The sequence below is a fragment of the Rutidosis leptorrhynchoides genome, chromosome 10 (genome assembly GCF_046630445.1).
Source record: "Rutidosis leptorrhynchoides isolate AG116_Rl617_1_P2 chromosome 10, CSIRO_AGI_Rlap_v1, whole genome shotgun sequence".
Classification (NCBI taxonomy): Eukaryota; Viridiplantae; Streptophyta; class Magnoliopsida; order Asterales; family Asteraceae; genus Rutidosis; species Rutidosis leptorrhynchoides.
Window position 1 is genome coordinate 262,792,555 of NC_092342.1, and position 72,089 is coordinate 262,864,643.

Here is a 72,089-nt window from a genome sequence, read left to right on the forward strand (position 1 = left end):
AAAGAATCAAAAACGACAATCACATTCACCCTAAGTCACCACAAACCACCACAACAAACCGTCAATGTAACCACCATGGTTCCAACGTGATTATATACTCGAATTCTTATTTATTTAAACCACCTTGAGCACTTTTTATCATTAAATCGCCATCGTCTTAAAACACCCATACCACCACCTTTTGTTCCTTCTTCTCTTCGTTCCTGCTACTGTACGCGACTGCAGTAATTTTTTTTTCTTCTGTTTCGGTGCTATTAAACTTTGAGTGAAGAATGAGATGATAAAGTTGATAACTTTATAAAGGGATCCAATGCCCACTTGTTTTATTTTAATCTGCCGACTTGCAAGGAGATATAATCTTGTAGGGTCCGTATGGGTAGATTATGCAGACTATATCTTGCGTATCTGTCTCCTTTTCGAAATCGTCACCCAACAGAAACCAAAAGAAATTCACAATTGATTCTTGGGCTTAACATTTAGGTGGGCCGTATAATTTGTATCGGGCTTGAATGGGTTTAGTCGACTAGTATAGTGGGCAAGGAAAGAATCCTTTAAATAACAAGTTGGTAGGGTTGTGAGATCATGTTGTCGACAAAAATGAAGGGTGGGACAACATGTACGCATGCAAATGAAATTCTTTTACAGCCAATTATTTTTTTTTTGCATATCGTTGTTAGTTGCTGTTCGACCATCATGGGTCCAGGAAAGAAAATGGTTACTTTTTATATTTTTATGATTAATTGAGTGATGAAGAAAGTCATTAAATTGATGATAGATGATGTAAATAAGGTGTAATTATCGATGGGTTGATGAAGATAAGTGATGTTTGATGATTAGGATGTTGTCATGTTAAGATGGTGAAGATGAATATGAAGGAGTGGTTAAGATAATGACGAACATGATAATGAATGGTTCCTTTTTCGCTCATGGGGTTCCATTTCATTTTCTATTGTTATGATTATTGATTTACTCTAGAAGAATTAGTTGTGAGGTAGATGATTAAGTTATGATTATAATTTTATGACGTGGATGTAATGATAATGATGATGATGAAATGATCTCGGGACGTTTTGATCTTGAAGAAAAGAACATGTAAATAAAACGGGTTAAAAGGTTTAGGCCGGGATTCAAAACAGAAAAGCAAAAGTAACTAGATGGTTTAGAGGGTTGTTAGTGAACGGGAGGTCACGGGTTTGAGCCTTGCAGGGGTCTTTTCTTTTTAGGATCCGTTTTTATGAGGTAGTTCTCAAAATTATTATTATTATTATTATTATTATTATTATTATTATTATTATTATTATTATTATTATTATTATTATTATTATTATTATTATTATTATTATTATTATTATTATTATTATTATTATTTAACTAACACAAAATATTAGAATTATGATTATTATTATTTTTATCATTAGGATTACCAACATTATTATTTTTATTATTATTATTATTATTTTCATAAGTTTTAATATTATTATTAGTAGTATTATTTTCATTATAGTTATTAAAATAAATATTAGTATTATTATTATTGTTAGAAAAATCATTATTTTTATAGTTATTATTATTAGTATTCATTATTATTAAAATTAACATTTTTATTAAAAAGTATCATTTTTAATAAAGTTATCATTTTATCATTTATATTAAAAGTATCATTTTTTTTAACTCTATTATCATTATTATTATTTTTATCATTACTAATATTATTTTAGTATTATTATAATTTTAACAAACAAACAATATCTATATATATAGATATAACTCCTCGATTACGATTATGTGTATTAATAAATATACAAATGATATAGGTTCGTGAATCGAGGCCAACCCTGCATTGTCCAGTATCGTCGTATGAATATTTTTACTACAAAATATTGTAGAGTGAGTTTCATTTGATTCCCTTTTTACTCTTTACATTTTTGGGACTGAGAATACATGCACTTTTATAAATGTTTGACGCAATAGACACAAGTACCTTAACAGCATTCTATGATAGAATTATCTGGGATTGGGGTTGATTATTATGACACCCATTAGCCCCCGGTTTCCGTTAGAGTGTATGAGCTCCCGAGCTGGGTGGATGGTTTATTTTTTATGACACTTTGGCACCGGTTGGCCTATATTTTATAAACATGTGTTCAGCCGTGGGGTGTAAAGACCGGCACAGAGGTTCTATATTTTGAAGGCACATGTATTCAGCCGTGGGGTGAAAGACCGGCACAGATGGTTACTATTATATTTTGAATCCTCACCAGGTGTTCTTCATATGAAAGATATTTTTATGCAGTTGGAATGGGACTTCTGCACATTTTATAATATTTAAAATCTTGTGGTCTATTAAAATAATGAAAATGAAATGATTACTATAAACGGATGAACTCACCAACCCTTTTGGTTGACACTTGAAAGCATGTTTATTCTCAGGTTTGAAAGAAATATTCCGCTGTGCATTAGCTCATTTTAAGGATATTACTTGGAGTCATTCATGACATATTTCAAAAGACGTTGCATTCGAGTCGTTGAAGTTCATTAGAGATTATTATTAAGTAAATGAAAAATTAGGTCATTTATAGTTTGGATATTATAAAATGGTATGCATGTCTGTCAACTTTCGATGTAATGAAAGTTTGTCTTTTAAAAACGAATACAATATCTGTAAAATGTATCATTTAGAGGTCAAGTACCTCGCGATGTAATCAACTATTATGAATCGTTTATAATCAATATGGACTTCGTCCGGATGGATTAGGACGGGGCGTTTCACCATGGACACAGATGCAGCAGCAGAGGTGAGTTTTTCTGGCGCAAGCAAACATTTGCGTCCTTGCGTCTGCTTTCCTATAGGCGCAAGTCTGTTCTTGCGTCCTTGCGTCTCGATGGTTCCACACACGCAAGAGATTGTTTGCGTCCTTGCGTATGTTTGTATTAATTTAAATTAACCTTATTTGTTGAATTATTGTAGGTAAGTGTTGATAAGCAGCCTGTTAAAGTGAATAAGAGAAAAAGAAAGGAACAAGACTGGGCTACTGAGGAAGAAATTTGGGGGATGATTGACAGGTTTATAAATGATCAAGGAACTCTCCAACCACTGCCACCTAATGCCTGGAGAGATGGTAGAAAGCATGCAGGCCCAGCAAAAGATCCAAAGACAATGATTGAGAGCAAGCAAGAGACGCGTTGCATGTTCATCTTTCAAAATGAACAATTCATTTTTATAAATCAAGACTTTTGGCTTCGATTACTGGGATTAAGACATTCTGGTTATTTGGATAACTTGGTAAGTTTGTAAGTTTGTAAGTTTGTTATTCTTTTGTTAATTTTATATATTTTTATACAATTTATTTTATACTAAGGTCACACTGTATATTAACTTGTTATATTTATAGTACATTGACGGCTGGGCTACATTTCTTTTGAGATATCGTCAGAGATTTCTCCCCCGAGCCAGTCAAGTTTATGCCACTCCTCAGTTTCCAGCTGAGGTGCTTAAAGCAAGTTCTCGATGGACTATTATGCCACTGGGATTCCTGAACATGTTTGAGAGGTTCGACACTTATTTTGACAATACTCAGAAGGAGGTGGGCACACAGGAAGAATCTACAACAGATGGAGAGGGAATTATTGGCCATAATCCTCCAGATTACATGTACTTAATTGGACTTGGAGACGGCAGTGTTGACCTATATCCATCTTGGGCTGACTGTGATCAGGTAAACACTAGTATATATACAGCATTTGTGTTTCTGGAACAGACGCAAGGACAGTTTTGCGTCCTTGCGTCTTTGTTACTGGACGCAAGTTTCTCCTTGCGTCCTTGCGTCTACTAGTCGCAAGGATAATCTTGCGACCTTGCGTTTGTTTTAGGTTTTCGCAAGGTTTATCTTGCGTCCTTGCTTCATTGTTACCGGACGCATATTTCACCTTGCGTCCTTGCGTCTCCGGGTCGCAAGGTTAACCTTGCGACCTTGCGTATATTTTTGGACCTTCGCAAGGATTATCTTGCGTTCTTGCGTCTGTTGTTTTGTTTTATCCTGTCTGTCTGTCTGTTACAGGTCTTGATCCCAGTACATTTTTATGACGAAGAACATTTCCTGCTGCTTCAGTTGAAGTTAGAAGAAATGAAGGTTTTTGTGTACGACAGTTTACCCGGATGTGTCAGTTCACAAAAACTTGACGCAGTTTTCAAGATTTTGGGTGACAACTTGCCAGTGTACTTGAAGGCAATTGACTATTTTAACAAGATGCAAGACTCCCAAATTGTCGGATACTATGAAAATAAAGAGAGTGTGGAGTTGATGATTGAGCCTGGTCCCATTGTGCCAATGCAGACTGGTGGTCAGGGTGATTGTGGGGTTTGGGTGTGCATACACATGGAGAGGATTATTTATGGAAGGGAGGAGGTTGACAACCTTGGAGATCCTAAAAAGGCTGCAGAGCAGTATAGAAACAGAATGGCAAGGACGTTCTTCCGTGCCCGTTTTGATACACAAGAACCGCCGCCACCAACTCCACCATTAGAGATTCAGGTTGATTGATACATTGTAGCTAGTAGGTTGCTGGCCTGTATGTAAATTTTGTGTAAATAGGCAAATTGTATTTGCAACAGTTTTATTTGACTTTACACGCAAGGACGCAAGGCTATGCTTGCGTACGCAAGCATAGCTTTGCGTCCTTGCGTGTGTATATTTTTGGCCGTCTTTTGTACGCAAGCAAAATATTGCGTCCTTGCGTGTGCAGATTTTTGTCTATCTTGCGTACGCAAGCAACATCTTGCGTACGCAAGCGTAGCCTTGCGTACGCAAGGACGCAAGGAAGCTTGCGTACTTGCGCCTGTCTGTACGCAAAGTACCTTGCGCCTTGCGAGGCATTTTGTCAATTTTTTTTTTTTGGGCTCTGGTGCAAGGGGACCAAAATATTTGGGCATTTTGATGATAATCCCATATATAGAAAATACAATGGGCTAAAATCCTACGGGCTATACAATGAAAGTGGGTTGTGGGCTAAACATATACAATAAACGTACATAACTATATACACACTAATAATTATTAACATATACTCACTAGTTATCTTCATACTACATTACATAAAATACAAGAAAAAAACAATATATACTTTCGTACATCCTAAAGTTAAAAATCAATCAAATGGCTATGAAAAGTGTCGATATTCTTAACAAGATCAGGGCTCATGGAGGAGTAGTTACACAGAAGGTGGAAAATGGTGTTGTGAAAATGAAAATTTTAATGAAGAGGGAACAGTTGGAACAAGTTCTTGAACAAGTTAGCGAGAATGTAGATCGTGATCACAACAAACCAAATGTTAATGTTCGAAGACTGTTGAGATCACCAGCTTCAAAGTCGTTGTTTGAGCAACGAATTAAGGATTTGAAAAGAACTCGAAGCATACAAATGAAGAGAGCCGGAGTTATTGGAGGCCTGCCCTTCCTAGCATCCCTGAGGCCATTGCGTTTTAACTCTTTAAAATTGTAGTTAATTAACTAACAAAATTTGATTTTACTATTCTTTAACATAACAAAATTCTTTTGTATGATTTGTCATGATTATAGAGATTGTGAAGTAGTAGTATCAAAAAGGAGAGAAAAAAATCGTGTAAAATTTTGAAATAAGAGTATTAAGAAAGCTGTTATAAACAGGCGTTACAAAATTACTACGACTACTATAATTTTGTCTTTAAAACATGCACTGCAAGTACTATGAAGTACTATTACTCTCTTTGTCACACATTTAAATGTCCACAAATGAAGTGATCACACATTTATAAGAAGTATATATTCATTTTTTTCATGGTAAGTTGTCAATTTTACCTTTACTATAAGGTAAAAGTAAAATGTTCATTTTTTTCATGGTAAGTTGTCAATTTTACCTTTACTGAAGATAAATGTATTAAAAATCACCATTACCCTTTCTACTTTGAGGGTTAATTGTTGGCAAATGGAAGCTATGCTGCAACTGCAGTGGATAGTTACACCCTAATAAATAGTTATTAAAACAGAGGTTTTGTAGCCTTAAACATATGACTGTAAGTTAATTTGGCTCACGGTGTGCATCTAGACAATTAATGAAGATTATTGTAACAAATTTAGTTTCACATGGAAGTAGTTACGTCGCTAGCCAACAACCAATCAAGTGAACAATTCACTCAAGTCGAAAAGAATATAAACTGCCAATGTCTGACACTTTTTATTGTTAACATTTTGCAGATCGATTCAAGAATTGAAGATGACGTAGTCAACGTAGTTAACTGGTATTTAATCTTAGAAACATTAAGGAATCATATGTTGATTCTCTGATAAGGATCAAAGGATCCGTTGGAAGACAAACGCTCTTCGCAACAAACGATTAAAACACAAACGTGAATTAACCCGGGTAAATACCCACGTAAAACTAATGTTACGTAAAAGAAGAGTATAAACTCAAAACACTTTTTATTAATTCAAGAGATAGATGGTTTTCCATCCACTGTATACATGTGGAATATATATAATAAAAATAAACAGCCGACTTGGACTTAGACTCTACAACTATTAGGACTCTAACTTTCAATTAGGAAACAAATAATCTAATAACTAAATAGATAAAAACTTAATAATTAAAATATATGGTCTTTTGCTTTGCAGGATATTTCGTGAACTTCAATCCCAATTAAATTAGGAGTATGGCTCCACATCAGTCTTCCCCACCTGAAAAGAACTCGCCCTCGAGTTCCAACTCAAAGAAGATGATATACCCGGGTCAAAGACAAACCAATCAATGACAACTCGGTGAATAGTGCAACTCAAATAAAATGATATACCCGAGTCAAATACAAACACACCAAGTACAAATTCAGCATAGCCATTCCAGATAAGTTTGCGACGATCTCTTGTAAAAGTATTATGCTCTAAAACCCTTTCACTCTTCTCCCCTTCTTGAAAAGAACTCGACCTCGAGTTCTCAATGCACGGTTTATACATGAACAAATCTCCTTTATTAACACTCTGACTTGCATCTATGGAGTTATTCAAATAAGCATATGATATTTTCTTGCCCTCATAATCTTTTGAAATCTCTACAACTACACCTTCGTCATGGATACCTTCCGAACTCGCGGCTAAATTACATATTGATAAATTCTCTTCTATTAAATTAGAGCCTAACGAATTTGGATCTTCTTCAACACTAGCAACTATATCATTCTGCAGCTCCTCCAAAATAATTTCTTTTTCTGGACACGATGATATATTTTCTACCTGACTCTCTTCAACTATTTTATCACACTTCTCCATACGAGAATCAGAATCTGATTTCTTCAACCTCTCTATTAAACTTTTCATCGAATCAAAAACTTCATCTGTATCGAGATTCTCCTTAACAGGTTGACTCTGCTGGTAGAGTTGTGGCTGATAGTATGGATGATAGTAGGGCAGTGGTGGATAGTAGGGTTGATGGTAGGATTGTGGTTCATAGTAAATGGGACATCGGTGGTATTGTGGGAGTTCATATTGATAGTATTGTTGTGATTCGACTGAAGCATCATAAGTAGCTCTTCGGGTTTCTTCTTCAAGCCATCGTTGTTTTGCACGCTCGTTGGATTTATTAACTATATCCAACGTGTTCTTGAGTCTTTTGAGGGCGATAGCGAGATCGCGACTTTGATTACCATTATCGTCGGCCATTAAAACAAGAAAATAAAAAAAAAATCGTGTTTTTTTCGGATGAATAGTAACCCGGCGGATGAACAGTGATTTCTGACGGATGAACAGTAATCTGACGGATGAACAGTCCCTTCGGATGAACAGCGGCGATGAACAGTAACTTTTTTTTTTTTTTTTTGGGGAAAGGATATCAAAACTCAAACGTGGGAGAGACCCAAGTAATCGAATTAAGATATGTGGGATAAACTATCAAAATCCAAACGTGAGAGACCCAACTAATCGAACAATGATAGGGTGGATCGATTGCTCTGAATACCAATTGATAAGGATCAAAGGATCCGTTGGAAGACAAACGCTCTTCGCAACAAACGATTAAAACACAAACGTGAATTAACCCGGGTAAATACCCACGTAAAACTAATGTTACGTAAAAGAAGAGTATAAACTCAAAACACTTTTTATTAATTCAAGAGATAGATGGTTTTCCATCCACTGTATACATGTGGAATATATATAATAAAAATAAACAGCCGACTTGGACTTAGACTCTACAACTATTAGGACTCTAACTTTCAATTAGGAAACAAATAATCTAATAACTAAATAGATAAAAACTTAATAATTAAAATATATGGTCTTTTGCTTTGCAGGATATTTCGTGAACTTCAATCCCAATTAAATTAGGAGTATGGCTCCACATCATTCTCTCATGAATGACTTCTGGAAAACCACATTCCAGGCAATCTTGATAGTAAAGATAAGATTTGTAGTGACGACTCTGTTACCAGTTATACAGACCAGTTCAAGCGCGGTTTAAGTATTTTTCACATTTTCACATTTGTTGTTTGGGATTTAGAGATTGGTTTTCGGATATTCACTCAATTTGACCTTCATGTCCATGACTTCTGATGACCTGAAATCCATGAAACGGATGTTACCAAAGGTAGAAACACGTAGCAAGAATAATGCTAAAGATCAGCGGTAATCAATACAGGTATGGTTGACCCGCAAATACCTAACAGTCCAGCTTTATAAATATTTAGTGTATAATTTAAGATCCGCAAAATGACTAATAATAATTATAAATCTATTTTCTATTAGAATGTTTAAGAGGTTGTAAGGATTACAAAAAGACGTTGGGCGACATCTAATCACACGACCCATTTGACCCATTTTTATTAAGTAATTAAACCTATGAAAATTGTTAGTCCCAAATCTTTTTATTATGCAAGTATGAAACCAAGTTGATGAAGTAATAATTACTATTACTGGACGTCTAAGTTAGAACCAGCTTCTTAGAACTCAGAGATCATTCATGGACATGTCTTGAGATATCAGATATTACGTTACTGGCTTTGGGTAATCATTTACTCAACTGTACTAAAATTACCTTGAACCTGGAATCACTAATCATCTGAGAGAAACACACAATCTGAAATCTGTATCTTCACTTTAGAAGCTGACCAATGTTGCTTTTGTGTTCATTTTTATTACCAAAAAAGTAAGATGGTAGTTAATCGTTTATCAGTGTTGTGGTGTTTCGATTGGTGACCATATTGGATTCATAATGGAAGTGCTATCTTGATTCAGTAATGAACAGCCTAAATATCTAACAATTGATTTCTAGGTCGTGTACAATGCAGTAAAGTTGCAATTATGGTGGAAAAGAAGAAACGCAAAATCGACTTACTTACTACAATAATAACATGTCCTTTAAGATGCCCAAATTACCTTCATTATTTTGATGTTTCGGTCTGATGGTGTCGACTGGGATACATGTATGGAGCTCTTCTGTGTGTTCTACAAGTAGATACTTATGACCATTTAGATAACCATCGGGTATGTGAAACTTATTGTTTGAGTTGTTGAAATTTCGTCTATAAATAGCGTCAATAGTGGAGGTATGCAATGATCATGTTTATGTTTAGGTTTCATTTTTAATTTTTGTCCTAATCGACGATGGTTATTGAAGTATTGAACCTTCTTAATTGCAGTGTTATGATACAAATATTGGTCCTGATTTGTACACCTTGGCTTATTTTCAATTTCAAGTATCAGTTGTCACTATCCTTCAGTGAGAATCAAGTGTAAGGTTTGGGGATTTTTCATTATTTTGACCGTTTACTCGAAGGTAATTTTGTTTACTCTTATTACATTACCTATGGTAGTGTCTCCATACTATTTGTTTTTATTTTGGGTGCTTTTTGTCAAGAGTAATATACAATAGCTTTGGTTGTTGGCATTTCGAGAGTTGCTTGTGAGTAATTTACTTCCAGCTGGTTATCTTTTTCCAGAGGTATGGACAAATAACTTAACTGATAAATGATGATGTTGTTGCATGATGTTTTTGTATTGTATATGGAAATGATACTTTTTTGAAATGATTCTTTGAATGTCGAATCACATATTGGTAGTAGGAAGGCTGCACATATGTTGAAATATCCACATGCTCAAGTGATTAGTTAGGGAATCAGTGATACTACCCAGCCCATTTCAGAAGTCTTACGTCTACAATCGCTAAGGTATGGTTTCACTTTACTATTTTTTTTTCTTCGCGGTCAGCGGCGACGGTAGAAGATCTTGAAGACATCGGCTATGAATGGTATATAATTCATATAAATACCTCATAATACGATTCTAATTTCTGATATATATCAAATATATATGATTGATTTTTGGTATTGAAATTATTTTGAAACACGAGTTTGATTAGGGTTTGTTGATACTTATATTCAGATTGGGACGATAATAAGAGAAGATTGTATATCCGACGATGCTATTTGATCGCTGATGATCATTAGAGTTTCAAAGTTGGTATCGTTATATATTTAATAATGAAGTTCTTTAGTAACTTAAATCGTTAATTATCAATAATGTTTTTCTAATTGTGTAGGGATATCTTTAATTTAGTGGGTTCTTTCCTACAATTGTTTATGGTAATGCTTTTCTTACGATTAAGAAAAGTTGTACAATTTGTCAATCTTTTAACTCATTAGATCTATGTTTAATTGTCAAGAATTGTTGATATAGTTTTAAATTTTTCTTTTTTTGGAGGCCGATGCAGTTCCAAATGCAATAAGAGCTTGGTGGTAAATTCTTCAATCAGTTTCTAAGCGGATAAAAAATATTACTCTGTATCATTTTTAAGCAAGATGGGGCCATTTAATTTTGCTCATTCAGGTTATAAAATCCTACATGTGACTACCTGTTACAATAAAAAATAAATACTTTTGCTCATTCAGGTTTTCCTCAAGTAAGCAATCAGTTTTTCGGTTGCAGAGTTTACATGGACGAAGATGTAACCCCAGTTAACCTCTTCCAGTCAGCGTATGCCATCTCAATCACTGTGGATATAAACATGATATAGTGTAATTAACTCGATATCGTTTGTACGGTCACCTAAATGTTTCATTTGTGTTTTTCAGCCTTCGAAATGCGATAGAAAAAGTCTGTTGTTAAGTATTTTCACGGACATTAAGGTTGCAACGATCTTTACCGTAATGGAAATGGTTCGCCTACAGTTTCAGAAAATGTGGCAAGAAAGCGACTCCCAAATACTCTATTGATGCTGACGTTGTTGAGTCGGTTACCAGTGTTACACTTGTGGTTTTGTTGAAAGTGTTGTCCCAGAGTTAAGGTATAACTAAATATGCATATGTATATTCATTATTCTTTATGATAATAAAGTACAAAATTTCCTACAACATACAATACCAATCCTATTACTTATATTTCACTTAATATTTGCTTTTAAATACTTGATTATTTAACACACTTTGCAGCTAATAATCAACCACGTTGAATTGTCAAAATAACAGTTTGACAAAATCGAAAACTTGAAAGCAGCAACTATTCAACAAGAGACAAAATTACAGATGAAATCAATAGCTTGAAAACGATATATATCAGACACATTCTCTTGGAAAACTTTCGTTGATAAAGGCGATTATGCAGCTATGTTGAATTATAAAAACAATATGTTCGAACAACTTGGCAGATTAACAGCTATGGAAAACTACGTAGCTAAGGTGATTTTATTATTTACATCATTTATCATTTTTCATATGATATACTTTTATCATTAAATTTCTAATGGAGTTTATTAAAAAATTTCATGCAGGCAGATAAATTACGCGCCATTGCATATAAAGAGCTTCAGACTGTACTAACATTAAGACTATTGTTTTCGCTACGTATGCAGTTCTTAAACATGTCAAACGATTACAATCTTGGAATAATTAGGAAACTAGGCCAAATGTGTGATCTTAATGTTTAATTTTTTAAACAATAGTTAAACTTTCAATATTATTCTCTCTATACATATGTTTTGTTTTTTTATTTTAGAATCATAGATTGAATATAAAACAACTAATACTACTTACTACTTTAATTTAATACATCCAATATAAACATTACTCTTTATTAAACTCTCACAAAGCTTCGCGAATTCGCGGGTCTTCAGCTAGTAAATAAATAAATAAATAAATAAGGGTTATTTATCAGGTCAAAAATATAAAATGTTGATAATAACACATAATTTATAAGTTTATGTACTACAATGGTAATATTTTGGGTATATAGCCTAATTGTAACAAAAGTGAAAGTATATAGCTTATTTATGACTTAAAACCAAAAGAAAATGGAAATTTATATTGAAATGGATACCTATTTTTGGCTTTTATAACAATTCTTTGTTATACAAAAAAAATTTGCCAACTGTTATGATATCAAAGTCAATAATGGATGACAGATATTTCAATATTTTAATATTTGTACAGTAAATTATTATAGTATAAATATGGAACGATGTAAACTTGTAAACTTGCACTTCTGATATATATATATATATATATATATATATATATATATATATATATATATATATATATATATATATATATATATATATATATATATATTTCATATATACTCCCTCTCTTTATATCTTCTAATAATTATCAATAGTCCACAGTCAAGAACCAGGCCACTAAAGGTAGTTATAAGCCTACTGAATTATAACACGTTATCAGCACGAAGTGCTCCGTATAATCAAGGTAAATATTATTATCATCATAACTAACATTTATATTTATGTTATTTAAGTTATATATGGTCGGTTATACCGCCTGAATTATATTTCTGTAATCTAACTTTTATTAACTTCACTAACATTTATATTTATGTTATTTAAGTTATATATGGTCGGTTATACCGCCTGAATTATATTTCTGTAATCTAACTTTTATTAACTTCACTAACATTTATATTTATGTTATTTAAGTTATATATGGTCGGTTATACCGCCTGAATTATATTTCTATAATCTAACTCTTATTAACTTCACTAACATTTATATTTATGTTATCTAACATTTATATGCAATTAATCATTATTTATTTCATGCGTACTAATGTTTATTCTTAAATTTATTATTTATGCATAATATGTTTATTATCTTAATCTAAACGTATTTATACTAAATGTATTTTATAGTAATCATATTTATACTAATAAAATTCTTTTATTAAAATTGTTATTAATATAACGAATACATAACGGTTGTTAACGTCAACTGATGACGTTACAACGACTATATTTTTCAAATATAAAATAAACATCTCCGTTTTTCACATTTTCACAAATCAATCTTCATTTTCTCAGATTACCACTCTCAAAAGTTTTTGTAAAGATGATTCATACAAGGATGATTTTTCCTATTGTATTGGTCATATTAACTATCATCATTGTTGCTAATATACCACCGGGTGAACCTATATTCTATCCTGCCCTTGTGGTTTTATTATTTGTAATCATACCATTATTTTGTTGTTTGCTACTTATGAATTTAAAATGATTCTAATTTCATGTTGTTAGAAATTGATTATGATTATAATTTATGTTGTTCATCTTTCTGAAAATAGAAAATGTCAAACTTATCAAAGCTTGAGTTTGATGCCCTAGACGTATCAGGAACAAACTACACATCATGGGTCATGGATGTAGAAATAAATCTTGGATCATTGAGTATTTTAGAAACTTTAAAAGAAAACAATACTTGTTCTGATCAAGATAAATTAAAATCAATTGCTTTTATTCGCAAACATATTGATATCACCTTAAAACATATGTATCTCACTATCAAAGATCCACATGTTTTATGGGAATGTATCAAGAGTAGATTCGATAATCAAAAGGAAATATTACTCCCAGCTGCGAGGGAAGAATGGAGAAATCTAAGGTTCCAAGATTTTAAAAAAGTAAGTGAATACAGCTCGGTCATATTCAAGATCCGTTCAAAGCTTCAATTCTGTGGTCAAGAAATAAGTGATGCTGATATGATTGAGAAAACTTTCTCCACAATGCACTTTGCAAACATAATTATACAAGAAAATTTAAGATTGCAGAATTACAAAACTTTTTCCAAACTTCAAACTTATCTCTTAGTTGCAGAAGTGAATAAAGAATTACTGATGAAGAATCAAGAATCTCGTCCTACGGGTGCGCTAGCATTCCCTGAAGCTAATGCTATTAACAATAATAATAATAATAAAAGAAATGCACCTGGACGAGGACGTGGGCGAGGTCGTGGTCATATTGGCCAAAACTATCATCATGGAAATTACCATAACAATAATAAAAATCATAACTATGTTCGAAATCACTCTTATGGTAATGGTCGTGGTGGTGGTGGTCGTGGTCGTAATATTTACGGTGGTCGTGGACAAAGAAATAATAATCCACAAAATTATAAATTTCAACTACCATACAATCCCACAAATCATAATGTTGAAGGAAGCTCTTCAAAGAATATTGAAGATTCTTGTTATCGATGTGGTAAAATTGGACATTGGTCTAAGAACTGTCGAACAAATCAATATTCTGTTAATCAATATCAAGAATCCCTAAAGGGAAAAGAAAAAGAGGCAAACCTTGTGGATGACCTTGATACAAAAATCACTGAGCCAACAAGTGACTACTTTAATGAATAAATTTTATATTATATGTCCATATCAAATAAATGGATATAGATTTACGATCTATACCATATCTACTTTACTATATCTTTCCTTATTATGTACTTTCGTTTATAACATATTTTGAATGTAATATATTGATGAATTATGTACTTATTATTTGTTTCTCATATTTTGAAGTTCATGATGTACACTACTGGAGTGCAAAATCAGTCAAATGGTGGGGATCTTTGTATTGCAGACAGTGGTACCACACACACTATATTCAAATCTAAAAAATATTTCACTGATTTTAAAGCAACAGAAGGAACGGTACATACTATATCAGGTCTTGCGAATTTAATAAAAGGAATGGAAAAGGAAAAATTCATGTTACTAAATGGTACAAATTTTCTAATAAAAAATGCCTTATTTTCTCCCATGTCAAAGAGAAATTTGTTAAGCTTCTCTGACATATACCAAAATGGATATGATTATCAGTCAGTGACTACAGAAAATGATAAATATTTAAGTATCACTGACAAGAAGCATGTGATTGAAAAACTACCAAGACTTAGTTCTAGTTTACATTATACATATATAAATGTACCAGAAGCACACATCGTAGTTAATGAAAAGGCATGTGATCCTGTAATGATCAATCTGTAGCATGAAAGATTAGGCCACTCAGGATCAACAATGATGAAAAGAATAATTCAAAATACACATGGACATCCATTGACGGATCAAAAGATCCATCATGATGCACTTATCTCATGTACATCATGCTCACTTGGAAAATTGATAATAAGACCATCACCTCTTAAGGTTGAAAAAGAATCACCAATGTTTCTTGAAAGAATTCAAGGTGATATATGTGGACCAATTCATCCACCATGTGGACCATTTAGATATTTCATGGTCCTAATAGACGCATCTAGTAGATGGTCTCATGTTTGCCTATTATCAAGTCGAAATGTGGCATTTGCAAAATTTCTTGCTCAAATTATTAAATTGAGAGCACATTTCCCTGATTATACTATTAAAAGGGTGAGATTGGATAATGCTGGTGAGTTTACATCTCAAACATTTAATGATTTTTGCATGTCTATTGGGATTGTTGTTGAACATCCTGTTGCTCATGTGCATACACAAAATTGTTTAGCCGAATCACTAATTAAACGATTGCAGTTAATAGCTAGACCATTGATAATGAGAACAAAACTCTCAGTATCTGTATGGGGTCATGCAATTTTACATGCTGCATCATTAATTCGCATTAGACCAAGTGCAAGTCATACATATTCTCCCTTGCAACTTGCTTTTGGCCATCAGCCAAATATTTCCCACCTTAGAACATTTGATTGTGCAGTTTATGTTCCTATCGCACCACCACAACGCACTAAAATGGGTCCTCAAAGAAGGATGGGAATATATGTTGGATATGAAACATCTTCAATCATAAGATATATTGAACCCATGAAGGGTGATATTTTTACAGCACGTTTTGCTGATTGTCACTTTAATGAAACATTGTTCCCTATATTAGGGGGAGAAATAAAAAATAAAGAAAATGATGTTTCATGGTGTGAACCTCAATTAATGTATCTTGATCCTCACACAAAAGAATGCGAGATCGAAGTTCAAAAAATAATGCATATGCAAGAACTTGCAAATAAATTGCCTGATGCATTTACAGATACAAAAAGAGTGACTCAATCATATATACCAGCATCAAATGTTCCAGCTCGAATTCAAATTCCAAAAGCTGGCAATAATGTCACTTTTGAGTCTTTGCCACGCCAGAAACGTGGGAGACCAATTGGCTCCAAAGATAAAAATTCTCGAAAAAGAAAATCAGCTGATAATGAGGTAAATGAAAGTGTTCAAGAAGAACCACAAATAAATACTCCTTCTGCAGAGGAGATTGATGATGTCAATACAGAATTTTCAATTAATTATGCACATTCAAAAATATTATGGAACCGAAATGAAATGAAAAATCTTGATGAAATATTTTCATATAATGTTGCATATGACATCATGAATGATGATGATGATCCAGAACCAAAATCTATCATGGAATGTCAAAATAGACATGATTGGGATAATTGGAAAGGAGCAATACGAGCTGAATTTGAATCGCTCAATAAAAGAAAAGTTTTCAGATCTATCGTTCTCACACCTAAAGATGTGAAACCAGTGGGATATAGATGGGTTTTTGTGCGAAAAAGAAATGAGAAAAATGAAGTTACAAGGTATAAAGCTAGACTTGTAGCTCAAGGTTTTTCTCAAAGACCGGGAATTGATTATGATGAAACTTATTCCCCTGTTATGGATGCAATTACTTTTAGATACTTAATCAATCTGGCAGTTTCTAAAAATTTAGAAATGCATCTCATGGATGTTGTGACTGCTTATCTATATGGATCACTTGATAGTGATATATATATGAAGATACCTGAAGGATTTAAGGTATCAGAAGCAACCAATGCAAAATTCAAAGAAATGTACTCAATCAAGTTACAAAGGTCTTTATATGGGTTGAAACAATCGGGTCGCATGTGGTATAAACGATTAAGTGATTACTTGATATGCAAAGGGTATACCAATAATCTTATTTGCCCATGTGTATTCATTAAGAAAACAACATCCGGATATGTGATCATAGCCGTTTATGTCGATGATCTTAACATCATAGGTACAAATAAAGAGATCCATGAAGCCATTCAACTTCTAAAGAAAGAATTTGGAATGAAAGATCTCGGAAAAATCAAGTATTGCCTTGGTTTGCAGATTAAGCATATGCCTAATGGTTTACTTGTACATCAAACAACTTATACGGAAAAGATTTTAAAATGTTTCAATATGGACAAGGCAAAACCATTAAGTGCTCCTATGGTTGTTAGATCACTTAATGTTGACACTGATCCATTTCGTCCATGTGAAGATCATGAAGATATCCTAGGACCAGAAGTACCATATCTTAGTGCAATTAGAGCTCTTATGTATCTTACAAATTGTACAAGACCTGACATTTCTTTTGCAGTTAATTTGTTGGCAAGGTTCAGCTCAGCTCTTACCAAAAGACACTGGAATGGGATCAAACACATATTTAGATACCTTCGAGGAACTACTGATTTAGGATTATTTTATTCTAACGAATCAAAACAAGATTTGGTTGGTTATGCAGATGCAGGTTATTTATCTGATCCACATAAAGCTAAATCTCAAAATGGATATGTATTCCTAAGTGGAGGTACTGCAATATCATGGCGTTCTAAAAAACAAACACTTGTTGCAACATCATCAAATCATGCCGAAGTGATTGCATTACATGAAGCTACTCGGGAATGTTTTTGGTTGAGATCAATGACACAACTCATTACTGATTCTTGTGGACTAGAATGCGATAAAAGCCCAACAACTATCTATGAAGATAATGCAGCTTGCATAGCACAGATGAAAGAATGGTATATCAAAAGTGATCGAACAAAACACATACCTCCTAGATTTTTCTCATATACTCAAAATCTCATCAAAGACAACCAGATTGAAATGAGATATGTTCAATCCAGCAAAAACTCTGCCGATTTTTTCACCAAAGCACTTTTAACTGCTATTTTTGGAATGCATGTTCACAATATTGGCATGAGGCATGTTCAAAAGATGTAAAAGATCAACGATGTCTACTTGAGGGGAGTCAACTCTATGCTGCACTCTTTTTCCCTTAGCTAAAGTTTTTTCCCAATGGGTTTTCTTTAGCAAGGTTTTTAACGAGGCAGTACTAGTTACTCTCTAATAAAATGTCATCCAAGGGGGAGTGTTATGATATCAAAGTCAATAATGGATGACAGATATTTCAATATTTTAATATTTGTACAGTAAATTATTATAGTATAAATATGGAACGATGTAAACTTGTAAACTTGCACTTCTGATATATATATATATATATATATATATATATATATATATATTTTATATATACTCTCTCTCTTTATATCTTCTAATAATTATCAATAGTCCACAGTCAAGAACCAGGCCACTAAAGGTAGTTATAAGCCTACTGAATTATAACACCAACTAGTTACCATAAAAGTATCAAACTCCTATCTGTTAAATAGTGAACATTTAACGGTTTGTTGTCAATAGTCGCAATTGTAATTTTAATAGTTTCAGTTGATATTTTCAGGTCAAGAAAATCGTAATATTTTTTCAAGTAAACTTATAGAGATCAATTGTAATATCTATTAAATCTTTTCTATTTTAATTTATGTATTTTGAAAGAAAAAAAAATAGTGAACATCAACAATATATGTTCACTTTTACCTATTAGGATCTTCGGATCGATTGAAGCTACATAGAACTATAAGATTATGGTACGGTATATAATTAAGAAGACAAAGTATATATGTGATAAAGCTTGTCGAGCTAGTTCTACAGTATGAGTTATAATCAAATTCGACTTGAGCTTTGTATATTTATTTTAAATTTGAAATGAATATTGAATAGAAATCTCACTATATTCTTTATCCAAAATCAAACATTAATCATATTATATGGTCAAGGGCTCACTAATTAGTTCTCAAACAAGTCGAGTTTGAGTTTAGGTTTGGTCCTCTAGTCAATCTTGAAACACTCTAAACCGAGAGGACCTATAATGCAATATAGGTTAAATAAAGGGTGTTTCTTGAATAATTTCTCATTATTAAATAAATACACTATTAGTATATAATGTGATGTAAGAAGGTACGTATACCGAAAGGTTAGTATATAATGTGATGTATGATGAGGTTCGTCTCAGTGATTCTAAAATCCCCGTTCGAGGCATAAAATGAGATCGTATAAACGTTAAACTTTTCAATACATATAAAATGATAATACTACTAAAAGTTATCAATAGACCGATAGAGAAAAAACTTTTAAAAATAACCGTAACAAAGTTGAAATACTAAAAAGTCATTTTGAAGACTATAGTTAAAATAATAAAAAGTCATTAAGACTATAGTTTAGGGGTGTTCATCGGTTCGGTTTTCGGTTTGTTCGGTTTATTCGGTTCGGTGTATTCGGTTTTGAATTTTTTTTGGGCAAAACCGAAAACCGAACCGAAAACCGAATTCAAAGTTAAAACCGAACCGAACCGAAAACCGAATTCAAATTCGGATTCGGTTCGGTTTTCGGTTAAAACCGAATATTATGAAAAAACGGAGAACGATGGTAGTTTAATTGTGGCGTTACTGATGTCTTAGTTATTTATATCCTAAAACAATGACGTACTATTAAATTATAAAGAATTCGATGATTTATTAATATTTACAGCTTAATTATGACGTTTACCGCTTTTGTAATTAAGAAGAAGAACATAATAATTTGAGTAACATAATTATATTGTGAGTTACCAAATCGTCATATGGGTGAGAATATATTTTATTGATTGCATCCCAAATTATAATGACATTAAAACATAAATATACAAATTAAATATATAAAAACATTGAATTCGGTTTTGAATTCGGTTTTCGGTTAAACCGAATTCAGAATTTTCAAAACCGAAAACCGAAAACCGAATTCAAATTCGGTTTCGGTTTGACTCGATCCGAAAACCATTTTTCAAATTCGGTTTGGTTTTTTTCCGGTTTGGTTTCGGTTTGGTTTTCGGGTTCCACGGTTTCAAACCAAATACTGACCACCCCTACTATAGTTAAAACAATAAAAAGTTATTCACATGATAAGTTGGAACAAAAAAGGCTATTTATAGAGAGTTGAAATCTTTACCTTTACTTATAAATGGGTCAGATACTCAGATTTTGGCTAAGTTTTATTTCCAGCAGGTCAAACGGGCCAACTTTAAGCAACTAAACAAGATAACAGGTCCGTGGACGAGTCAAGCAGGTTGAATGTCATCCGAAGTGTATCCAGGTCCATAATATCCTTTGAATTGCTTATTTTTTATTATTTAATGTTAAAAACATTTTTCCAAAATAATCTGTATAATATAAAAAATTGGATAAAAAGATGTTTTTAGGTTAGGTCAACATATTTAGACCTTTAACTAAGATTTTTCATTTTGAGTCACAGTTTGATCCACCCACATAGTAAATATTTGTTAGAGAACATTGATATTCGTATATCGGGTAGCTTGAAATGAGGTAGTACATTTCGTTTGAAATTTTCTAGAATGTTTACTTGGCATATATGTTATCATAATTTAAGTTGTTGATCTATTTATATTTGTTTGCGCATCTCTACTTCAATCCTGCAACTGTCAAGATGTGGAGCAATCTGAAGGTAAACACCTACCAGTTGTTCTTCATGCTCTTGCATCATATGACTTATTATGTTTGAAGTGTAGTAGGCCCAAGCTATCACCGATGGTAATGATAAATGACACTTAAATATGAATTGCTAGCTATAAATCATTGGGATGTAAGTGTTCTTGATCTTCTTAAATCAATCTTAATCTTACTAACCCTTCAATTTTGAAAGTTCACCACCATTTCTTTTACTTTTCTTCATCGTTGCTTTATGTTAGCCAGATTAGCTTACTGAAGTCATATTAACCATCAATTTATCAGTAACTTTTGCATACACATAAACCCTAATATCAACTGAAAAATTGCAGCTCTTGGTAATTGCAGCTTTGTTGAAGATTGTTATGAAGGTTAGATTTTCTATAATTCAGGTCTGTTACGATGCCTAGATTATGCTGTTTGTTTCTCTAAGCTTTTTATTTATTTATTTTATGAATTTAAAAACCATATAAGTTTCACCTATCTTCTAATATTAATCAGCAAAATTTTCTCTTTTTTTAGTGGCAGGCTCTTGCTTTGTTGCTTATTGGAATTAGTATAAATCAAATGCGTTATTAACCTGAGGGATCTAATGCAATCGGACTTCGAATTGCAGCTGCATATATCTATACATTTATCTTTGTAAGTTGTTCTAACATTCTTTGTGGACTGGTGTAGTTTTTACACAACATCCAAGCATACTAAAATAGATAATGCTTTTTCATGATGTAGTTTGTCACTTATTTTAGTTCTCACGGATATTATTTGTATCATTCAATTGATGGGGAGTTATTTTTACAGGTGATCATTCCATCGATGGTACAAGTCTTTAATGAATATGCACTGAAGAGTCAATTCGAAACAAGCATATACATGCAGGTGTGGATAGCAAACTTTTTCACCTATAATTCATTGACGAAACATTATATACTAATATTAGCAATAGCAGTTAATATCAAGTAAAAATAAAATATAAACCATAGAACATATAGCCTGAAATTAATGAGTCCCTCAATAATTCCACATTCGTGTGGATCATTTTCAATCTTTTATAGTCATGTCAACTGCATTAAACTCATTTAATAAATGAACAAAATGTGTAAAAAAACGTGTTGGTTAGCAAATGTTTTCGATCTGTACTAAGTTTAAAGTTTAATAACTTATAACATGATTTAAATCTCTACCCAATCTGCCCAATCTTCCATCTCTAAACTTCTCTCCAAAAAAGATTGCTTTTGTTTTTTGTGTTACTATATAACAAGAGATAAGTTTTGTGATAGTAGCTTATCATCCAGCATATGGAAGTAGTTTCTGGATTCTGTTATCATACCTATAGACATCGTTTACCCAATTTAATATTCACCACCAAGTACTAAATTCTTATGTACTTCTGTTGTAAATCTAGAATGTCTATCAAAAGTTATTCTGTTATCAATTTTTTGGGTTCTGAGTAACGTATCTTGATATCGAATTGCAAAATCTGTTTTTATATGGTATGGTGCAATTTTTAACTTTGCAGGAATCCTTGGAATTGTCATTATCAAAGGTACTTATTGCTTAATGTTTCATGTTACTACATCATGTTGTTATTGGTCAATTTCAGGTGTTACCAGTAATTAATATTCTTGATACATTGATATAGATGCATCAAGTTATTCGATAAATGTATGGATACCATCAAAACTGCTATTTGAAAGAACCTATGGGCATGTTTGAGTTTGAGATGTTTGTTGCAGGAACTTTTTATGTAATGTATACGTAAGTAGTATAGTGATTGTTTTGGTATAGTGTGTAGGTAAGCGTATAGTGAATGTAATTAATGATTGATTTAGTCAAGTAGTTACTTAGTAGCAATAATGGAACTGGTTACATATAAATTTACATATAAATGAGTATTGGAATGTCATTTTACCTGTTGATTTTTAAACAAAATTAACCAAACACAAAACAACAGGACCAGCCGACTCCATACGATGCCAATGATGATGTGCATTTGTCATTGCACAATTTATAGTACTGTAAGTCGTAACTATTTATTTAAAAGATTAGTGCAATCTTACTTTTATAATTTAATTTGATTTGTCCCTAAAAAAAACCCGCGAGTTCGCGGGTCTTAAGCTAGTTTTATTAATTATAAAACAATATGTACAAGCTATATATATACTGACGTAAAAATTAAGTTTTTTTCTTGTATATAATATTATATTTTCAATCATTCTTCAAATACTAGTATACTTTTACATTTAATAATTGTAATTATTTATTCGTGGGTAAATTAAGAAAAGTCTCATGCATTCACGGGTCGGGTTTTACCCGCGACGGGTAGTATATACCCGCGACCCGCCCGCCACCCGTCGGCGGGTATAAAATTCTACCCGTACCCGTGCCCACAGGTAAGATTTAATGATTTTACCCGCCCATCGCGGATCGGGTACTATTTGATTGAAGTAATATTTGATTGGGCTCAAACCAGAGGCGATTCTATGTTAATGGGTGTGGGGTCAAAGAACTCTACTACTTTGGAAAAATTTTATACTACGTAGTCTTCAAATTGTACAGGACACCACTAAATTTAAGTGTAGGACCCCATATTTTTTAAAAATTTAAGGTTTTTTAGAGGTAAATAACCACTAAAATACTTTTCAAATATAATTTTATTTGAAATTTTTTTTGAGACCCCCACTCGCTCAAACATATCTTAACACAATTACTAGTGGGCCTGCTTTGGACCAGTAGTTGAACAGAGAGCCCATTAACTTTGAGGTACAAATGGGAATCAGGATTCTAGATATACTTGCTTTTTCCCGACAGATAAGGTACGTTAGATAAGTCAATTTAAACGTTTGATTCGTTTTTTTCTGTGTTTATGATGCATGGAAAAAAAAAAGTAATGAACACTTCCAGAGGATTCTTAGTGCTAAAAACTTTGAAGAAAATGATGTTGGAAAAGTATACGTGTGATACGTGTAAAAAGACAAAAATATGTGGTTATATGTTGTGACAAACAACTACCGTTACAGAAAAACCTGTATGTGGGCCATCCTTTTTGCAACCGTTAGTTACATGCATACGTGCAATTGAGTGGTTTGCACTTCACATAAACCATCATTGCAAACTCCCTATAATTTTTCCAAGAATCTTAGAACTATAAAAAACTAGGACACTTCAACTAAATGATGAAAGCCTAAAACCATATAAACAAAGGATCCACAAAAAACAATACACAACCACAACTATTCAAGAAACCCTGTGTGGGGTAGTTATCTCATATCGACTATTGGACTAAAAATTAAATAGCTTATAATAGTTTGGGTACCCCATCGCCTCGCGTAAACTTTTGGAGTTGAATTGAGCAAATAAATTAATACCCATTTTTTCACAAAAAACTTGTATTATCAAAAATCTTAGCTACCGATTTTTTCCTTTCTAATTTTTATTATCTATATTATATACTCCCTATTACATTTACATAAAAAAATAATTTAAAATGAAGATATAAATATTGAAGCGGAGGAAAACTAAAAGAAAGTAATTAAACAGTATTATCTTTATCACCGACCGGCGGGCCACGCGTCCCCAATTTACTCAAAATCTTCTTTCAGTCAATTTCTCATATTGAACACTTCACAGTCCACAGTTCAAAAATAAAAAAATATATTATATATATAGATAGATAAATTTTGTGAAAAAGAGAAATATTATTTGCACTACACTTGTCTTGTTCTGGTACTTCGTGGATGATACTAAACGCGAATTTATTCACCTTTGTCTTTAATTCATTTAGCTACGTGCCTACATTACTAGCTAATCGAACCTTTTGTAATTTTTAATTAAATGCTGGTCAAGTAATAATGTAATATGTTGTGTTGAAAATTAGGTTTAATTTATGATTTCAATTTTTTTGCATTGGTCCATTTTCATGTAGTATCATATAAGCTTAAGTTGAGATTCAAACAGAATGTTTGCATATTATCTTATGTATCCAGCCATCATCATGAAGTTCATATTATCTGAAACACAAAGTTTGATGATCATATCTTATTTGGTTAAGTACGTTCTAAAAATTTGGGTTAGTGCTCTAGTGATCAATAATATTTTATAAATACAACTATTATATATATTATATATTATTACCCTCGAAAAATAACTCATAATCAATCAAGAAAATCATCAAGTATATAATATTTATATATTTTGGATTGTACGAATTATTATGGAGCAATTTTATATTATACTATATTTATATTTATATATAGCACGGGGTATTATTTAAGGAAGACAAGAAAGAAAAGTGATAGTGTGACATCAACACGGTGGATCTACTTTATATTATTTTTTGGTCTCGACAACAATGAGGCTAAGGATTATGCAGACACCTATATGACATAAACAAAGTACTCCGTAATACTTAATACCCCGACCAGCCGGCCTGTACCGGTAAAGAAAAAGGGCTATGGAGATGAATGCCAGTCAAAATAATACTTAATTAGTAACTAATACTCATTAATCACGTACATTCGAAAATATTAATTGTTCGCAAAAGGCAAGTCTCTCGCCCACATATATACTCCTATCTTCTTCTATCGAACCTCCCTCCCTCTACGAAAACAAATTGTTGATAAATGTAATACTCTGTATGTATGAGAAAAAGAGCTTTGTATTCATGTTTCGTGTATAAAAATATACTCCGTATATTTTATAGAAAAGATATTGTATACAAAATCAACTCTTGTATATGTATCATAATATATTATTAATTGATCATTCGATAAAACAATGTTTCTATAAATTCTAATAGAGGAGATGACATTAACATTTGATTTTGCTAACAACAGCTTTAGGTATGTCGTTAACATGCATAAAATATTCAAAAAAATATTACCACATTAACTATTAGACAAAAGCCATGAATAGTAACAAGGGTAATTTTGTCCTTTCACCTTTTTTTTCCCTCCTTCCTAACTAAAATCGATCGTTTTTTTTTATTCCCACACCAAACCCTACATTTCTATTAAAATCCAGAAGAATCTACTCACTCCTCCAACCCTCCATATTTCTACACTCTACCACATCATCTCCATCAATGATCTACCACCATCCCCATCACGATCTTTCAAGCCATAAATCAAACTTCCTTTCCATCCCTTACATCTGTTATTTTGTTGGTTTTTTTTTTTTTTTTTTACTTGCTTACCATCTATCGAGAACAGAGACCGGTAGGCAACACCAACAAATCAGCTGTTAATTAGCCCTAATCTCTCTCACCTCCTACGTTCATTCGTTGTAATCGTGATACGATTTCTAGCCGATAGTTAATGAGCAACGATTGAAGGTTTCTCTCTTCATAATTTGGTCCTATGAAGCGACTAAGAGGAAGAGTAATTCCTCAAATGTACAAGAAATGTGATTTATATTTGGGTAAAAGGTATAAACGTTACTTCATATGATGCCTCAGTTTGATAAAAGTATTTGTGACGCCCCGTACAAAACCATCATGTACGAATCGTCAACAACAGGTCCATTACACGGTATAATACTACATGCTGTTTTAAAACGAGTTTTGCATTCATGAAAAGATAATGTTTTACAAAAGATAACGTGACACAAAGGTCGTTACAAAGTCATTTTTCAAAATAACATAAGTTGCGAATGCAAAATAAAAGTTCCATGATTGAGACATCTCTAAGTAATGCAGCGGAAGTCTAATACAGCGAGTCTGTAACAGCAAGTCTAATAGCGGAAGCAACAACGTCTAAGCACTTGAGAAATACACGCTTAAAAGTCAACACGAATGTTGGTGAGCTATAGTTTGTATTCAGTAATGTAATGTAGACCACGAGATTTCGTATTCAAAACAGTATGAAAAGTATATGCTTATCCGTGGGCACCCGGTAACTAACTTAACGTAATAATACCCCCTAAAAGTACATTTGGCGAGTGCGTATGTCCTCGAAGTATCAAACACCCATAAAATGCTAGCGCGACTAGCCCGAGTGGGGATGTCAAATCCTATGGATCCATATCTAATATTCGCGTTCACCGGTTCAAAAACCAATGATTAAACATTACCGTGCTAAGGGGAATCTTTGTGCCGTTATATCACCCACACATATATAAAGTTTAAGTACTCGTGCCTAGTATGTAAAACATAAAAAGCGCATGTATTCTCAGTCCCAAAAATAGTAAAGTAAAAAAGGGAAGCTATAACTCACAGTGAATGTGCAGTAAAAGTCGATATGAAAAGTATGCAAGTAGTAAGTCGGTCCAAAAGGTCGTCAACCTAAGTCAAAGGTCACTAAGTCAGTATATTATCCCCAAAAGTTTAAAAGTGAATAAATTAAGTCTTAAGTATCGTCATCATCATCATCATCATTATCATCATACGTAAAAGATAAAGTAAGTTTTCAACATGAATAGAGATCGAAACAAAAGACCTCTATACAAAACGAAAAGACGCGTGGTCAGTGGCCAAGGCTCCGTATGTGAGTCCTCTAACCGCTATCCAATTTTCAGATCCTAACTCGATGTCTTTTGACCGTGGCGATGGTTCAAGCGCGAGTAGGTCAGAGTTTTCAGCACGTCGTTATAACGGCGTAGTGACTTTCGGAAGGCTATAAATCCTAAACCGTATATCGGATTTAGACGAGTCCTAAACGAAGTCATCTACTCGAAACTAACTATCTGAAAATCAATTTTTCAAAAGTCCTAGGAGTCTGATCAGACCCCGAAAAACAGCAAACAAGTGCTCTAGTGGGTTTCTTGGTGCTTGATGCTCATCACGGTTTTCATCCTTGATGCGTGTAAGCTTCAAGTGTACAACTCTTTGATGTTTTAGCATCACTTTGACCAAGTTTTAACCATCAACACACAACTAAGAGTAAATAACATTCTACAATTTGAACATCAAGGTTGCCTCTTTATTGCATAAACACAATAAAGCTTCAACCTTTGTTCTTTTGACACAAGTTTATGCATCTCCATCATATGAGATGATGAAGACTTGATCTTTATCATCACAACAATCACAAAAAAGTTCCAAGTAAGTGAGATCTACAATGATAACTTAGATCTCAAGTATTAAAAAAACCCTAAGCTAGAAAGCTTGGATCTTTACAAGATTAATGAGACCATAAGCTAGAAAGCTAAGATCTAATGAAAGTAATGAGACCATAAGCTAAAAGGCTAAGATCTTTAACAAAATAATGAAACCCTAAGCTAAAAAGCTTGGATCTTTATTGTTCTTGAAGATCCTTAAAGCAAAAGGCTAGATCTTCAAGTTACATGAAGATCATAAACACAAGTTTTGATCTTTTTAACAAAATAAAGGAATCATAAGCTAGAAAACTTAGATCCCACGAAATTAATGAAGATTCAAAGCTAGAAAGCTTGAATCTTTCATGTTCTTGAAGGATTCAAACCAAAGTTTGAATCTACAAGATATAACAAGATCAAGAAGCTAAAAAGCTTGATCCTTGTATGATGATGATGATGTCAAAAATGAGAAGAGAAGAAGAAGAAGAAGAAGAAGAAGACACTTTAAAACTTACACTTTTTAGAGTGAGAAAGGCTAGAGAGAGAATTAGAGAGTAAGTGTGTGTAAAATTTGAATGAGATTAAGTGTGAAATGGGTGAGATTTTCTTGGTATTTATAGTGTGGTGAGGTGGTGGTGACCGTGGGTATGGGGGGACAAGGGGGACACATTTTTTGCTTTTTGGTTAATGGTGGTCTAAAGTTGGTGCTTATGTTGGGATCCCATGCAACAATTGTGATTATGGTTAACAAAAATGCTACTATGTTCCCTCTTATAAATGGGTATTTGTCTTACATTTATATGGGTCATAAACTTATTAAAATTGGGCTAATTAAATAGTCCATTAGCTAGAGTAGGGTGGGCTTGAGTCCAACAAGGTAGAAAGTTCAACAAGACTAACTAGTGCATAAGTAAATTACTAAGCGTAATTAAGCAACCAAAAGCCCAAGTAATTGTTATTAGAAAATAGCAATTAGTATTTCGTAGTCGTAATATTCCAATTACGAAAAAAGTTAAACGTGTACCAAAACACATAGCTCGTTCTCAACGTCAAGTGACACTAACGGTCGTAAAAGCATTCGGGGATCAAGTTAAGTAACTAAGTACTTAAGGGCACGTTGTATGGTAATAACGAAAGTAATTAATCATGAAATAAGATCCCAGAATATAAACCAACACAGTACGCACAAATACGCAGTTTCGCAGAAAATAACAAGCACAAAAGTAAGTCGAAAAAGTCAGGTCGTTACATTATCCACCTGTTAATGAAAATTTCATCCCGAAATTTTAAGCTGGGGTAGACGGTAGAGTTGTGAAGAGGTAAGGATACTTCTGCATCATCTGATCCTCTCGTTCCCAAGTAAACTTGGGTCCTCGTTTAGCATTCCAACGAACTCGGACGATTGGAATCTTGTTGCGTTTCAAGGTTTTGACCTCACGGTCCATAATTTCAAAAGGTTCTTCCACGAAGTGGAGTTTGTCATCAATCGTAAGCTCCTCAAGTGGTATGACAAGTGCTGGTTCAGCAAGACATTTCTTCAGGCTCGACAAGTGGAAAGTGGGATGAACTGCGCTCAACTGAGTCGGAAGATCCAAACGGTAAGCAACGGGTCCAATACGCTCCAAGACTTCAAAAGGACCAATATATCGCGGATTTAGCTTCCCACGCTTTCCGAAATGGATTACACCTTTCCAAGGTGCGACTTTCAACATCACTCGGTCACCTACTTGGAATTCGCGATCTTTACGCTTAAGATCGGCATAGCTCTTTTGACGATCACGGGCCGTCTTGAGCCTCTATTGAATTTGGACAATCTTCTCGGTTGTTTCATGGACGAGTTCGGGTCCGGTGATTTGCTTTTCACTTACTTCGGCCCAACAGATAGGAGAACGACATATGTGGCCATATAAAGCTTCGAAAGGTGCGGCCTTAATACTCGCGTGATAGCTATTGTTGTAAGAGAATTCGTCAAGCGGTAAATGCTTCTCCTAAGCCTTTCCGAAATCAATTACACAAGCACGCAACATGTCCTCCAGGGTTTGAATCTTGCGTACACTCTGTCCGTCAGTTTGTGGGTGATACGCAGTGCTCATATCTAATCGTGTTCCCAAAGCTTCTTGTAAAGAACGCCAAAATCTAGAAGCGAAACGGGCATCTCAGTCAGAAATAATCGATAAGGGTACACCGTGTCGAGATACAACTTCTTTTATGTATAATTGCGCTAGTTTCTCCATTGTATCAGTTTCCTTCATGGCTAGGAAGTGTACAGATTTGGTAAGACGGTCAACGATAACCCAGATGGTATCATAACCGCCTACCGTCTTCGGTAGCTTAGTGATGAAGTCCATTGTTATTCCTTCCCACTTCCATTGCGGGATTTCGGGTTGCTGAAGTAACCCGGATGGCCTCTGATGTTCGGCTTTGATCTTAGAACAAGTTAAACACTTTCCGACGTAAGTCGCAACATCCTTCTTGAGGTTTGGCCACCAATATTGAACCTTGAGGTCGTGGTACATCATACCAGCTCCTGGATGAATCGAATATCTTGACTTATGAGCTTCATCTAGAATAAGGCTTCGTAAATCTCCATAACTAGGCACCCAAATTCTTCCGACAAAGTTTCGGAGTCCAGTCTCTTTGACCTCAAATCGAGAAACGAGAATGTTCAAGTGCTCTTGAGCAATATTGTCCTCCTTAAGAGCTTCCTCTTGAGCTACACGGATTTGGCTATTGATATTCGTGTGAATGGTGACGTTCAAGGCTCAAACACGAAGATGTACCATTCTTTCCTTTCGGCTCAAGGCATCAGCTACAACATTTGCCTTGCCAGGGTGGTAGCAGAGTTCACAATCATAATCGTTCAACGTCTCGATCCATCGACGATGTCTCATATTCAGTTGCTTCTGATCGAATATGTGTTGGAGGCTTTTGTGATCGGTGAAGATAGTACTCTTAGTTCCATACAGATAGTGTCTCCACAGTTTGAGTGCAAAGACAATGGCTCCAAGTTCTAGATCGTGAGTTGTGTAGTTTCGCTCGTGAATCTTCAGTTGTCGGGAGGCGTAAGCAATAACCTTCTTTCATTGCATCAATACACACCCAAAACCTTGTCGGGAGGCATCGCAATACACAACGAAATCATCGCTGCCTTCGGGAAGGGATAGAATAGGAGCGGTGTGTAGTGACCCGAACTTTTCCATGTTTATATATATATTAAATGAAATTGTTATTTACATGATTAAGTGTTTCCAACATGTTAAGCAATCAAACTTGTTAAGACTTGATTAATTGAAATAGGTTTCATATAGACAATTGACCACCCAAGTTGACCGGTGATTCACGAACGTTAAAACTTGTAAAAACTATACAGTGACATATATATGGTTATATATATAGTTAACATGATTTTATTATAAGTATGTATCTCATTAGGTATTTTAACAATGAGTTATATACATAAAAATGAGACTATTAATTTAAGAAACTCGAAAACGATATATATAACGATTATCATTATAACAAAGTCTTACTAGGTACATATGAATCATATTAAGATATTGATACACTTGGTTAATTATGTTAAATGATAAGTAAATATATTATTAAGTGTATTAACAATGAAATACATATATAAAAATAAGACTACTAACTTAATGATTTCGAAACGAGACATATATGTAACGATTATCGTTGTAACGACATTTAACTGTATATATATCATACTAAGATATATTATATATCATAATATCATGATAATATAACAATTTAACATCTCATTTGTTATAATAAACAATGGGTTAACAACATTCAACAAGATCGTTAACCTAAAGGTTTCAAAACAACATTTACATGTAACGACTAACGATGACTTAACGACTCAGTTAAAATGTATATACATGTAGTGTTTTAATATGTATTCATACACTTTTGAAAGACTTCAAGACACTTATCAAAATACTTCTACTTAACAAAAATGCTTACAATTACATCCTCGTTCAGTTTCATCAACAATTCTTCTCGTATGCACCCGTATTCGTACTCGTACAATACACAGCTTTTAGATGTATGTACTATTGGTATATACACTCCAATGATCAGCTCTTAGCAGCTCATGTGAGTCACCTAACACATGTGGGAACCATCATTTGGCAACTAGCATGAAATATCTCATAAAATTACAAAAATATGAGTAATCATTCATGACTTATTTACATGAAAACAAAATTACATATCCTTTATATCTAATCCATACACCAACGACCAAAAACACTTACAAACACTTTTATTCTTCAATTTTATTCATCTAATTAATCTCTCTCAAGTTCTATCTTCAAGTTCTAAGTGTTCTTCATAAATTCCAAAAGTTCTAGTTTCATAAAATCAAGAATACTTCCAAGATTGCAAGTTTACTTCCAAGTTTTCTAAATCCATTCCAAGTAATCATCCAAGATCAAGAAACCTTTGTTACTTATAGTAGGTTATCTTTCTAATACAAGGTAATAATCATATTCAAACTTTAATTCAATTTCTATAACTATAACAATCTTATTTCGAGTGAAAATCTTACTTGAAATTGTTTTCGTGTCATGATTCTGCTTCAAGAACTTTCAAGCCATCCAAGGATCCTTTGAAGCTAGATCCATTTTTCTCATTTCTAGTAGGTTTATCCAAGGAACTTGAGGTAGTAATGATGTTCATAACATCATTCGATTCATACATATAAAGCTATCTTATTCGAAGGTTTAAACTTGTAATCACTAGAACATAGTTTAGTTAATTCTAAACTTGTTCGCAAATAAAAGTTAATCCTTCTAACTTGACTTTTAAAATCAACTAAACACATGTTCTATATCTATATGATATGCTAACTTAATAATTTAAAACCTGGAAACACGAAAAACACCGTAAAACCGGATTTACGCCGTCGTAGTAACACCGCGGGCTATTTTGGGTTAGTTAATTAAAAACTATGATAAACTTTGATTTAAAAGTTGTTATTATGGAAAAATTATTTTTATTATGAACATGAAACTATATCCAAAAATTATGGTTAAACTCAAAGTGGAAGTATGTTTTCTAAAATGGTCATCTAGACGTCGTTCTTTCGACTGAAATGACTACCTTTACAAAAACGACTTGTAACTTATTTTTCTGACTATAAACCTATAATTTTTCTGTTTAGATTCATAAAATAGAGTTCAATATGAAACCATAGCAATTTGATTCACTCAAAACGGATTTAAAATGAAGAAGTTATGGGTAAAACAAGATTGGATAATTTTTCTCATTTTAGCTACGTGAAAATTGGTAACAAATCTATTCCAACCATAACTTAATCAACTTGTATTGTATATTATGTAATCTTGAGATACCATAGACACGTATACAATGTTTCGACCTATCATGTCGACACATCTATATATATTTCGGAACAACCATAGACACTCTATATGTGAATGTTGGAGTTAGCTATACAGGGTTGAGGTTGATTCCAAAATATATATAGTTTGAGTTGTGATCAATACTGAGATACGTATACACTGGGTCGTGGATTGATTCAAGATAATATTTATCGATTTATTTCTGTACATCTAACTGTGGATAACTAGTTGTAGGTTACTAACGAGGACATCTGACTTAATAAACTTAAAACATCAAAATATATTAAAAGTGTTGTAAATATATTTTGAACATCTGATATATATGTATATATTGTTATAGGTTCGTGAATCAACCAGTGGCCAAGTCTTACTTCCCGACGAAGTAAAAATATGTGAAAGTGAGTTTCATTTGCCCCTTTTACTCTTTATGTTTTTGGGCTGAGAATACATGCAAATGCTTTATTAACTATTTTACAATATTTATATGCGTGAGTTTCATTTGCCTTTTTACCTTTTATATTTTTTGGGCTGAAAATACATGCGCAATTTTTATAAATGTTTTACGAAATTGACACAAGTAATCGAAACTACATTATATGGTTGAATGATCGAAGCCGAATATGCCCCTTTTTACTTGGTAACCTAAGAATTAGGGAACATCACTAATTTTGAGAATTAGTGCACGCCTAATTGACGCGAATCCTAAAGATAGATCTATGGGCCTGACGAACCCCATCCAAAGTACCGGATTCTTTAGTACTTCGATGTTGATTTTATCATGTCCGAAGGATTTCCCGAAATGATAGGGGATATTCTTATATGCACCTTGTTAATTTTGGTTACCGGGTGTTCACCATATGAATGATTTTTATCTCTATGTATGGGATGTGTATTGAAATATGAAATCTTGTGGTCTATTGTTACGATTTGATATATATAGGTTAAACCTATAACTCACCAACATTTTTGTTGACGTTTAAAGCATGTTTATTCTCAGGTAAATACTAAGAGCTTCCGCTGTTGCATACTAAAATAAGGACAAGATTTGGAGTCCATGTTTGTATGATATTGTGTAAAAACTGCATTCAAGAAACTGATTTCGATGTAACATATTTGTATTGTAAATCATTATGTAATGGTCGTGTGTAAACAGGATATTTTAGATTATCATTATTTGATAATCTACATAAAGCTTTTTAAATCTTTATTTATGAAATAAAGGTTATGGTTTGTTTTAAAAATGAATGCAGTCTTTGAAAAACGTCTCATATAGAGGTCAAAACCTCCAACGAAATCAATTAATATGGAACGTTTTTAATCAATAAGAACGGGACATTTCAGTTGGTATCCGAGCGTTGGTCTTAGAGAACCAGAAAATTTGCATTAGTGTGTCTTATCGAGTTTGTTAGGATGCATTAGTGAGTCTGGACTTCGACCGTGTTTTCTTTAAAAATGATTGCTTAACATTTAGGTTGGAAACTATATATTATTAACATGTATATATTATGTGATATATTAATCTCTTAACATGTTTGATATTGTGTGATAGATGTCTACCTCTAGCACAAATCCCATTGACTCACCTAATAATAACGAAGAGTCGAATATATATTGAACTGATTCACAAGTTCCCGAAGAAGAACCGGAAGAAGAATCAGAACCGGAAGAAGAATCAGAACCGGAAGAGGAGGAACCGGAGGAGGAAATAGAACCGGTGGGGGAAATAATAAAACGGTTAAGTAAAAGAAAATCCTCAACCAACCGACCAAGGTTAATTATGGTCAATGGTGTTTCCGCCAAGGAAGCAAAATATTGGGAGGATTACCAATTCTCCGATGAATCGGATTCCGATGAGAATTCCGATGATGTTATAGAAATTACCCCAACTGAATTTAAAAAGGCAAAAGAAAATAATAAGGGAAAGGGCATAAAAATAGAGAAATCTAATTCCAACCCCGATGAACTTTATATGTATCGTCAACCCCCGAAGCCCTTAAGTTGTAACAATGACCCGGGAACCTCTAAACTACCAGGTTTTTCTAAACCGTTGTGGAAAACGACATCTCGTATTAGGGGAACATCATATATCCCTAGAAACTTGGCAAAACGAACCAAAACCGAAGAAGAAGAAACGAGCGAGTCGGAATAAGATAGTTGTATTCGTGTGGTGTAATATATGTAATATAGTGTGCTTATGCTTTATGATATATGTAAAAATTGCTTGTATTAATAAGTATTTTTTTTTATGAATCTAACTCTTGTCTATTTTACAGTATAAAAACACAAAATGGATAGACAACCCAATATTTTAAGAGACCTACCCGGAGACATGATTGATGAAATCTTGTCTAGAGTCGGTCAGAATTCTTCGGCACAACTATTTACGGCGAAATCAGTTTGTAAGACATTCGAAGAACGTTGCAAGAATGTCTTGGTTTATAAAAGACTTTCGTTTGAAAGATGGGGGATATCACATTGGGAAATCCATAAGTTACGATGTGTTTACTTTGACGCATATATTGCGGGGAACCCAAATGCTATTTTACGCAACGGGTTAAGAAATTATTTTGACTCAATGTATTCGAATATATGACTTCATGATTTAGAAAAAGCGGCTAACATGCAACATAAAGAAGCATGCTATGCTTACGGGTTAGTAATGTTCGCTTCTCACCAAAGTGAGAACAAGAACATCGGGCTACAACTATTAAACAAAACGTTCCCACAAGTGACGGAGTCGGTAATTGGGGTAAGAAATGAGGTTTTTAGGTTATTACGAGACTGTTGGTCATTACGTAACCCTCGTCCTTTTGACGACGTTACAACACACTGTCTTATCAACGGCCATAACGGTTATGTTCCACAAGACCAAGGATGGGAAGTAGTCCTAGTAAAACCAGAATGCGTGACTTGTTTCTGGACGTATGAATTACGTGTCTTTATTGCCTTTGCTGAACGACTTGTGTACTAGCTAGAATTATCTTCACAACTATCTTGTATCAAAGTTATTGTGTGCTATATTTCATGCTTTATGTAAAATAAGCGGTATTGTAAGTTTGTAAAATATTGTATAAAAGTTTGAACGCGAAATATTATTATAATCAGTTTTTCATATAGAATTGTAGTAGTTGAATTGTATATTAGCTACTAAGTATGAACTTAACGGGTAGGTACTACCCGAATTTAAACTTATAAAAAGCTAATATGAAGAAAAAGCTTTTATAAATGAGTTCATATTATGCTACGAAATACTATTAACTACTCTTAATATTCTGTATGATTAACTTGTTCCATTTGACTATTTTGAAGGAAATGGCACCGACTACTCGACACACCGTGAATATGAATGAAGAGGAATTCCGTACTTTTCTAGCTTCAAACATAGCCGCAGTACAGACTACACTACATACCAACAATAACCTTGGATCTAGCAGTACAGGAAATCGTGTAGGATGCACCTACAAAGAATTCACTGCCTGCAAATCTTTGGAATTTGATGGAACCGAAGGACCGATCGGATTGAAACGGTGGACCAAGAAGGTCGAATCGGTGTTTGCCATAAGTAAGTGTACTGAAGAGGACAAAGTGAAGTACGCTACGCATACCTTCACAGGTTCTGCGTTAACATGGTGGAATACCTATCTAGAGCAAGTGGGACAAGATGATGCGTACGCACTACCGTGGTCAGCATTCAAGCACTTGATGAACGAGAAGTACCGTCCCAGAACCGAGGTCAATAAGCTCAAGACAAAACTTAGAGGGTTACGAACCCAAGGATTTGATATTACCACGTACGAAAGACGATTCACAGAATTGTGCCTATTGTGTCCGGGAGCGTTCGAAGATGAGGAAGAGAAGATCGACGCGTTTGTGAAAGGATTACCGGAAAGAATCCAAGAAGATATAAGTTCACACGAGCCCACCTCCATACAACAGGCATGTAGAATGGCTCACAAACAAGTGAACAAGATTGAGGAAAGAATTAAAGAACAGACGGCTGAAGAGGCCAATGTTGAAATGTCCCGTTCTTATTGATTAAAAACGTTCCATATTAATTGATTTCGTTGCGAGGTTTTGACCTCTATATGAGACGTTTTTCAAAGACTGCATTCATTTTAAAACAAACCATAACCTTTATTTCATCAATAACGGTTTAAAAAGCTTTACGTAGATTATCAAATAATGATAATCTAAAATATCCTGTTTACACACGACCATTACATAATGGTCTACAATACAAATATGTTACAACAAAAATAAGTTTCTTGAATGCAGTTTTTACACAATATCATACAAGCATGGACTCCAAATCTCGTCCTTATTTAAGTATGCGACAGCGGAAGCTCTTAATAATCACCTGAGAATAAACATGCTTAAAACGTCAACAAAAATGTTGGTGAGTTATAGGTTTAACCTATATATATCAAATCATAATAATAGACCACAAGATTTCATATTTCAATACACATCCCATACATAGAGATAAAAATCATTCATATGGTGAACACCTGGTAACCGACATTAACAAGATGCATATATAAGAATATCCCCATCATTCCGGGACACCCTTCGGATATGATATAAATTTTGAAGTACTAAAGCATCCGGTACTTTGGATGGGGCTTGTTGGGCCCGATAGATCTATCTTTAGGATTCGCGTCAATTAGGGTGTCTGTTCCCTAATTCTTAGATTACCAGACTTAATAAAAAGGGGCATATTCGATTTCGACAATTCAACCATAGAATGTAGTTTCACGTACTTGTGTCTATTTTGTAAATCATTTATAAAACCTGCATGTATTCTCATCCCAAAAATATTAGATTTTAAAAGTGGGACTATAACTCACTTTCACAGATTTTTACTTCGTCAGGAAGTAAGACTTGGCCACTGGTTGATTCACGAACCTATAACAATATATACATATATATCAAAGTATGTTCAAAATATATTTACAACACTTTTAATATATTTTGATATTTTAAGTTTATTAAGTCAGCTGTCCTCGTTAGTAACCTACAACTAGTTGTCCACAGTTAGATGTACAGAAATAAATCGATAAATATTATCTTGAATCAATCCACGACCCAGTGTATACGTATCTCATTATTGATCACAACTCAAACTATATATATTTTGGAATCAACCTCAACTCCGTATAGCTAACTCCAACATTCACATATAGAGTGTCTATGGTTGTTCCGAAATATATATAGATGTGTCGACATGATAGGTCGAAACATTGTATACGTGTCTATGGTATCTCAAGATTACATAATATACAATACAAGTTGATTAAGTTATGGTTGGAATAGATTTGTTACCAATTTTCACGTAGCTAAAATGAGAAAAATTATCCAATCTTGTTTTACCCATAACTTCTTCATTTTAAATCCGTTTTGAGTGAATCAAATTGCTATGGTTTCATATTGAACCCTATTTTATGAATCTAAACAGAAAAAGTATAGGTTTATAGTAGGAAAAATAAGTTACCAGTCGTTTTTGTAAAGGTAGTCATTTCAGTCGAAAGAACGACGTCTAGATGACCATTTTAGAAAACATACTTCCACTTTGAGTTTAACCATAATTTTTGGATATAGTTTCATGTTAATAATAAAAATCATTTTCTCAGAATAACAACTTTTAAATCAAAGTTTATCATAGTTTTTAATTAACTAACCCAAAACAGCCCGCGGTGTTACTACGACGGCGTAAATCCGGTTTTACGGTGTTTTTCGTGTTTCCAGGTTTTAAATCATTAAGTTAGCATATCATATAGATATAGAACATGTGTTTAGTTTATTTTAAAATTCAAGTTAGAAGGATTAACTTTTGTTTGCGAACAAGTTTAGAATTAACTAAACTATGTTCTAGTGATTACAAGTTTAAACCTTCTAATAAGATAGCTTTATATGTATGAATCGAATGATTTTATGAACATCATTACTACCTTAAGTTCCTTGGATAAACCTACTGGAAAAGAAAAAAATGGATCTAGCTTCAATGGATCCTTGGATGGCTCGAAGTTCTTGAAGCAGAATCATGACACGAAAACAAGTTCAAGTAAGATCATCACTTGAAATAAGATTGTTATAGTTATAGAAATTGAACCAAAGTTTGAATATGATTATTACCTTGTATTAGAATGATAACCTACTGTAAGAAACAAAAATTTCTTGAGGTTGGATGATCACCTTACAAGATTGGAAGTGAGCTAGCAAACTTGAAAGTATTCTTGATTTTATGAAACTAGAACTTTTGGAATTTATGAAGAACACTTAGAACTTGAAGATAGAACTTGAGAGAGATCAATTAGATGAAGAAAATTGAAGAATGAAAGTGTTTGTAGGTGTTTTTGGTCGTTGGTGTATGGATTAGATATAAAGGATATGTTATTTTGTTTTCATGTAAATAAGTCATGAATGATTACTCATATTTTTGTAATTTTATGAGATATTTCATGCTAGTTGCCAAATGATGGTTCCCACATGTGTTAGGTGACTCACATGTGCTGCTAAGAGCTGATAATTGGAGTGTATATACCAATAGTACATACATCTAAAAGCTGTGTATTGTACGAGTGCGAATACGGGTGCATACGAGTAGAATTGTTGATGAAACTGAACGAGGATGTAATTGTAAGAATTTTTGTTAAGTAGAAGTATTTTGATAAGTGACTTGAAGTCTTTCAAAAGTGTATGAATACATATTAAAACACTACATGTATATACATTTTAACTGAGTCGTTAAGTCATCGTTAGTCGTTACATGTAAATGTTGTTTTGAAACCTTTAGGTTAACGATCTTGTTAAATGTTGTTAACCCAATGTTTATAATATCAAAAGAGATTTTAAATTATTATATTATCATGATATTATGATGTACGAATATCTCTTAATATGATATATATACATTAAATGTCGTTACAACGATAATCGTTACATATATGTCTCGTTTCAAAATCATTAAGTTAGTAGTCTTGTTTTTACATATGTAGTTCATTGTTAATATAATTAATGATATGTTTACTTATCATAATATCATGTTAACTATATATATAACCATATATATGTCATCATATAGTTTTTACAAGTTTTAACGTTCGTGAATCACCGGTCAACTTGGGTGGTCAATTGTCTATATGAAACCTATTTCAATTAATCAAGTCTTAACAAGTTTGATTACTTAACATGTTGGAAACATTTAATCATGTAAATATCAATCTCAATTAATATATATAAACATGGAAAAGTTCGAGTCACTACAAATGTGAAGCAAGTCAAAAGAAAGTGGGTGGAAAACGGTGATAAGAATCACCAATACAACAACAACAGCAATTACAATAATAATCGCAACAATTATCCCAATAATCGCAACATCAATCGTAACTACAACAAACGGCCCAACAACAATAACAACAACAACAACAACAACTACAATAATCATCCCAACAACAATAACAACCGCAACAACAACAACAACAACAATCAGAAGCAGCTATGCCAAAGGTGTGAAAAGTATCACTCGGGGTTCTGCACCAAATTTTGCAACAAGTGTAAAAGAAATGGTCATAGCGTGGCGAAGTGTGAGGTCTACGGACCAGGGGTTAACAGAACGAAAGGAACAAATGGTGTCGGAACGAGTAATGGCGGAGCAAGTAGTGTTGGAGCAAGTTATGCCAATGTAGTTTGTTATAAATGTGGAAAACCAGACCACATTATTAGAAATTGCCCGAACCAGGAGAACACGAATGGACAAGGCCGCGGAAGAGTTTTCAATATTAATGCGGCAGAGGCACAGGAAGACCCGGAGCTTGTTACGGGTACGTTTCTTATTGACAATAAATCTGCTTACGTTTTATTTGATTCGGGTGCGGATAGAAGCTATATGAGTAGAGATTTTTGTGCTAAATTAAGTTGTCCATTGACGCCGTTGGATAGTAAATTTTTACTCGAATTAGCAAACGGTAAATTAATTTCAGCAGATAATATATGCCTGAATCGAGAAATTAAACTGGATAGCGAAATATTTAAGATTGATTTGATACCAGTAGAGTTAGGGAGTTTTGATGTAATAGTTGGCATGGACTGGCTGAAGAAGGTGAAAGTAGAGATCGTATGTTATAAAAATGCAATTCGCATTGTACGAGAAGAAGGAGAACCCTTAATGGTGTACGGAGAAAAGGGCAACATGAAGCTACATCTTATTAGTAATTTGAAGGCACAAAAACTAATAAGAAAAGGTTGCTATGCTATTCTAGCACACGTCGAGAAAGTACAAACTGAAGAAAAGAGCATCAATGATGTTCCCGTCGCAAAAGAATTTCCTGATGTATTTCTGAAAGAATTACCGGGACTACCTCCACATCGATCTGTTGAATTTCAAATAGATCTTGTACCGGGAGCTGCACCAATAGCTCGTGCTCCTTATAGACTCGCACCCAGCGAGATGAAAGAACTGCAAAGCCAACTGCAAGAACTATTAGAACGTGGTTTCATTCGACCAAGCACATCACCATGGGGAGCTCCTGTTTTGTTTATCAAGAAGAAGGATGGTACATTTAGGTTGTGTATTGACTACAGAGAGTTGAACAAACTTACCATCAAAAACCGTTATCCACTGCCGAGAATTGACGACTTATTTGATCAACTACAAGGCTCGTCGGTTTATTCGAAGATCAATTTACGTTCTGGATATCATCAAATGGGAGTAAAGGAGGATGATATTCCAAAAACTGCTTTTAGGACGCGTTATGGTCATTACGAGTTTATGGTTATGCCGTTTGGATTGACTAACGCACCAGCTGTGTTCATGGACCTTATGAACCGAGTGTATGGGCCATATCTTGACAAGTTTGTCATTGTTTTCATCGATGACATACTTATTTACTCAAAGAATGATCAAGAGCACGAAGAACATTTGAGAAAAGTGCTAGAAGTATTGAGGAAAGAAAAACTGTACGCTAAGTTTTCAAAGTGTGCATTTTGGTTGGAAGAAGTTCAATTCCTCGGTCACATAGTGAACAAAGAAGGTATCCAGGTGGACCCGGCAAAGATCGAAACCGTTGAAAAGTGGGAAACCCCAAAAACTCCGAAGCATATACGTCAATTTTTAGGATTGGCTGGTTACTACAGAAGATTCATCCAAGATTTCTCCAAAATAGCAAAACCCTTGACTGCATTAACGCATAAAGGGAAGAAATTTGAATAGAAGGATGAACAAGAAAAGGCGTTTCAATTATTGAAGAAAAAGCTAACTACGGCACCTATATTGTCATTGCCTGAAGGGAATGATGATTTTGTAATTTATTGTGACGCATCAAAGCAAGGTCTCGGTTGTGTATTAATGCAACGGACGAAGGTGATTGCTTATGCGTCTAGACAATTGAAGATTCACGAGCAAAATTATACGACGCATGATTTGAAATTAGGCGCGGTTGTTTTTGCATTAAAGACTTGAAGGCACTACTTATATGGGGTCAAAAGTATTATATATACCGACCACAAAAGTCTTCAACACATATTTAATCAGAAACAACTGAATATGAGGCAGCGTAGGTGAATTGAATTGTTGAATGATTACGACTTTGAGATTCGGTACCACCCGGGGAAGGCAAATGTGGTAGCTGACGCCTTGAGCAGTAAGGACAGAGAACCCATTCGAGTAAAATCTATGAATATAATGATTCACACTAACTTTACTACTCAAATAAAGGAGGCGCAACAAGGAGTTTTAAGAGAGGGAAATTTAAAGGATGAAATACCCAAAGGATCGGAGAAGCATCTTAATATTCGGGAAGACGGAACCCGGTATAGGGCTGAAAGAATTTGGGTACCAAAATTTGGAGATATGAGAGAAATGGTACTTAGAGAAGCTCATAAAACCAGATACTCAATACATCCTGGAACGGGGAAGATGTACAAGGACCTTAAGAAACATTTTTGGTGGCCAGGTATGAAAGCCGATATTGCTAAATATGTAGGAGAATGTTTGACGTGTTCTAAGGTCAAAGCTGAACATCAGAAACCATCAGGTCTACTACAACAACCTGAAATCCCGAAATGGAAATGGGAAAACATTACCATGGATTTCATTACTAAATTGCCAAGGACTGCAAGTGGTTATGATACTATTTGGGTAATAGTTGATCGTCTCACCAAGTCAGCACACTTCCTGCCAATAAGAGAAGATGACAAGATGGAGAAGTTAGCACGACTGTATTTAAAGGAAGTCGTCTCCAGACATGGAATACCAATCTCTATTATCTCTGATAGGGATGGCAGATTTATTTCAAGATTCTGGCAGACATTACAGCAAGCATTGGGAATTCGTCTAGACATGAGTACTGCCTATCATCCACAAACTGATGGGCAGAGCGAAAGGACGATACAAACGCTTGAAGACATGCTACGAGCATGTGTTATTGATTTCGGAAACAGTTGGGATCGACATCTACCGTTAGCAGAATTTTCCTACAACAACAGCTACCATTCAAGCATTGATATGGCGCCGTTTGAAGCACTTTATGGTAGAAAGTGCAGGTCTCCGATTTGTTGGAGTGAAGTGGGGGATAGACAGATTACGGGTCCGGAGATAATACAAGAAACTACCGAGAAAATCATCCAAATTCAACAAAGATTGAAAACCGCCCAGAGTCGACAAAAGAGCTACGCGGACAGTAAAAGAAAAGATATAGAGTTTGAAATTGGAGAAATGGTCATGCTTAAGGTTTCACCTTGGAAAGGGGTTGTTCGATTTGGTAAACGGGGGAAACTAAATCCAAGGTACATTGGACCATTCAAGATTATAGATCGTGTCGGACCAGTAGCTTACCAACTGGAGCTACCTCAACAACTCGCGGCTGTACATAACACTTTCTACGTCTCAAATTTGAAGAAATGTTTTGCTAAAGAAGATCTCACTATTCCGTTGGACGAAATCCAAATCAATGAAAAACTTCAATTCATTGAAGAACCCGTCGAAATAATGGATCGTGAGGTTAAGAGACTTAAACAAAACAAGATACCGATTGTTAAGGTTCGATGGAATTCTCGTAGAGGACCCGAGTTCACCTAGGAGCGTGAAGATCAGATGAAGAAGAAATACCCGCATTTATTTCCAGAAGATACGTCAACACCTCCAACTGCTTAAAATTTCGGGACGAAATTTATTTAACGGGTAGGTACTGTAGTGACCCGAACTTTTCCATGTTTATATATATATTAAATGAAATTGTTATTTACATGATTAAGTGTTTCCAACATGTTAAGCAATCAAACTTGTTAAGACTTGATTAATTGAAATAGGTTTCATATAGACAATTGACCACCCAAGTTGACCGGTGATTCACGAACGTTAAAACTTGTAAAAACTATACGATGACATATATATGGTTATATATATAGTTAAAATGATTTTATTATAAGTATGTATCTCATTAGGTATTTTAACAATGAGTTATATACATAAAAATGAGACTATTAATTTAAGAAACTCGAAAACGATATATATAACGATTATCGTTATAACAACGTCTTACTAGGTACATATGAATCATATTAAGATATTGATACACTTGGTTAATTATGTTAAATGATAAGTAAATATATTATTAAGTGTATTAACAATGAAATACATATGTAAAAATAAGACTACTAACTTAATGATTTCGAAACGAGACATATATGTAACGATTATCGTTGTAACGGCATTTAACTGTATATATATCATACTAAGATATATTATATATCATAATATTATGATAATATAACAATTTAACATCTCATTTGTTATAATAAACAATGGGTTAACAACATTCAACAAGATCGTTAACCTAAAGGTTTCAAAACAACATTTACATGTAACGACTAACGATGACTTAACGACTCAGTTAAAATGTATATACATGTAGTGTTTTAATATGTATTCATACACTTTTGAAAGACTTCAAGACACTTATCAAAATACTTCTACTTAACAAAAATGCTTACAATTACATCCTTGTTCAGTTTCATCAACAATTTTACTCGTATGCACCCGTATTTGTACTCGTACAATACACAGCTTTTAGATGAATGTACTATTGGTATATACACTCCAATTATCAGCTCTTAGCAGCCCATGTGAGTCACCTAACATATGTGGGAATCATCATTTGGCAACTAGCATGAAATATCTCATAAAATTACAAAAATATGAGTAATCATTCATGACTTATTTACATGAAAACAAAATTACATATCCTTTATATCTAATCCATACACCAACGACCAAAAACACCTACAAACACTTTCATTCTTCAATTTTCTTCATCTAATTAATCTCTCTCAAGTTCTATCTTCAAGTTCTAAGTGTTCTTCATAAATTCTAAAAGTTCTAGTTTCATAAAATCAAGAATACTTCCAAGATTGCAAGTTTACTTCCAAGTTTTCTAAATCCATTCCAAGTAATCATCCAAGATCAAGAAACCTTTGTTACTTATAGTAGGTTATCTTTCTAATACAAGGTAATAATCATATTCAAACTTTAATTCAATTTCTATAACTATAACAATCTTATTTCGAGTGGAAATCTTACTTGAAATTGTTTTCGTGTCATGATTCTGCTTCAAGAACTTTCAAGCCATCCAAGGATCCTTTGAAGCTAGATCCATTTTTCTCATTTCCAGTAGGTTTATCCAAGGAACTTGAGGTAGTAATGATGTTCATAACATCATTCGATTTATACATATAAAGCTATCTTATTCGAAGGTTTAAACTTGTAATCACTAGAACATAGTTTAGTTAATTCTAAACTTGTTCGCAAATAAAAGTTAATCCTTCTAACTTGACTTTTAAAATCAACTAAACACATTTTCTATATCTATATGATATGCTAACTTAATGATTTAAAACCTGGAAACACAAAAAACACCGTAAAACCGGATTTACTCCGTCGTAGTAACACCGCAGGCTGTTTTGGGTTAGTTAATTAAAAACTATGATAAATTTTGATTTAAAAGTTGTTATTCTGGGAAAATGATTTTTATTATGAACATGAAACTATATCCAAAAATTATGGTTAAACTCAAAGTGGAAGTATGTTTTCTAAAATGGTCATCTAGACGTCGTTCTTTCGACTGAAATGACTACCTTTACAAAAACGACTTGTAACTTATTTTTACGACTATAAACCTATACTTTTTCTGTTTAGATTTATAAAATAGAGTTCAATATGAAACCATAGCAATTTGATTCACTCAAAACGGATTTAAAATGAAGAAGTTATGGGTAAAACAAGATTAGATAATTTTTCTCATTTTAGCTACGTGAAAATTGGTAACAAATCTATTCAAACCATAACTTAATCAACTTGTATTGTATATTATATAATCTTGAGATACCATAGACATGTATACAATGTTTCGACCTATCATGTCGACACATCTATATATATTTCGGAACAACCATAGACACTCTATATGTGAATGTTGGAGTTAGCTATACAGGGTTGAGGTTGATTCCAAAATATATATAGTTTGAGTTGTGATCAATACTGAGATACGTATATACTGGGTCGTGGATTGATTCAAGATAATATTTATCGATTTATTTCTGTACATCTAACTGTGGACAACTAGTTGTACGTTACTAACGAGGACAGCTGACTTAATAAACTTAAAACATCAAAATATATTAAAAGTGTTGTAAATATATTTTGAACATACTTTGATATATATGTATATATTGTTATAGGTTCGTGAATCAACCAGTGGCAAAGTCTTACTTCCCGACGAAGTAAAAATCTGTGAAAGTGAGTTTCATTTGCCCCTTTTACTCTTTATGTTTTTGGGCTGAGAATACATGCAAATGCTTTATTAACTGTTTTACAATATTTATATGCGTGAGTTTCATTTGCCTTTTTACCCTTTATATTTTTTGGGCTGAAAATACATGCGCAATTTTTATAAATGTTTTACGAAATTGACACAAGTAATCGAAACTACATTATATGGTTGAATGATCGAAGCCGAATATGCCCCTTTTTACTTGGTAACCTAAGAATTAGGGAACATCACTAATTTTGAGAATTAGTGCACGCCTAATTGACGCGAATCCTAAAGATAGATCTATGGGCCCGACGAACCCCATCCAAAGTACCGGATGCTTTAGTACTTCGATGTTGATTTTATCATGTCCGAAGGATTTCTCGGAATGATAGGGGATATTCTTATATGCACCTTGTTAATGTTGGTTACCAGGTGTTCACCATATGAATGATTTTTATCTCTATGTATGGGATGTGTATTGAAATATGAAATCTTGTGGTCTATTGTTACGATTTGATATATATAGGTTAAACCTATAACTCACCAACATTTTTGTTGACGTTTAAAGCATGTTTATTCTCAGGTAAATACTAAGAGCTTCCGCTATTGCATACTAAAATAAGGACAAGATTTGGAGTCCATGTTTGTATGATATTGTGTAAAAACTGCATTCAAGAAACTGATTTCGATGTAACATATTTGTATTGTAAATCATTATGTAATGGTCGTGTGTAAACAGGATATTTTAGATTATCATTATTTGATAATCTACGTAAATCTTTTTAAATCTTTATTTATGAAATAAAGGTTATGGTTTGTTTTAAAAATGAATGCAGTCTTTGAAAAACGTCTCATATAGAGGTCAAAACCTCGCAACAAAATCAATTAATATGGAACGTTTTTAATCAATAAGAACGGGATATTTCACGGTGGTTAACTTCTGCTTCAGGGTTTGGAATTCCGACTCTTGCTCGGTTGCCCAAATGAACTTCTTCTCCTTGTGAGTTAACCCGGTCAAAGGACGCGCAATCAAAGAGAAACCTTCGATGAATCTACGATAATAACCGGCGAGGCCTACAAATTGACGGATATGAGTAGGATAAGTGGGAGTTTCCCAATTGCTGATGGCTTTGATCTTTGAGGGATCGACTTTGATACCCTGATCGCTCACAATATGACCAAGAAATTGGACTTCCTTCAACCAAAATTCACACTTGGAGAATTTGGCATAGAGTTGCTCTTTTCTCAAGAGTTCAAGCATGAGTCGAAGATGTTGCTCATGCTCTTCTTCGCTTTTGGAATAGATTAGGATATCATCTATGAAGACGATAACGTATTTGTCCGGTTACGGCTTGCATACGAGATTCATGAGATCCATAAACACGGTAAGTGCCTTGGTTAAAACGAATGGCATCACCAGAAACTCATAGTGGCCATAACGAGTTCGGAACGCAGTCTTCAGCACATCGCTCTCCTTCACCCTCAACTGGTGATAACCTAATCGTAAATCAATCTTGGAGTAAACGCTGGATCCTTGCAGCTGATCAAAAAGATCGTCAATTCTGGGAAGGGGATACCGATTCTTGATCATCAACTTATTCAGTTCACGATAATCGATACACATGCGAAAAGATCCGTCCTTCTTCTTCACGAACAAAACAGGTGCGCCCCAAGGCGATGAACTCGGTTGGATAAATCCACGGTCTAGCAATTCCTGTAGTTGACTCTGCAACTCTTGCAGTTCGGAAGGTGCGAGTCGATAGGGTGCGCAAGCTACAGGTGCATCTCCTGGAAATAGTTAGATCTGAAACTTCACTGATCTCGGTGGCGGTAATCCCAGAAATTCTTCTGGAAAGACGTCGGAAAATTCGTTCACAATTCATACATCATCCATGCTTTTCTCCTCAGTTTCTAGCTTCTTCACGTGCGCCAAAACAGCAAAACGCCCATTTTTCATAACCTTTTGTGCCTTCATGCAACTAATAAGGTTCAACTTCGGGCTATATCTCTCTCCGTAAACAATCAAAGGCTCACCATCTTCGCGAGGTATGCGAAGAATCTTCTCACCACAGATAACTTCTGCTTTCACCTTGGACAACCAGTCCATACCGACTATCACATCAAAACTCCCCAACTTAATGGGTATCAAATAAATCTCAAAATCCACACCAACTAAGTTTATGATACCTCCTTGGCCAATTTGGTCAACTCTCTCAAGCTTTCCATTGGCTACCTCGACAAATATACTCTCATCCAAAGGCACTAACGACCAATCTATCATAGAGCAAAAGTGTCTACATACATAACTCCTATCGAAACCGGTATCAAATAGGATAGAAGCTAATATTTTATTGATAGTGAATGTACCTGTAACCAAGTCAGGATCTTCACGGGCATCTCCGGCGTTCATGTTGAAGACTCTTCCACGTGCTGGCCCGCCATCCTTCTTCTTGTTAGAACATTCATTCTTGAAGTGGCCATGCTGACTGCACTCAAAATACTTCCTTGGTCCATTTGGGTTTGTCCTCACAGCTGGGGCGGTGATCTTACAATCTCTACCAATGTGTCCAGTCCTTTTACACTTCTCACACACTACATTGCAGTATCCAGTATGATGCTTGTAGCATCTCTTACACTGAGGGAGAGTACCTTTGTAGTTAGGGTTAGAGCTAGGGTTCGGGTTAGGGTTCCTCCAGTCGTTATTTCCCTTAAAATTCTCATACCTCTTAGCTGGGTTCTGGTCAAAACCTTTTCCCTTGTTGCCGTCCCACTTACGTTTCCCATTACTAGCTCCCGATTCTGATTTCGCCTTCTCTGGCTCATGACGGGTAATTTGATTCATCAGGGTGTGCGCCATACGCATAGCTTCTGGGACATTTGCTGGTTTCGAAGAAGCGACATTTACCTGAATGTCCTTGGGGAGTCCCCACAGATACCTCTCCATCCGTTTGTACTCCGGAGTAACCATTGTGGGGCACATTAAAGCTAACTCCAAGTACCTTCAGTTATAGCCATCAAGGTCAGTTCCTACAACTTTCAGTTCCCAAAATTCCGCTTCCATTTTCTGAATTTCGGTTCTGGGGCAGTACTCCTCGATCATAGCCCTCTTAAACTCCTCCCATGGTGTAGCGTAAGCTTCATCAATTCCTTGCGCCTGGGCGAGCGTATTCCACTAATTCAAAGTGCCATCCGACAAAGTGCAGGATGCGAACTTAGTCTTATTTCCTTCGGAGCAGTTACTCACACGGAACACAGATTCCAACTTCTCAGACCATCTCGTCAGCCCAACTGGCCCTTCTGTGCCACTGAAATTTTGGGGCTTACAACTCTAAAATTCCTTGAAAGTACACCCATTCCGAAGGTTCTGGTTAGCCGGTAGAGCTTGGGGGTTGGCATTCGCCATAGCTGCGGCTACTCGAGCGGCTATCATGTCCTCGATCTGTGCTACTGTGGGCATTTCCCTTGGACCTCTTCCGTTAGCCATCGATCTTCCAAACAAAAGTTTTGACTTAAGTCAAAATCCATTAACCAACAACGTCACGACATACAGTAAACAACACAGTACACGATAACTAAGCATGGCAACAAGCAGCAGATAGCACAAAAGCCAACATATAATAAAACGTCGTACAATAAATCAACAACAGTAGTTCCATTTATAATAAGAAAATTGCATACAACAGCATAAGGTTCATACAATACATAAATGAAAAGTAGGAAACTATAAACGGAATACATAAAAGAAATCTAATACAACAGTCCTAGGGCGAGGGTGGGTAAATGATGTCCATCAGGTGGGTCATCTGGTCCTCGAGCTCAGTTATCCGAGCACGGAGGGTATGACCTTCTCTCGTCAGTTCCTCGACGGTAGGAGATGCTGGTGGGGCAGGTGGTGCATGAAACGCCCCGTCCTAATCCATCCGGATTAAGTCCACATCGATTATAAACGATTCATAATAGTTGATTACATCGCGAGGTACTTGACCTCTATATGATACGATTCATATGATACATTCGCCGGTAAGTGCTTCAGGTTCTTCGCCAAGAGGTGAATTCGGTTAGTGGAAGGGATCGCCTTCTGCGCGTCTCCATTGATTAAGTCGACTACGAACCCATCAGATGAATTGGTTGATTCATTCCGGTTATAATGCTTTCGGAGCTCGGGTGAAAATCTATGTCGGAATCTGAGGGACTCGACCTGGTTGCAGGATTCATCTCGTACGATCAGATGAAGGATTTTCGATAAGAAATAGATTATAGGATGTAGATTAGTACCCTGCAATACATAATTTACATATGCATATATAATACTAAAATCTCATAAGTTACAGAGGAATCTACGGAAGCTGTCAGGTAAAGATAACAATAACAGATATGCTAAGATATGAATTAGCAGATACGCTAAGATATGAATTAGTAGATACGCTAAGATATGAATTTTGTCTATACACTATTCATGCAGTCAATGCAATAAGATGTGTCTAGACTAAGAATAATAAGCAGGTAATTTACTAAGGATGATAAACAAAAGATTTCTGACAAAAATGATAAGCAAAACTTTTGACATGCAGACACGGTCGAAGTCCAGACTCACTAATGCATCCTAACGACTTATCAGTTAGACACACTAATGCAGACCCGGTTCACTAAGACCACCGCTCTGATACCAACTGAAACGCCCCGTCCTAATCCATCCGGACGAAGTCCACATCAATTATAAACGATTCATAATAGTTGATTACATCGCGAGGTACTTGACCTCTATATGATACATTTTACAAACATTGCATTCGTTTTTGAAAAGACAAACTTTCATTTCATTGAAAGTTGACGACATGCATACCATTTCATAATACATCCAACTATAATTGACTTAATAATAATCTTGATGAACTCAACGACTCGAATGCAACGTCTTTTGAAATATGTCATGAATGATTCCAAGTAATATCTCTAAAATGAGCAAATGCACAGCGGAAGATTTCTTTCGTACCTGAGAATAAACATGCTTTAAAGTGTCAACCAAAAGGTTGGTGAGTTCATTAGTTTATCATAACAATCATATCCATTATTTTAATAGACCACAAGATTTCATACTTCCATTTCTCATAATCATACGTCCCATGCATAGAGACAAAAATATCATTCATATGGATTGAACACCTGGTAACCGACATTCACAATATGTATATAAGAATATCCCCATCATTCCGGGATCCTCCTTCGGACATGATATAAATTTCGAAGTACTAAAGCATCCGGTACTTTGGATGGGGCTTGTTGGGCCCGATAGATCTATCTTTAGAGTTCGCGTCAATTAGGGTGTCTGTTCCCAAATTCTTAGATTACCAGACTTAATAAAAAGGGGCATATTCTATTTTGATCATTCAACCATATAATGTAGTTTCGATTACTTGTGTCTATTTTGTAAAACATTTATAAAAGCAGCGCATGTATTCTCAGTCCCAAAAATATATATTGCAAAAGCATTTAAAAAAAGGAATAATGAAACTCACCGAATGTATTTTGTAGTAAAAATACATATGACTATATTGAACGATGCAGGGTTAGCCTCGGATTCACGAACCTATATCATTTGTATATATTAACACATATAATTATATTCGAACAGATTATATATACATTATTTCAATTGTATATATTTTTATATATATTTACTTTTATATATGTTTTATATATAGGTATATATAAAATAATAATAATAATAATAATAATAATAATAATAATAATAATAATAATAAAAATAATAATAATAATAATAATAATAATAATAATAATAATAATAATAATAATAATAATAATAATAATAATAATAATAATAATAATGTTAATAATAATCATAATATTATTGTTAACAATACTTAGCAAATAATAATAATAATAACAATAATAATAATAATAATAATTATGAAAACTACCTTTGAAGACTAAAAAGAAAATAAAGCGCCAGAGCCGGGACTCGAACCCACAACCTCTCGTTAACTGACCTAACACCCAAACCATCCAAGCTACACGATCTTTCTGTTATCATACGATCCAGAATTAATTATAACCCCACTATTGTTATCAACCTACAACCCACTACAAATTGGGTCACGGCCCAATTAATAAAAGTAAGTTTTCGGCCCAACTGAATAAGATGTGTACAGCCCAATAACCCAACAAGCATCGTCCAAATGAGAGAAAATAAGGAACACAACTAACAAAAAAATAAATTCTGGCTCATAAGAAAAAAAATAAGTCGATTTCATAACTGCCCCACATCGAAACTTTATTACTTTAACCTCATGCTACCACCACAAATTGATTTTTAATATGCCTTTCGCCACTTTCTTTTAAACAGAAACGGGTACATATATATATATTTTTAATTGAATTCCAAAAGTCCAACATGTTTTACTTTACACTCACTAATGGTTTGTGTCTAATATAAATTGGATACTTTAAGAACGTACCCCTCCACTCTCTCTTTTACAGCTCATCATCCATTCATGATCACTCTATTATATCATTACCCATAATTATTGTGACTTCCTTTATACCTCTACGTTTAACAATAACATAAATTTTGTACGTACTGTAATAGCAGCAGCAGAAGTCGAGCACACTTGCAGGTTGTTTATCGTTGGATTTCTTTATTGGGTTGGCAGAAGAAAACAGAAATGGTGTAGCTCAACAGGAGATGTAATTTATAGTGCAAAGGTGGTAGTATGGTGTTAAGGTAGTGAAATGGGTGGTTTATAGATTTGATGATTAAAGGTGGTTAAACATGAAGTAGACATAACAGCAACAATCACTCATGTTGAGTTATGATTTTCGTGATGACTGAAATTGGGGTTCAAGATGATGGTGGTGAGGATGTTGTTAGATAGTGATTACTTTGATGGTGGTGATGATTGTGATCATGGTGGTGGCGAGTAGTAGTTTTAAATGTGGCAGATATGGTTCGGGTTTGGTGCACAATGGTGACGGTTTACAAGTAGAGAGGGAGGGAGAGTATGGTATAGATTGATGAAGAGAGGAGAAAAAATAGATATGGTGGGGGTTGCCTTGGTGGTCCACGACAAAATTTAATCAGAACAAATGGTGTAGAAGGTCGATGATTGAAGGTGGTTTAGATTGTCTTGGGTTGAAGATGGTGTTCGGGTTCGAAGTGGTGCTTGTGTGGTGATGGATATCCTACAGGAAACAATAGAAAGGGACAAGTGGTTTTCTTTGTTTAGTTCTAGCTTGGTGTTGATTTTCGAACGGAATAATGTAAACAGAAGGCATAGTTTCGAGCAGTAAGAAAGATTATGGGTTCGATCAAGAAAAGAAGGTAACAAAGATGGTGATGGTTAATGGTGTTGGCTAACCAAAAACTGAAAAACAGTACGCATGCATATGTGGGTTTGATGGTTTTCCAGATGGTAGATTAATTGTGGGTCAAGAGAGAGACGAAACAGAAGCAGATGAAATAAGAGCTCACAATGATGTCTTGGTGTTTCAAGGTGGTTGAATGGTTAATGGTGGTTTAAGGAGATGAAGATTAAGAGTGTAAGGCTGAGTGAGTTTATCATTATTGTTGTGTAATTCGTTTGTTTTATTGCTCAATTAGTCTACATGTATTATTTGATGATGACGTGAAAATAAGAATCAGATTGTGAAATTTAACCAAATGGTACGATTGGATTAGGATGTAAATCAATTCAAGAGGCAAAAAAAACAAGATTAGTTATAATTCGATTGAGATGTCTAACAATATGGATTCTGTAATCGTACACAAGATCTCATATAATTAATATTTAATAATTATAATTAATTAAAATTTTTAATAATGTTAATAATAGAATTAATAATAATATAAATATTATTAAATAATATAAAAAATGATTTTAATGATATTATTAATGATAAATATAATAAATAATATTATATTATTTTCTAATAACTATAATAATAACAATAATTATTAATGATAACAATATTATAACAGATATATTTTTAAGTTACAATTATATTTTATATGATAACATATGTTGAATATTTAATATGTATTCATTTTAACAATAATTAATTATTCTGTTAAATATCTTATATTTTGTTATTTCAAATTATTATTTATACTTTTGTTTATATCCATATATATATATATATATATATATATATATATATATATATATATATATATATATATATATATATATATATATATATGTATATATACTTGAACACAATTGTGCGTGAATCGTCGGGACTAGTCCAAGGTCAAATGAATATATGAAAATAGTTTAAACCTTTTGAGACTCAACTTTACAGACTTTACTTATCGTATCGAAATCATATAAAGATTAAGTTTAAATTTAGTCGGAATTTCCCGGGTCATGACAGTACCTACCCGTTAAAGAAATTTCGTCCCGAAATTTGAGTGAGGTCGTCATGGCTAACGATAAGAATGTTTTCATGACGAATATGAGCTGATAAATATAGTTTTATTACTGTTGAGTAATATGGATAAGATAATTCAATTACTCGAAGAGTACGAGTGAAGCTATCACTAAATAGTGAAATGAGAAAGACATGTTTCATCATAACATTTGACTAGTCATGGTTGAATTTAGAAAATAAGGTGCGTCTTATCTTTTGATGTAGAGGGTTGAATTCCGGAATTCAAGTGATTTAAAGAAAGTCTTCGAAATCTAAAAGATTTGATTCTTCGGCGAGTAAGGAAATTAAGATCTCTATAATTAAATGCGGAGATCTGCCTTGATTTTTCTATCAGATATTTTACTATAAATTAACTTCTTCCATTCCGTTACTTTTACCATTCCTATACCTAATTTCCAAATTCAAAAGTTTATGAAAATGCTAAATCCAGTTCTGATCCTTGTCCTTATTCTTACTATTACAACCATCATTCTCCTTTTCCAACTTCCACTAGGGGAATCTGCTTACCTCTACTTCGGCCTTGGGGTTATAGTGCTTTTAATCCTCCCGTGTCTTTATATTGCTATAAACATTGATATACATGGTTTGTAATTTATGTGTTGTTATCGGACTTTATATCTTCCCTTATACCTCGAAGTCCTTGCTTTTGTTTTCTATAATCATTGTCATTCCCAGTTAATACTTCCCCCCTAATTGCTTTGATTTATACTCCAATTTTATTTCTGAGCTTTGTCCCTTCGTTTCTTCTTCTTCTTGCGATCGGGCATCTCTTGTAATGGTCCAGAATTTCGCAGATATAAATTTCAGAATGAACATTGTTAATGTCCTAAGAAAGAAACGGTAATAGCACAATTTGACTTGTCAAATTACCAGAATTCAAGGAAAGATAGGACTATCAAGAAAAATATGTTCTTGATATGTTTATAGATTAGACAGAACGTAAGAGTCGTGTAACATGACACATGATGAGGTTATGATCTGTGAATCATCACGTTTCATTCAAAAACTCAGCATGACTTACTGTAGTATAATCACGTTGATCAAGTGTCATTATATTATACTAACTCATGCATCAGTTCCCAACACTACTTCAAAAATATTCATATTTTAAGCTCGAAAGTTTACAGAATATAGAAACTAACAGTTTCTATATGATGTAACACTGATAGTATGAAGAGATTAATGATTTCAGATAAGAATAATTATGAAAATATCTTCAGAAATATGGAGGATGTTTATAATGAAAGATAAGATAATATCTTTGAATATCTAAGATCAGAGATTGATGGAGACTATTGTGTGCAAGGGTTTAGAGTAACGAGCAAGATATTCGCGAAAGACTTCAGTAGACATTGAATCATTTAGATTCTTTGAAGTCAAACTTATTCTTTGTGATTTGTCCACGGCTTTCTTCATAGTTTCGCATAACCTGCTTTTTGGTACTAAATTCTCTCTTGAATGTTTTCAATATAATGATACACAGGAAGCACGAAGAGGTATATAATTTCGGACGAGAATATTTTTGAAAATATCCTCAGAAATATCAAAGATATTGATGATGATATTTTGGAATTTCTAAGTTCGATGGTTGATGGAGAAAGATTTTCCGCAAGATTTTAACATGACTTCGGAGCAAGATATTCTCTAAAGATTTCATCGGATTCAAAAATTCCTGGATTCTTTGAATATAGGTTTTGGTCCTTGTATTTTTCCTTGGTCTCCTTCGTGGTTAGCTCAATCCGTTTTCCAGTTCTAACTTTTCTGAGCTTTTCCAACATACTATTCTTTATCATCAAACTTCCGATGATTAAGGTCGTTTACGGTTGTCTATGGTTTCTGCTGCTTCATTAAACTTTTTCAACATTCAGAGTATTGAATTACAGACTGGGTGCTTTTCAGAATTTCAGAATGAAGGATCATAATTCTAAGAGATAAATGTTATATGTTTACATATAACTGTTGATTTGGAAACGTTGCGAGGCTCACAATACAGATTTGCTGATTCCTGGTAATTAGTATGGCAATTCTCGTTACCAGATGCGGATGGGTATAAGATAGGGTTTTTAATGAGCAAATATAATAGTTCTTCGGAGAGACTTAAGTCAATGAGTAATGATGTTGCTGGTAAGTTTACTGCTAATGTGGTGGAATTTAAACTGTTCTCCGGTAACGAAGGCGAAAAGACAACGTATATATCAAGGTTATAATAAGGTTGTTTCAAACGAAAAGTCGAAGTTGACTTGCTGGAGCTGTGACAAAACTGACTAATTTGAAAAAGAATGGAAATGTTATTTTGGGTAATAATAACACTAAGGAATTAGCACAGCTACGTGTTAAACGTTTACTCAGTTTCCAAGAGTTTTTCAGGTGCATAACTATATGTATAAATATTTCCTTCCTTAGATGAAGTGCGGTTGATTCATCCTCTCGATTGAGGTGTTTTCAGGAATTATGACAGGTCTGAACGCAGATTGTAATCGTCGAGATACAATGAGGTTTAAGATGAGATCAAGTGGCAAACTTGAAGAATTATTTAGTTTCATATGTTATAATTAATATTTTAATTCATTTTAATTGTCCAATGTCATTAGTCCACAGTCGATAGTCCACATTTAACAGTCCAATAATTCATATATAATTTAATATATAATATTCGAGTTAATTAATACGTATTGTGACCCGTATATGTCTCAGACTCGATCACAACTCAAAGTATATATATTATTTGAGAATCAACCTCAACCCTGTATAGAGAACTCGATCATTACTGCATATAGAGTGTCTATGGTGATTCCAAATAATATATATAGATGCGTCGATATGATATGTCAAAACCTTGTATTCGTGTCCCGATATTTAAAGTGCGTAAAATAAATACAGAAATTAAATGACGATAAATAAAATGCATAAAGTAAATAACAGAAATTAAATGACGATAATTAAAATTGCGAGAATATAAATTGCGATAAATAAACTGCGATAAATAAATTGCGATAATTAAATGGTAATACGGAATTAACAGTTAGCTAGGAACACTTAGCTAGGATTTTGTTAGCGTGGATTCTTAATAGAATTTCATATTGTTAATTAATCTGTTTCTAGTCAATTTTTATTGTGTCCATTATTTCTTCGTTATGCCACTTGTTGGATTCTGATAGGTCAAAATCCAAATATGTAATTGGATGAATATGATTATTCTGTGGTAAACGGATTTGTATATCTGTGGATGTAAGTAGAATAGTAAATGACCATTGAATCAGCTTCGAAGAATGTAATGTGTAATTTATTAATGTGAAATCTGAATATTCCTCGGGTATTACCTACCCGTTAAAATATTTTCACCATTAACAGTTTGTACAATAAAAATTTTAATTACAATCTTTATGAAAACATATATACATATTTTATTTTCTTCAGACGTAATTATGGATTTAATGAGTCAATGTGATATTAAACTCATCAGATTTACGGCTAGAACTAGAGTACATAATCTCTAAAATATTAGAGATTACATAATCACCATGAAGGACGAAGATAGTTTATGTAGCACGATTCGTAAAACGATTCGTAGAACATTGATTATGCTTGAGGTATAGGATGAGATGTTGAGGCATGGATTGTTGATGGTACTGGTGCTGTTACTGGTGGTACTGTTGGTGCCGGTAATGTTGCTGAAGCTGGTACATTTTGCACCATGTTTTCCAAATTGATTACTCGAGCGCGAATCTCGTTGACTCTTTGTAACGACCCACACCAAACCACGACAAAACCCCGTTAATTTTCACCACATAAATTTTTTTTTCCTGAACAGCATACCCGCGCGCCGCGCCCCCTACCTGGCGCGCCGCGCCAAAACGGGCTGTCCCCGGGACTTTTAAATGCGAAAAAGATTGACTAGTTCCCGACGTATTTACCCAAACGCTTTTAACCACATGTTCCATATATAAAAACTAGCACGTTCTATTAATAAAATTATGTTTACGAAGCGGGGCCCACATCGACCCAAATTACCCTTTAAGTATCAAAATACAATTTTCGACCATAAGACTTTTAATACAAAATAAAGCCGAGCATGGCGATTGGGGATACGCTACCCAATCCTAATAAATCCAAAAGCAAGCCTTCTACGCAAACTATGCAAGTCCTCTAATCCTCGCGCTTACCCGAGCCACCATCCGCATGCAATCTATAAAAAGAGTCAACAACGAGAGGGTAAGCTAACGCTTAGTGAATGATAATATACTACATACATATATATGTATAAAATGGACACGCCACAAAATAACAAATACCGCATACCGAGGCATCCATATAAGGCACTACACTAAGCATACCGTACGATCTCTAAGCAACGAGCTAAGGATACAACAACAATATAAGTTCACCAACGACGATGTGAACCACGCCAAATAGCTACACCCGGAGGGTTAGCTACAACACAACAATATATTAATATATAACAATATAAACGAACAAGGTTAACACCTTAACCCAATACCGAGAACCAAATACCACAATGAAGATTGGCCGAACTACACGAGCCTTAGTAATCCGAAACCACACGAGATTACTATCTTCACAACATCGAGGTTGGCCGAACTACATGAGCCTTAGTAATCCGAAACCACATGAGATTACTACCTCAATAAGATGACCGAACTACACGAGTCACCATGAATCCGAACTACACGAGATTCATTTCCACAATACAATAAGATGGCCGAAACCACACGCGTCATCGTGAATCCGAATACACACGCGATTCACTTCTCAATATTATACCCTTCGCCATTGGGGTTATATCAACCACATCACAACCACGTGTGATAATGTACACGCGAACGCGTACTTCGCCAAAGATGGTCAACCAAAACGCACAACCGTGCCAATTGGACTCATACAAAAGTCCATCAAATCCATCTATATGTGAAGTGAGCTCTATAGCCGAGAATCACTTCACCCGACCCGCACCCATCCTACACATACATATGCACATAGGATATTATCACTCACCTTGAAGTCTTGAAGAATGCTTCCAAGTAATCCGCAACTCGCCAATGGAAAGTACCTATTCCATTATCACAATTACAACAATACACTTAGAGTGGATTTACAAATCAACCCAATTCGTCACTTAGTGCAATTTCGACCCAAATGCACTTCCAAGCACAAACCGTGCCCAAAACTAACCAATAATCACTAACACAAGTGAGAATGGTCCTAGTACGCCAATTAAACCCGAACTCAAGTGTTAAACACGAGTCATACCCATTTTGACACTTAAACCCTAATTTTGACCCATAAGGTCAAAATCTCACCATTTACAAGTTTTGACACCAAAACACATTTAACTTGGTTTTATACTTCAACTTAATCCATTTCAAGTTTATAAACCTCATTAAATCGCCAAATGGGTCATAATCACCACCAAACCCTAATTTGACCCAAAGTCACAATTAGACAACCAAATAACCTTAAATGGGTTTCAATACTTCCATAATCACTAACTTAAGTGATTAAACTCAATTTCAAGTCCTAAACATGGCCAATTAGTTCACCAACCCAAAATCCACCAACAGTTAACAATAAACCCAATTACTAGCATCACTAAACCCATTTCATCATCTAAAAGGGTTTTTCATCAAACTAACTCAAACCCTAACTTGAATATCAAATCAAATAGATGAAATTCGGAGTTTGAGCTTACCAATACCACCACAACGTAGCTAGGAACGAAAGGAACAACTTTAGAACTCGAGCTTTTGATCAATTCGGCCTCCTTCTTCACCAAAACCCTAAATCTCTCTCTAGAACTCTTACTCTCTCACTAGATAAGGTTGGGAGTGTTTGATGAGTGAAAATGTGATCCAAACTGATCAAAGGATCAGTTTTGATGACCCCAAACCGACCCCAAGTGAAAAGACCAAAGTACCCTTCATTTAGACCTTTTAAAAAGGATGAAAATTGCATCAGACGGGTTCGGCGCGCCGCTCCGAAAGGTGGAGCGCCGCTCCAACCTTCAGGTCAGTTTTCAGTTTCTTGTTTTGGCCATAACTTTTTGTCCGTAGCTCCGTTTTCGATGAATCAAATATCGTTGGAAACGTGATAAGATTTCCTTTCCAATGGTAAGGCTTTGGAACATCAACACAAACTTTATTTGGGGTTGAAAGGATACGTACACACCTTGTCACTTCAGACAACGTCCAGTTTCCTTCGGCGTCCGAGCAAGCAACACGTAAACTTCATACACGCATCGTACGCCATAAATACATTATGTACAATAAATATTTGGGTCTTACAACTCTCCCCCACTTAAACTCGATCACGTCCTCGTGATCTTCTCCACTTAACCAATCCGGACCTACTCAACGATCCTCACTCAAGTCCCAATACGAACTTTCCTAGACAATTCTTCCCAATGGATCACTTTTAACAACTAAAATCGTCAACCGTGATTTATCAAAACCACAATCCGAGCACTAAAACCTGCTCAATTTCCCATATCGGGAAAAACTCAACCAACCTCGTACCGAGATATAAATTCCTTAGCGTACCTTTACCACGGACAACGCTAAAAGTGACCAAGTCTTAACCTAAAGTCAACAATCCGAACGTTGAAGATCGAACCACATGAATCCTCACGGATTACTCTTACCCCTAAACATCCTTTGTAGTGCGCAATACAACCAATACGCCACTATCCTAACATCATAAGCAACGACTAAAACCAAAAGTGCCCAAAACGACTATGGCAACGCTAATCCTAAGGTGTACAAAATCGACGATCGTCACACCCGTAACAACACGTGAGCAAAACACGGCTATCGCATCACTAATCACACAACACACGAAGGCTGGCCGAAAACACACGCGACCTAGTGAATCCGAACTACACGCGACTCACTACCTTCACCACAACAACAATCGGGAATGGCCGAACTACACGCGCCATAGTGAATCCGAACTACACGAGAGTCACTATCCCGGAGGAATGACCGAACTACACGAGTCATTTGTGAATCCGAACTACACGAGACTCACTCCTCAATACAATGACCGAAACCACACGAGTCATTTGTGAATCCGAACTACACGAGATTCACTTCCACAACATCGAGGTTGGCTGAACTACACAAGCCTTAGTAATCCGAAACCACACGAGATTACTACCTCAATAAGATGACCGAACTACACGAGTCACCATGAATCTGAACTACACGAGATTCATTTCAAATAAGATGACCGAACTACACGCGTCATCGTGAATTCGAAAACACACGCGATCCACAATCTCAAAACAGGAATGGTACTCGCATTTCCCACCGGTACTCGCATTTCCCGATAGTGTTACACTATACCGACATAACACTACTCCCTTGATGAAGTCAGCGGACCCCGAAGGTCATGCTCCACCAATCACAACACCGGATGAAGTCAGCGGACCCGAAGATCATGCTTCACCGATATAACACCACGCTCATGATGAAGTCAGCGGACCCCGAAAGTCATGTTCCACCAATCACGTATTCCAATGATGAAGTCAGCGGACCCTAAAGATCATGCTTCATCAAACAACCATACCATAATCGAGCAAGAACCACCTATACCAAACATAGGTACCAAACAATAATTCTCCACAAGAGAACCCGACACACACCTCCCTTAACCGGAGGATTTCACCTTGCTCGCCAAACACGTCCATTATCTCTCAACGAGATTTACCACGTTACCACCTCGGTGATGATTCAAATCCAAACCATAAGTACAATTCGAAATTGTACTCTACCACAAATCGACCAAATCTAGGTCCCGACACAAGTTTCGGTTTACTAAAACATTGTCCGAAATCTCACACTAAAACCTCCTCGTGCGGGAGTGTAACTCCCCCACTTAGAACCACGTTCCATATCCACAACTCGTACAACCGTACAATGCTACCACAGGTAGACTTTACCAACAATTGGGCTCATACGACCCATTACCACATCTTGCTCCAACCTTGAGCACACGAAGGATTTTAACCAACCCTTAAAGACTTTGTACAAAAAGTGTACCGCAACACAATCGAAGTCGAACACTACGCTAGTAGGTATAAAAGAGGCACCTAATGTCGCGTCATAAAGGCTCCATTACCAACACACATCGAGATTTAAAACACTCGATCTCAAGGGTTCCAACCAACCGACGAACCTCATGATTCATCACTTCAACATCAAAGCGAACACGCGCTTAACAACCAAACACCAAAACCATTTCCGTGGCTTGGTAGAAACGTTTCCCAAATACTAAGGAATGCTTGGTTGCACCAAGTCGTACGCCCTTCGCCCATTAATCAAACATCAACATAGGGTACTTCCATTAGGAACGTCGCCCATAGCATAACATGCACAACAAAGGCATACAACTCAAACTCCAACGGCATTTAATAAATAATCAAAAGACATATTTATCAAAATTAAACGTACCTTAACATCTCCTGGCCGCACCCGTCCCCGCTAACTTGGGACATTCCGACTTACGATGTCCTTCTTTTTGGCAATTGAAGCACACCATACCATCACCCTTTGGTACCGAACATTCCCAAGACTTGTGACCCCTCACGCCACAATTGTAACATCTGGACGCGCTAGAATTCGATATACTCGTCCGCGTACCACCTGTGCTCACACTCGGACCCTTAGCCCTCTTACTCGGAGCACCATAAGAAACGACCCTTCGCTCACTTGAAGGTTCACCCTTTTTCGATCGTGAATACGACTCGAAACCTCTAGCCAAGTCGAATAATTCCGAAAACGATTTCGCTTGACCCCGGCTAATTTTACTTTTCAAGTCATCATTCAAGGTCCGATAGAAATCTCCCATCAACAAACGATCATTCCCCAAATACTCCGGACAAAAACGAGCCTTCGCCATAAAGGTCATCTTGAGAGTACTCAAATCCATAGATCCTTGTCGCAAATTTCGCAACTCATTACACAATTCCCACAAATCGGCCGAAGTCCGGAACTCCTCGAGGAATTCCTCCTTAAAGTCGTCCCACGATAAAGCCATAAACGTCTCGCCACCGACAAGATCAATCTTACCATCCAACCAATCCCTTGCCCTACCCCGCAACAAACTCGTAGCGAGTCTCGTCTTTCTCTCAGGAGGGCAATCAATAGTACGGAAACACCCTTCGACGTCCGAAATCCAAGTTGTGCTTACCAAAGGATCCGGCTTTCCGTCATACATCGGGGGTTTAGTCCTCATGAAGCTCTTAAGATAACGCTCCATTTCACCACTACTTTGAAGTTCGGAATACCTCCTTTCCATTCTTTCTTCTAACGCACCCATTTGCTCCGCAACGGCGGCCGCAACCCTAGCGTTAAACTCCACATCATTCGCCTCGGTCTCGTTTCGCGTCGTCATTCTAAAGAATGCAAAACGATTAGTCCACGAACGTGTAAAACCGTACGCACGACACAGCCCCATCTTGCTAAACACTCATCGTACATCACTTGTTAGACACGATTTGCACCCGTAATAAGGTTTGCAAGTTCTTATTACGCACACATGCCGCATCGACTCGTTAGTACAACGACCGTCTCGCTCGATGATATACACAAACACAACCAAAATTCTACGCGGTACAAACACACGCGAGAATTATAGCCAAGGCACTAACCAAACCCATTCCGACCCGTAATCCTACAAGTCCCGCAACAATTTAAGCACACACAAGTCTAAGTCTAGGCACCTATCTCAAGTCACCTAAATCCCTTAGACCATGCTCTGATACCACTTGTAACGACCCACACTAAACCATGACAAAACCCCGTTAATTTTCACCACATAAATTTTTTTTTCCTGAACAGCATACCCGCGCGCCGCGCCCCCTACCTGGCGCGCCGCGCCAAAACGGGCTGTCCCCGGGACTTTTAAATGCGAAAAAGATTGACTAGTTCCCGACGTATTTACCCAAACGCTTTTAACCACATGTTCCATATATAAAAACTAGCACGTTCTATTAATAAAATTATGTTTACGAAGCAGGGCCCACATCGACCCAAATTACCCTTTAAGTATCAAAATACAATTTTCGACCATAAGACTTTTAATACAAAATAAAGCCGAGCATGGCGATTGGGGATACGCTACCCAATCCTAATAAATCCAAAAGCAAGCCTTCTAAGCAAACTATGCAAGTCCTCTAATCCTCGCGCTTACCCGAGCCACCATCCGCATGCAATCTATAAAAAGAGTCAACAACGAGAGGGTAAGCTAACGCTTAGTGAATGATAATATACTACATACATATATATGTATAAAATGGACACGCCACAAAATAACAAATACCGCATACCGAGGCATCCATATAAGGCACTACACTAAGCATACCGTACGATCTCTAAGCAACGAGCTAAGGATACAACAACAATATAAGTTCACCAACGACGATGTGAACCACGCCAAATAGCTACACCCGGAGGGTTAGCTACAACACAACAATATATTAATATATAACAATATAAACGAACAAGGTTAACACCTTAACCCAATACCGAGAACCAAATACCACAATGAAGATTGGCCGAACTACACGAGCCTTAGTAATCCGAAACCACACGAGATTACTATCTTCACAACATCGAGGTTGGCCGAACTACACGAGCCTTAGTAATCCGAAACCACACGAGATTACTACCTCAATAAGATGACCGAACTACACGAGTCACCATGAATCCGAACTACACGAGATTCATTTCCACAATACAATAAGATGGCCGAAACCACACGCGTCATCGTGAATCCGAATACACACGCGATTCACTTCTCAATATTATACCCTTCGCCATTGGGGTTATATCAACCACATCACAACCACGTGTGATAATGTACACGCGAACGCGTACTTCGCCAAAGATGGTCAACCAAAACGCACAACCGTGCCAATTGGACTCATACAAAAGTCCATCAAATCCATCTATATGTGAAGTGAGCTCTATAGCCGAGAATCACTTCACCCGACCCGCACCCATCCTACACATACATATGCACATAGGATATTATCACTCACCTTGAAGTCTTGAAGAATGCTTCCAAGTAATCCGCAACTCGCCAATGGAAAGTACCTATTCCATTATCACAATTACAACAATACACTTAGAGTGGATTTACAAATCAACCCAATTCGTCACTTAGTGCAATTTCGACCCAAATGCACTTCCAAGCACAAACCGTGCCCAAAACTAACCAATAATCACTAACACAAGTGAGAATGGTCCTAGTACGCCAATTAAACCCGAACTCAAGTGTTAAACACGAGTCATACCCATTTTGACACTTAAACCCTAATTTTGACCCATAAGGTCAAAATCTCACCATTTACAAGTTTTGACACCAAAACACATTTAACTTGGTTTTATACTTCAACTTAATCCATTTCAAGTTTATAAACCTCATTAAATCGCCAAATGGGTCATAATCACCACCAAACCCTAATTTGACCCAAAGTCACAATTAGACAACCAAATAACCTTAAATGGGTTTCAATACTTCCATAATCACTAACTTAAGTGATTAAACTCAATTTCAAGTCCTAAACATGGCCAATTAGTTCACCAACCCAAAATCCACCAACAATTAACAATAAACCCAATTACTAGCATCACTAAACCCATTTCATCATCTAAAAGGGTTTTTCATCAAACTAACTCAAACCCTAACTTGAATATCAAATCAAATAGATGAAATTCGGAGTTTGAGCTTACCAATACCACCACAACGTAGCTAGGAACGAAAGGAACAACTTTAGAACTCGAGCTTTTGATCAATTCGGCCTCCTTCTTCACCAAAACCCTAAATCTCTCTCTAGAACTCTTACTCTCTCACTAGATAAGGTTGAGAGTGTTTGATGAGTGAAAATGTGATCCAAACTGATCAAAGGATCAGTTTTGATGATCCCAAACCGACCCCAAGTGAAAAGACCAAAGTACCCTTCATTTAGACCTTTTAAAAAGGCTGAAAATTGCATCAGACGGGTTCGGCGCGCCGCGCCGAAAGGTGGAGCGCCGCTCCAACCTTCAGGTCAGTTTTCAGTTTCTTGTTTTGGCCATAACTTTTTGTCCGTAGCTCCGTTTTCGATGAATCAAATATCGTTGGAAACGTGATAAGATTTCCTTTCCAATGGTAAGGCTTTGGAACATCAACACAAACTTTATTTGGGGTTGAAAGGATACGTACACACCTTGTCACTTCAGACAACGTCCAGTTTCCTTCGGCGTCTGAGCAAGCAACACGTAAACTTCATACACGCATCGTACACCATAAATACATTATGTAAAATAAATATTTGGATCTTACACTCTTTGATTACTCCGGGATGATTGGCAGTTGGAACGAGCGGATGAATAAGATTCAGAAATTGAGATAGTATATAATCATGGCGAGATATCCAGGAAATGAGGTTGAAAATGGTGTTTCGAATAGCTTCGCCGGAAAGTGCTTCAAGTTCTTCGGCAAGAGGTGAATTCGGTTAGTGGAAGGGATCGCCTTCTGTGCATCTCCATTGATTAAGTCGACTACGAACCCATCAGATGAATTGGTTGATTCATTCCGGTTATAATGCTTTCGGAGCTCGGGTGAAAATCCATGTCGGAATCCGAGGGACTCGACCTGGTTGCAGGATTCATCTCGTACGATCAGATGAAGGATTTTCGATAAGAAATAGATTATAGGATGTAGATTAGTACCCTGCAATACATAATTTACATATGCATATATAATACTAAAATCTCATAAGTTACGGAGGAATCTACGGAAGCTGTCAGGTAAAGATAACAATAACAGATATGCTAAGATATGAATTAGCAAATACGCTAAGATATGAATTAGTAGATACGCTAAGATATGAATTTTATCTATACACTATTCATGCAGTCAATGCAATTAGATGTGTCTAGACTAAGAATAATAAGCAGGTAATTTAATAAGGATGATAAACAAATGATTTCTGACAAAAATGATAAGCAAAACTTTTGACATGCAGACACGGTCGAAGTCCAGACTCACTAATGCATCCTAACGACTTATCAGTTAGACACACTAATGCAGACCCGGTTCACTAAGACCACCGCTCTGATACCAACTGAAACGCCCCGTCCTAATCCATCCGGACGAAGTCCACATCAATTATAAATGATTCATAATAGTTGATTACATCGCGAGGTACTTGACCTCTATATGATACATTTTACAAACATTGCATTCATTTTTGAAAAGACAAACTTTCATTTCATTGAAAGTTGACGACATGCATACCATTTCATAATACATCCAACTATAATTGACTTAATAATAATCTTGATGAACTCAACAACTCGAATGCAACGTCTTTTGAAATATGTCATGAATGACTCCAAGTAATATCTCTAAAATGAGCAAATGCACAGCGGAAGATTTCTTTCGTACCTGAGAAACATGCTTTAAAGTGTCAACCAAAAGGTTGGTGAGTTCATTAGTTTATCATAACAATCATTTCCATTATTTTAATAGACCACAAGATTTCATACTTCCATTTCTCATAATTATACGTCCCATGCATAGAGACAAAAATATCATTCATATGGATTGAACACCTGGTAACCGACATTCACAATATGTATATAAGAATATCCCCATCATTCCTGGATCCTCCTTCGGACATGATATAAATTTCGAAGTACTAAAGCATCCGGTACTTTGGATGGGGCTTGTTGGGCCCGATAGATCTATCTTTAGAGTTCGCGTCAATTAGGGTGTCTGTTCCCTAATTCTTAGATTACCAGATTTAATAAAAAGGGGCATATTCTATTTTGATCATTCAACCATATAATGTAGTTTCGATTACTTGTGTCTATTTCGTAAAACATTTATAAAAAGCATCGCATGTATTCTCAGTCCCAAAAATATATATTGCAAAAGCATTTAAAAAAAGGAATAATGAAACTCACCGAGTGTATTTTGTAGTAAAAATACATATGACTATATTGAATGACGCAGGGTTGGCCTCGAATTCACGAACCTATATCATTTGTATATATTAACACATATAATTATATTCGAACAGATTATATATACATTATTTCAATTGTTTATATTTTTATATATATTTACTTTTATATATTTTTTATATATAGGTATATATAAAATAATAATAATAATAATAATAATGTTAATAATAATCATAATATTAATGTTAACAATACTTAGCAAATAATAATAATAATAACAATAATAATAATAATAATAATTATGAAAACTACCTTTGAAGACTAAAAAGAAAATAAAGCGCCAGAGCTGGGACTCGAACCCACAACCTCTCGTTAACTGACCTAACACCCAAACCATCCAAGCTACACGATCTCTCTGTTATCATACGATCCAGAATTAGTTATAACCCGTCTATTGTTATCAACCTACAACCCACTACAAATTGGGTCACGGCCCAATTAATAAAAGTAAGTTTTCGGCCCAACTGAATAAGATGTGTACAGCCCAATAACCCAACAAGCATCGTCCAAATGAGAGAAAATAAGGAACACAGCTAACAAAAAAATAAAGTCTGGCTCATAAGAAAAAAAATAAGTTAATTTCATAACTGCCCCACATCGAAACTTTATTACTTTAACCTCATGCTACCACCACAAATTGATTTTCAATATGCCTTTCGCCACTTTCTTTTAAACAGAAACGGGTACATATATATATTTTTTAATTGAATTCCAAAAGTCCAACATGTTTTACTTTACACTCACTAATGGTTTGTGTCTAATATAAATTGGAAACTTTAAGAACGTACCCCTCCACTCTCTCTTTTACAGCTCATCATCCATTCATGATCACTCTATTATATCATTACCCATAATTATTGTGACTTCATTTATACCTCTACGTTTACCAATAACAGAAATTTTGTACGTACTGTAATAGCAGCAGCAGAAGTCGAGCACACTTGCAGGTTGTTTATCATTGGATTTCTTTGTTGGTTTGGCAGCAGAAAACAGAAATGGTGTAGCTTAACAGGAGATGTAATTTATAGTGCAAAGGTGGTAGTATGGTGTTAAGGTAGCGAAATGGGTGGTTTATAGATTTGATGATTAAAGGTGGTTAAACATGAAGTAGACATAACAGCAACAATCACTCATGTTGAGTTATGATTTTTGTGATGACTGAAATTGGGGTTCAAGATGATGGTGGTGAGGATGTTGTTAGATAGTGATTACTTTGATGGTGGTGATGATTGTGATCATGGTGGTGGCGAGTAGTAGTTGTAAATGTGGCAGGTATGGTTCGGGTTTGGTGCACAATGGTGACGGTTTACAAGTAGATAGGGAGGGAGAGTATGGTATAGATTGATGAAGAGAGGAGAAAAAATAGATATGGTGGGGGTTGCCTTGGTGGTCCACGACAAAATTTAATCAGAACAAATGGTGTAGAAGGTCGATGATTGAAGGTGGTTTAGATTGTCTTGGGTTGAAGATGGTGTTCGGGTTCGAAGTGGTGCTTGTGTGGTGATGGATATCCTACAGGAAACAATAGAAAGGGACAAGTGGTTTTCTTTGTTTAGTTCTAGCTTGGTGTTGATTTTCGAACGGAATAATGTAAACAGAAGGCATAGATTCGAGCAGTAAGAAAGATTATGAGTTCGATCAAGAAAAGAAGGTAACAAAGATGGTGATGGTTAATGGTGTTGGCTAACCAAAAACTGAAAAATAGTACGCATGCATATGTGGGTTTGATGGTTTTCCAGATGGTAGATTAATTGTGGGTCAAGAGAGAGACGAAACAGAAGCAGATGAAATAAGAGCTCACAATGATGTCTTGGTGTTTCAAGGTGGTTGAATGGTTAATGGTGGTTTAAGGAGATGAAGATTAAGAGTGTAAGGTTGAGTGAGTTAATCATTATTGTTGTGTAATTCGTTTGTTTTATTGCTCAATTAGTCTACATGTATTATTTGATGATGACGTGAAAATAAGAATCAGATTGTGAAATTTAACCAAATGGTACGATTGGATTAGGATGTAAATCAATTCAAGAGGCAAAAAAAAAACAAGATTAGTTATAATTCGATTGAGATGTCTAACAATATGGATTCTGTAATCGTACACAAGATCTCATATAATTAATATTTAATAATTATAATTAATTAAAATTTTTAATAATGTTAATAATAGAATTAATAATAATATAAATATTATTAAATAATATAAAAAATGATTTTAATGATATTATTAATGATAAATATAATAAATAATATTATATTATTTTCTAATAACTATAATAATAACAATAATTATTAATGATAACAATATTATAACAGATATATTTTTAAGTTACAATTATATTTTATATGATAACATATGTTGAATATTTAATATGTATTCATTTTAACAATACTTAATTATTCTGTTAAATATCTTATATTTTGTTATTTCAAATTATTATTTATACTTTTGTTTATATCCATTTATATACATATGTACATATACATACA

At 34.8% G+C, this 72,089-nt stretch overlaps 1 protein-coding gene and 1 long non-coding RNA gene across 7 annotated transcripts; both read left to right on the forward strand.

Annotated features, from left to right (window-relative positions):
- The first annotated feature begins 2,771 nt into the window (after window positions 1-2,771).
- LOC139871014 (uncharacterized) lies at window positions 2,772-4,694 on the forward strand. The gene is made up of 4 exons (XM_071858766.1): window positions 2,772-2,795; window positions 2,969-3,283; window positions 3,393-3,716; window positions 4,059-4,694. The coding sequence occupies exons 1-4, from the start codon at window positions 2,772-2,774 to the stop codon at window positions 4,539-4,541; spliced, it is 1,146 nt and encodes a 381-aa protein (XP_071714867.1). The 3' UTR covers window positions 4,542-4,694.
- A 3,676-nt stretch (window positions 4,695-8,370) lies between these two features.
- LOC139871765 (uncharacterized) lies at window positions 8,371-11,966 on the forward strand. 6 transcript variants are annotated; one of them, XR_011766764.1, is made up of 11 exons: window positions 8,371-8,657; window positions 9,291-9,502; window positions 9,658-9,959; window positions 10,078-10,265; window positions 10,400-10,473; window positions 10,557-10,599; window positions 10,718-10,843; window positions 10,943-10,990; window positions 11,089-11,300; window positions 11,446-11,691; window positions 11,784-11,966. It is a non-coding gene; the product is annotated as an uncharacterized lncRNA (long non-coding RNA). The 6 variants fall into 6 exon arrangements; XR_011766761.1 differs by having other exon boundaries at window positions 10,718-10,752; window positions 10,906-10,990; XR_011766766.1 differs by having other exon boundaries at window positions 10,718-10,752; window positions 10,906-10,990; window positions 11,788-11,966.
- The last annotated feature ends 60,123 nt before the right edge of the window (window positions 11,967-72,089 follow it).

What these genes read in the sequence shown, in the direction of transcription:
- LOC139871014 (XM_071858766.1), top strand. Translation starts at nt 2,772, where the DNA reads ATGGACACAGATGCAGCAGCAGAG. An exon ending in CTGGTTATTTGGATAACTTG is followed by an intron (nt 3,284 to 3,392) that starts GTAAGTTTGTAA and finishes TTATATTTATAG; the next exon opens with TACATTGACGGCTGGGCTAC. An exon ending in CTTGGGCTGACTGTGATCAG is followed by an intron (nt 3,717 to 4,058) that starts GTAAACACTAGT and finishes TGTCTGTTACAG; the next exon opens with GTCTTGATCCCAGTACATTT.